This window comes from Dama dama, chromosome 19 (genome assembly GCF_033118175.1).
Source record: "Dama dama isolate Ldn47 chromosome 19, ASM3311817v1, whole genome shotgun sequence".
NCBI classification, from domain to species: domain Eukaryota; kingdom Metazoa; phylum Chordata; class Mammalia; order Artiodactyla; family Cervidae; genus Dama; species Dama dama.
Window position 1 is genome coordinate 580,715 of NC_083699.1, and position 72,089 is coordinate 652,803.

A 72,089-nucleotide genomic window follows, 5' to 3' on the forward strand; every position below is an offset into this window, starting at 1 on the left:
TTGCTCCTTTTCTTAATGAGATTTTAATTCTTTTTTTCTCAAAAAGAAATCATGGATTCCTTATGCTATTTAAATCTGTGACACCTGAATTTAACACCTGATAGCTGGATGAACTATCACACATGTCACCATGGACATGTTCACTTGTTTTTATGGCAAAAGTATAAGAAATAGGCAAAATCTATTTGTATTTAGAAAATTTTTATTAAAAAATAAAAAGCCCTTTTCTTTTCAAGTTAATCTGCAGATTCCAAAACAAAATCTTAGGATAAAGGACAGGATCATCGTTTATATAAAAGAAAAATTGCTGAACTTGAGAACTAAAATTATTATAAATAAGAATTTCTTCCCTCTAATTTTAATAATTCAAAATCATGACAGAACTGTAGAATATAAGAGTAAATTGTGAAGTATTAAAATTTTATGTAAACTTGAGAACTCAAATTATTATAAACAAGAATTTCTTTCCACTAATTTTCACAATTAAAGATTATAACAGAACTGAAAAATACCAGAGTAAATTGTGAAGTATTAAAATGTTATGTTGTTTCCTAGGTTATTCTTATTCTGATTAAAAAAATACACCAAATCTAAAATAAACATATATAAACCTCTAATTAAGGTTCCAGTGACTCAGAGTTTCAGTGAACACTGCATGCTGTCTGGGCTACACTCTTTCTTCAGATTATCTGTCAAAACTTGTAGGGAAATAGAGATGATTTGTCTGATGACTTTTCATTTCTTTCCTGCAGGATATTATGAATAGGGAAGAATATTCAAGGTTTTTATTTGTTTTGTTTTTCGCCATATCTGTTGGTTCACTCAGACTCAGCTTCTGAGTTGAATCTACCACCTAGATAATTCTTCACAGCCCTTAGACGATGCTTTAGTCAAGAATAGACATGGAACATACATCTAGGAGAAGAGGCTATTCTTTAAATGATGATCTAGTGCTACAGTTTGGAGGAGAGCTGAGTGGCAAAGTACGGCCTGATCATCCAAGAAAGCTGTGAACCTACTATGTGCATCCTGACCTGCTGGGTGCTTTTCAGTTTTAGTCTCCGTGCTGAGAATGCCACTTCTCATCTCTGCGCCTCCGTGCTGTGTTCTTGGCTTGGAATGTTCTCCCAACCAATACTCTTCCTTGCTTTGACCACGCCTGCCTGGAGGACACACACTCATCTCAGGAGTTGTTATGTACTCTCTAGGCATTCTGACCGCCCACCCTAAATGTATTTAATTATTTCTATTTTTGTGTCTTCACGTATATTCTTTGAGCATAGCACATGTGAAACTGGAGAAGGAAATGGCTACCCACTCCAGTATACTTGCCTGGAAAATTCCATGGACAGAGGAGCCTGGTGTGCTATAGTCCATTGGGTTGCAAGAATCAGATGCATCTGAGCACATGAAGCTACATTGCACCTGTCTTGATGAGTGGTGTGGCCACAATAGAAACTGAGGTTTTATGCTTGAGTTCTTAATATTCCTTACATCCCACATGCAATCAAATTCCAGGGTTTATCAATTTCTCTTCCATGCCTTGCTTAACAAGACTCTATGTGATCAGCCCTTGGCCACTTTTCCTGCTGCAGCTCAAACCTCCCCCGCCCCCACCTTTACTTTATCATACTTTAGCTGCTCTGACTTCCGGCATTTCTCAAACTTGTCCAGCAGCCTCTTGACTCAGAGCCCCTGCACTTGCTTTTCCATCTACCTGGAACTCTTTCCCCAAATATTCATATGAATTTCTGCCTCATTTCCTTTTGCTGTTCAAATGTAACAGGAGTTTCATTTCTATTTTTTTTATCTTGAATTATTTTTACGGTTTTGGAAATATAAAGTTTTCACCCTCTTAGGAAATAACTGATTGTTCATTATAGCAAATGATGATAATCGGAACCAGGGCAGGAATGCCTCAGAGATATTGTGGATCAGTTCCCTACCCCGGCAATAACGCAGTAAAGTGTGTTACACTAGTTTTTTGGATTCCCAGAGTACATAAAATATGTTTACACTGTATCGCAGTCTAATAAACATGCGACAGCATTGTGTCTGGTACAGCAATGTATATACCTTGATATAAAATGAATTATTGCTTAATGAAAAAGGCTAACCATCACGTGAGCCTTCAGTGAGCTGTAATCTTTTGCTGGTGGAGGGTCTTGCCTCAATGTCAAATGTTACGGACTTATCAGGGTAGTGGTTGCTGAAGGCTGGGGTGGCTGTAGCAATTTCTTAAAATAAGGCAACAATGAAGTTTGCCACATCAGTTGGCTTTTCTGTAGCACGCCATGCTATCTGATAACATTTTACCCAGAGTAGAACTGCTTTCAAAACTGGAGTCAGTCTTCTCAACTCTACTGCTGCTGCTCCTTCATTGATTAAGTTGGTGTAATATTCTAAACGCCTTGTTGTCATTTCAACAGTATTCATAGCATCTTCACCAAGAGTAGATTCCATCTCAAGAAGCCATTTTCTTTGCTCATCCTTGAGAAGCATCATTATGCTCCTCATCTCTTAAAGCCTTATTATGAGATTGGATCAGTGCAATCACATCTCTATTTCTGGCTCTCTTGCTATTTTCATTACATCTGTAGTTAATTATTCCACCGAAATCTTGAGCCTCTCCAAGTCATCCATGAGGGTGGGAATTAACTTCATCTAAATTCCTATTAATGTTGATATTTTGACCACTTCCCATGAATCATAAATGTTCTTAATGATTTCTAGAATGGTGAATGCTTTGCAGAAGATTTTCAATTTACTTTGCCCAGATCCTTACACTATCTGTGGCAACTGTAGCCTTCCAAAATGTGTTTCTTAGAGCATAGAACTTGAAAATTGAAATACTTCCTTGATCCATTGGCTGCATAATGGATGTTGTGTGTTAGCAGGCCTGAAAACATTAATTTGATTGTTCATCTCCATCTGAGCTCTTGGGAGGTGGACCTTTTTTTTTTTCTGAGTAGTATGTCTCAACACTGAGCTTAAAATATTTAGTAAACCATGTTGTAAACAGATGTTCTATCATCTAGGCTTTGTTGTTCCAATCACAGAGCACAGGGTGAGTTGATTTAGCATAAGCCTTAAGAGACATAGAAATTTTCAGAACGTTAACTGAATGTTGGCTTCAACTTAAAGCCACCAGTTGCCTTAGCGTCTAACAAGAGTCAGCCTGTCCCCTGAAGCTCTGAGCCAGGCATTGACTCCTCCTCTCTAGTTGTGAAAGTCCTAGATGGCATCTTCTTCCAATAGAGGCTGTTTTCATCAACACTGAAAACCTACTGTTTAGCATACCACCTTCACTAATGCTTGTAGCTAGACCTTTTGGATAACTTGTTGCGGCTTCTCCATCAGCAGGTGCTGCTTCACCTTGAGAAGGAAGACAGTTTCGTCCTTTGAACTTCATGAACCAACTTCTGTTGGCTTTAGACTTTTCTTCTGCATCTCCCTCATGTCTCTCAGCCTTCACAGAATTAAAAAGAGTTAAGGCCTTTGCTTTGGCCTAAAGGAATGTCATGGGTGGCTTAATCTTTTAGCCAGAGCCCTAAAACTTTCTCCATATCAGCAATATGGCTATTTTGCTTTCTTATCATTCATGTGTTTACTGGAGCAGCACTTTTAATTTCCTTGAAGAACTTTTCCTTTGCATTCACAGCTTCACTAACTGGTGTTAGCTGCCTAGCTTTCAACTACCTTGACTTTCCACATGCCTTCCTCACTAAGCTTAATCACTTCTAGCTTTTGATTTAAAGTGAGAGATGTGCAACCCTTCCTTTCACTCAAACACTTAGATACCACTGAAGTGTAATTAATTAGCATAATTTCAATATTGTTGTGTCTCATGGCAAAGGGAGGCCTGAAGACAGGGTGAGATATGGGAGAAGAGTCCATCGGCAGGTCGGTCAGAACACAACGGCATTTATTGATTAAATTTGTCATCTCGTATGGACCCTCTTTGAGGGGCCCCAAACAACTACCAGAGTAACATCGAAGATCACTAGTCACAGATCATCACAGCAAATATAATAATGATGAAAAGTTTGGAATATTATGAGAATGAACAAATGTTGACACAGAGACATAAACTGAGCCAATGCTATTGGAAAAATGACACCAAGAGCCTTGTTCAACACAAGGTTGCCACTAACCTCCAATTTGTAAAATATGCAATAAAGTGAAGTGCAATAGAATGAGGTATGCCTGTGTTAAACTTGTTTAGTCAATCAGTGATTGATTGTGAAAGTGCACACATTTCTGAAAGAACGTCAGCAACATCCCCTGCAATCAAATGTTAAAAATCAGGCTGAAAATCAGATAATCAGTGGCAGCTTCGATCCAGTGAACAGATTTCTGAGAGTCAGCCAGTCAGGAGCAGCCTGACTCTGGTAAACATGTTTCCATAACTGAAGTCAACAATTCCAGCTTATAAACACCACACTTTTCCCAAACCTATAAGCTTTCTTCTTTGCTTATAAACTATCTTATAAGCTCAGTCCTCCCTTGCCTATTCAGCATGCAATATATTCAGCTGTGCCTTCATGAGACTTTTGTTGCCCACTGGTTTATCTTCTCTCTGTATTAGTGTATAGGCTCAAAGAGGGCACAGACGTTGTTGCTTTGCTCACTGCTGTGACTTACTGCTGACACAGGACCGAGCATGCAGTATGAAGTTCACAAATATTTGTTGACTACATCTTCAGAGTAGAAATAATGGCCACTTAGCATAATATTCCCGCTGCCTAATACAGTGCCTACTACACAGAAGTAATCCCATAAAATATTATTTAGATGATTGAATGAATGAATTCATTGTCCATGTAAGTTTTAAAAATATTTGTTAAGGATATCTTTGGAGTAAACGAGAGATTACTCAGATCTCTGTGGGTCCATTTAGTTCTCAAAAAATCATCTCTCTATTCAAAAATATTCCTGATGAAAAGGTGCTCACCTGCCTATTTGACATTGCCTTTTGGAAGCCTTAGAGACATTACAGGTTTAATGTGCTTAAAATCGAACCCGTGTACTTTTTCTGTCACCAAACCAACTCTTCTTCTAATGTTCTCTCTGTTACTATAGGCCAGAAATCCCCCGCTCTCCCTTGAACCTCTGTTTTTCAACCCAGCATCAAGTAAGGATGATTTTGCTTCCCAATATATCCTGAATCTGCTGACGTCTCCCCCTTTACACGAGTGCCACATCAATCCAAGCTACCATTATCTGTCATCTGAACTACTTTAGTAACACTGATTGGTCCACGAGCGTCTTCTCCAGGCCTCTCACCAATCTAATCTTTCATCATTCTACACTCTCCTTATAAACCCTCATCAGTTGCTTTGCTGATAGGACACAGTCTGAAATTTTCAACATATCCTCCAGACCCCATTTGTTCTCTTCTTGTACCACCAACTTTAGTCATTGGCCTTTTTCAAGTCATTTGAGATTGTGATGCCCTCCACCTCCTCCATAAGAGAACTTTTGCAAGTTTTGCAACATTCTTCCTCTTGTTCTGACTTATCCTTCACATATTAAATCCACCATCATTCCCTGACCAAGTCATATACCCCTACCTTACTTAGAACCTTGTCTGTCTCCTGTGAACTCTTCTCATGTTGGAAATCTAAGTTTTGTTTGTGTCGTTATTGGATTAATAGCCATCTCTTTAAACTATAATCTTCCTAAGAGGGGGACTCTATTTTTGGCATATAGGAGGGAGTAAAGAAGCCTTTATTAAATTTATTAAATGAAAGAAAGAGCAGATGAATCAGTGAATGAGTGAATCAATGAATGGGAGGCACTTGAACTTGATCAAGACTTTCCAATTATATTCAGAGTAAACAGAGCTGGAACCGTGTTCTGAAGCTTAATGGGCCGATGAAAGGCAGTGATGTACAAAGGAAAAACCTCATTTTAGAGCTGCGTTCTTTTCATTTAAATTTTCACAGCAAAGGGAGAGTCTCCTTGGTCTTTCATGGACTGAAGTTTGGTGGTAAAGGGAAATGTGGTACATAGAAGACATTTAAAGATCAATTTCATCTTTAAAATTCAATGAAGGAGAGAAAGGATGAGTCCTAATTTGTTGGAGTACGCCAAATTCAGGTAAATACTATAGCAGGTTTTTATTTAATAGGGTCAGCTTTTTTGTCATTGGGGAGTCTCCCTTAGATGTAGGTATTGTGTCTCTTTTCACTAGTTTTAGGATTCATTTACATATTTTTTGAAAAAAAAACTAAAACAATTTTTTATATTAAGAGGCAGTACTTACAGACTGTGTTTTCTTTTCTCCATTCTTCTCTCTCTCCTGTGAAAGTCTCAACCACTACTGTGGTGACATCAGTTACAAATTTCTTTTCACTTTGGAAATCAGAGTAGAGGACAAGAAGCAGCTATGAAAGCATGATCATCTTTCTGGAGAACTTTTGGGACAGGGAGGGCAGGGTAGAGAGCAGGGAAGGTAGGTTCGCAGGCAGTCTTCCACATTCTGCCTGATTTTCCTTTGTTTTCACTTTGTTTTGTTACCTACCCCACCAGTAGTTCAGAGCAAGCATAGTGTCTGGCATGAATAAACCCACAGAAAACGGTGGCCATCTTCTCCTTAAAGACTGCCATTTCCATTGTTGTTGTTTATTCACTAAGTTGTGTCCAAATCTTTTTGCGACCCCTTGGACTGTAGCCTGTCAGGCTCCTCTGTCCAGTGGATTCTCCAAGCAAGAATATTGGGGTGGGTCGCCACGCCCTCCTCCAGGGGATCTTCCCAACCCAGAGATCAAACGCCTGTCTCTTATGTCTCCTGCATTAGCAGGTGGTTCTTTACCATTGGTGCCACCTGGAAAAGGAAGGGGATCCCATTTCCTTCTCCAGAGGATCTTCCTGACCCAAGGATCAAACCCATGTCTCCTACTTGGCAGGCTGATTCTTTACCACTGAGCCACCAGGGAAAACTCTTAGTTAAAATAGATAAAGGATAATTGGAGGAAATGTGTGCTTCTCCACCATCACCAGAGCTCTGCAAGGCAGCAGAAGGGAATCTGAGGAGGTTCAGAAAGACGCATGCCAAGTTCACAGGTGTGTGGCTAGCACACAGCAGAGCTATACTCAGCTGACATCTATCACAGCTCGCAGGACTTCTGTTCCCTGCATGACCATGACCACGCTGCTCCAACATGAAGGTCACACCGGTTCTGCTGAAGGGGTGAATGAGAGGACTGGCAGAAGGCTGTGTGTGATCTGAAGCGTGCTTATTCCTTGGTGGTTACTGATAAAATTCTTCTTCCTCACAAGTTGGGCACTGATGCTTGCTTGAGGCAAATACATAGTTCCTGTATGCCCTTTGGGTTCAGGAGGGAGACTCAGGAAAGGTGCAAAGTAGCAAAGTAGCATGGGGTCACAGAGCCTTGGACATGACTGAACGACTGAACAGCAGCAATAAGGATGAAGAATGCTAAAGGAAACTGATCCAGAGAATGGGAGAGACGCTTTCTTTCCATCTTACACAGCCTAAAGCTCCTAATCCGGAACCCAGAACTAAAGAGATCATGTGTGGGCTCTTTAGGGAACTTAACTACCATATACAATGTTATTTCTAGATGACAGATTCCAAACAACTAACTTAGTAACAGATGCTTAGAACACATTCTCCTTACTAAGTGGAGTGTTATCTAGAATTTCCCTAAACACCTTTATATGTAGATAGAAATTTGGATCATACTTCTGTAATTCTAATAAAGGACAGAAATTGTAGGGACCTACCAGAAGCAGAAGATATTAAGAAGAGGTGGCAAGAATACACAGGAGAACTGTACAAAAAGATCTTCATGACTCAGATAATCACAATGATGTGATCACTCACCTAGAGCCAGACATCCTGGAATGTGAAGTCAAGTGGGTCTTAGGAAGCATCACTATGAACAAAGCTAGTGGAGGTGATGGAATTCGAGTTGAGCTATTTCTTCCTGAAAGATGATGCTGGGAAAGTGCTGCACTCAATATGCCAGCACATTTGGAAAACTCAGCAGTGGCCACAGGACTGGAAAAGGTCAGTTTTCATTCCAATCCCAAAGAAAGGCAATGCCAAAGAATGCTCAAACTACTGAACAACTGCACTCATCTCACACGCTAGTAAAGTAATGCTCAAAATTCTCCAAGCCAGGCTTCAGCAAAACATGAACTTCCAGATGTTCAAGCTGGATTTAGAAAAGGCAGAGGAACCAGAGATCAAATTGCCAACATCCGCTGGATCATCAAAAAAGCACAAGAGTTCCAGAAAAACATCTATTTCTGCTTTATCAACTATGCCAAAGCCTTTGACTGTGGATCACAATAAACTGTGGAAAATTCCTAAAGATGTGGGAATACCAGACCACCTGACTTGCCTCCTGAGAAATCTGTATGCAAGTCAGGAAGCAACAGTTAGAACTGGACATGGACCAACAGACTGGTTCCAAACAGGGAAAGGAGTACGTCAAGGTTGTATGTTGTCACCCTGCTTATTTAACTGATATGCAGAGTACATCATGAGAAATGCTGGGCTGGATGAGCACAAACTGAAATCATGATTGCCAGGAGAAATATCAATAACCTCAGATATGCAGATGACAGCACCCTTATGGCAGGAAGTGAAGAAGAACTAAAGGGCCTCTTGATGAAAGTGAAAGAAGAGAGTGAAAAAGTTGGCTTAAAGCTCAACGTTCAGAAGACTAAGATCATGGCATCCGATCCCATCACTTCATGGCAAATAGACAGGGAAACAGTGGAAACAGTGGCTGACTTTATTTTTCTGGGCTCCAAAATCACTGCAGATGGTGATTGTAGCCATGAAATTAAAAGACACTTATTCCTTGGAAGGAAAGTTATGATCAACCTAGACAGCATATTAAAAAGCAGAGACATTATTTTGCCAACAAAGGTCCGTCTAGTCAAGGCTATGATTTTTCCAGTGGTCATGTATGGATGTGAGAGTTGGACTATAAAGAAAGCTGAGCACTGAAGAACTGTGGTGTTGGAGAAGACTCTTGAGAGTCCCTTGGACTGCAAGGAGATCCAACCAGTCCATCCTAGAGGAGATCAGTCCTGGGTGTTCATTGGAAGGACTGATGCTGAAGCTGAAACTCCAATAATTTGGCCACCTCATGCAGAGAGCTGACTCATTTGAAAAGACCCTGATGCTGGGAAAGATTGAGGGCAGGAGGAGAAGGGGACGACAGAGGATGAGATGGTTGGATGGCATCACCGACTCGATGGACATGGGTTTGGGTAAACTCTGGGAGTTTGTGATGGACAGGGAGGCCTGGCGTGCTGCAATTCATGGGGTCGCAAAGAGTCGGACCTGACTAAGCGACTGAACTGAACTGAACTAAAGTAGAATTTACATGATGTTTTGCTTAGAACAAAATTGTTCCTCATTTTGAGAAAGGGAGAAGGACTGTTACATTCATATAAAGAAATTTTCCCTTTTTTATGGGCTTTGGAAATGTATGGACAACTATACTAGAAGTCTGGAAGACTCTGAAAACATCAAAATGGAAGGTATTAATTGAGCTGGATGTGCTTCCTGACTTCTGTATTTGCCTCATGTATTAAGGCTTTGTTAGTTTTTGTTTGCTTGTTCTTAAGGCCTGGGGCTGTTTATTTTTCAGAGCCTTAGATTCCTTAGATTCCTTTTTTGACTGAGCTTTTACTGCAAATAGATAAAATTCCTGCTCTGTACCACTGCTTTTACTAGCTTAGAAGTTTATTAATATGCTTATTTAAATCCCTAGCACGTGCATGTATGTAAAGCATACTTTGATTTGCAAATATTACCTTTTTTATGGAATGTAACTGTGCCTTTTGCCACTAGAACAAATTGATTTCATCTGCTGTCTCATCTTTAAACCTATTATTTACCCAACTTTTAGCTTTTTCAGTATAATGTAAAATTGTCTCACTACTACAAGATTAATAAACAAAGCAGAAAAGACTGCTTATGAAAAAATACTTTAGAAACCCAGTCCTTTTGATTAGTAACCAGCCCTACTACCAGAAATACTTCAAAGCTCTCTCTAAACATTGAATTTTCATCAGTGATGCTGCAAGCCTTAGCTCTCATCTTTCATGCTTACCATGCAATAACTTCAAAAGGATAAAAAGAAAGAATGGTAATCTCTCAAAGCACCACTGTCTAGGGTCAGTCATCTTGTCTTTAGTTATCATGCATTCACTAGCAGATAATTGCTTCATTACATTATGCTTTAATAAATATAGTAATTAACATTTTGTTACAAAAAAAAGAAAAAGCCAATAGTCAAACCATTCAGAAATGAAATCCAGAGCCCAGGGGATTTCTAGAAGAAAATGAAAAAGAATTAGACAGCGTCAAATATAGACCTCTTCAAAGGGAAAGAGATCATTTAAACTTGCCTTTTACTTACTGAAATACATTCTGCATATTTTATTGCTTTTGTCATCTTGCTTGTTATAATCCAGCCAGTGAATGTTCAAAGAACATAAAATCCTACAAATAAATAAATGGAATATGAGTGAACTGACAAAAAACCAACAATTAAGATCAAGAGTCTTACATGGAAGCTTTGATTATATAAGGCAATTATGTTTCCCAGTGGTGTTCCAGGAGCATGTGATTTATCAGGAGGAGAAAAATCAGAAAGTTTTAAGCTTCATGACACTCACATGTCTAATTAGCAGAGTTTAAGTAACTTGGAAACCTTATCTGAATCAGCATGATGTCACCAGGCAAAATTTGGGGTGATTAAGACTTTTTAGAATTAGATTTTTGGATAGTCTGGGTCAGCATGAGAAGCTGTAACAGACACGGACCTTTAAACAAGAGTAAGGCACATCATCATGGACCATGTGGTTGGTAACTCAACGTTCATCTGAGAAAGTACTGAAAACTGTACCAGAGGGAACTTGGCGGATCATGCAGTGGTAGTCTCAAACAAAAGACCAAATCACTTGTGAATACTTGTGAATTTTGCTGTTTGGATTAGGGAATACCCTCCCACCAGCAACTTGCTAAAGATTTCTGACCACAAGGTAATAAAATGAAGATAGCATTTACAAATTAAAAACATAATTCTTGGTGACAAATTGTTTTAAAAGCTAAGGGCCAAGGGTGAGTGATAGTCACTCAGTTATGTCTGACTCTTTGTGACCCCGTGGACTGTAGCCTGCCAGGCTCCTTTGTCCATGGAATTCAGGCAAGAATACTGGAGTGGGCTGCCATTTCCTCCTTCAATATTGGCCAAGAGCAAAGTGCAAATATTTTATAATATTATGGTAAAATTACGGTAAAAAGGAAAAGCAATGGATGGATTGCTGTCTGATAGTCTCAGTGATTATGTTTATCTCTCAGATCCTGGAGTGAAAAAGTTATCTTTTCAGATAATTGGGGTGTTACTTCAATCAGTGCTATAGTCATAGGGAATTGTTGACATTTTTGCCATCAGCTTGTTCTTAATACATAAAATACATATGTAGGGCAGATTAAAGGCTTCCCTGGTGGCTCAGTGTGGTAAAGAACCCTCCTGCCAAGCAGGAGACACAAGTTTGATTCCTTGGTCAGGAAGATCCCCTGGAGAAGAAAATGCCAACCCACTCCAGTATTCTTGCCTGGGAAATCCCATGGACAGAGGAGCCTGGTGGGCTGCAGCCCATGTGGATGCAAAACAGTTGGACGTAATTTAGCAACTAAATAGAAGCAGCAGCTGGGCAGATGAAAGGTAATATATTGTTATATAAACAGTAAATAAGGGGACTAACCAGAAGGCCAAATTCAGGTTTTGGGAAAAGGGTGGGGGTATGTCTATTGCATATGTTTGGTGTCAAATGCAGAATGGCCAGAAGATAGAGGGGAGTAGGAACTGACAAATTAAAAGCCTTGTTAAACAGATAAGGAGAATGGAAAAATGAAAAAGGATGTGGTGACAGGAAAGATTGACTGGACTTAATTACATTTATAGATGAAAATGGAAATTAAGAGACAACTTAGCATAAAAGCCTAGCACTTTGTGTATCGATATTAACTCTACCTCTAACCATGATAGGGAATCAATAAGTTAAAATAATTTCTCTAAAGCTGCTGTCAGAAAAAATGCTACTATATTTATTTTTAATTAAACTCTAAGTATCTATGAGTGCCATCACCAAGGAATTATTTTTAGTTAATATAACTCTCAAGTGTCTCTAGAAGAGCCTAAGTGAATAGGACCACATTTTTTCCCCACAGTAGCACATATTAACATAACCGTAAGATTTAGGATCCTAAAGCCTTGAAGAATAACATGAGAGGAAGAATGAAGGTTTACTTTAAAATTTCATGAACTTTTGTGAGTGCAAAAGCTGAGAGAGGTAAGCAATGAGGGAAAAATTAGAAGGAAAGTGGGGAGCAGGGAAAATCAGGTCAGGGTTTGGCACAAGTATTACTTGACTTCTGTTCTGTCATCACCAATCAGAAGAAAATGTTTTTGATGAAATTGTTAAATTGAGAAGAAAAGACAAAGACATCATATCTTTGTAGTAATAAAAACTGCTACATATTAACTCATCTCTGTTTTACTCATGTAAACATGAGTGTACTTATTGGAAGGGCAAGAAAACTGTACTTTTCACATTTTGAATATCACCTGACTCCTTGGTAAGCAATTAAACAGCCCTGAACCTTACCGGGGATAAATAATGTGATTATTCGTGTTTACATATTTTTCACTGGAAGTGAAAGTAAGACAAAAGTTGAGTCGAAAGAGAAAGCTAACTCAGATACTGAGAAATGATAAGTAGGATGTAGATAGGGAATCCATCCTTGGGAAGAGGGGGTTTGAGGGCCACTGGAGGAAGGCTACCTAATATAAATGCAGGCTGTTACATCCTGACTTCTAAACACTGGTGGCCACAAACTAGCCTTCCGTGTATAAAACTGGCTCTGTGGGGTAAAAACTAGGTAAAACAGGATGGTTCTATAATAGTTGACAAGTGAAAAGGAAAGAGATAAACCACCTCAATCAAAGATAAAACCACACTTACAAAGAGAAAGCAAGCACCGATCATGGCTGCTTTGACTGTCACATCGAGATCTGCAGGAACGTGAATCCCAAAGTTGTCGGCATTGGTGAAGACATCGTTTACAAAGCCTGACCAGTACTTGGAAATCTTTCCAATTGTAAGCTTTTCATTAATGGTCTTCACCTTTGAAAAGAAAATAAGAGGCTGTAAATTTGAAGGTGAAACCTATGATTTTACATTTCCCCATGTTTACTTCACGAGATATAAGAATAATTTTATTCATCATCTTTAAATGACAGTTCAATGGCACTCATTCCTTTATATAATCTTAGGTTTGTAAATTTAACTTTCCAGTTTGTTATTCAGGAATTTTGCTTCTCTGACATTTTTTTAACCATCATAATCTCGTTTTTTCTCCTTTCTGTATGCAGACTGAGAATTTAACTGCAATAAGTCATTAAGGTCAGACTGCCACAAGATGGCAGCAGGGACACAGGTTCAATTCCATAGTCTAACCATAATGATAACCCTTCTACCTGAGGTCCACATTTTAAATTTGAATTCTTCATGCAAAAAAAAAAAAAAAAAAAAAAAGAAAGAAAAATATTTTTGAGAAAGATTTTAGAGGAAATTTTTTAGATCAAATTAATTTCTACATATAATTTTTTTTTATTGCTAAGATTTTATAATTACTAATTTGCTTAAATATTATCAGTTCAGTTCAGTCGCTCAGTTGTGTCTGACTCTTTGTGACCCCATGGACTGCAGCATGCCAGGCCTCCCTGTCCATCACCAACTCCCAGAGTTTACTCAAACTCGTGTCCACTGAGTGGGTGATGCCATCCAACTATCTCATCCTCTGTCATCCCCTTCTCTTCCCACCTTCAATCTTTCTCAGCATCAGGGTCTTTTCCAGTGAGTCAGTTCTTTGCATCAGGTGGCCAAAGTATGGGAGTTTCAGCTTCAGCATCAGTCCTTCCAATGAACACCCAGGACTGATCTCCTTTAGGATGGACTGGTTGGATCTCCTTGCAGTCCAAGGGACTCTCAAGAGTCTTCTCCAACACCACAGTTCAAAAGCGTCAATTCTTTGGTGCTCAGCTTTCTTTATAGTCCAACTCCCACATCCAAACATGACCACTGGAAAAACCATAGCTTTGACTAGATGGACCTTTGTTGCCAAAGTAATGTCTCTACTTTTTAATATGCTGTCTAGGTTGGCCATAACTTTTATTTCCAAGGAGTAAGTGTCTTTTAGTTTCATGGCTGCAGTCACCATCTGCAGTAATTTTGGAGCCCCCCCAAAATAAAGTCAGCCACTGTTTCCCCATCTATTTGTCATGAAGTGATGGGACCGGATGCCATGATCTTAGTTTTCTGAATGTTGAGCTTTAAGCCAACTTTTTCCCTCTCCTCTTTCACTTTCATCAAGAGGCTCTTTAGTTCTTCTTTGCTTTCTGCCATAAGTGTGGTGTCATCTGCTTATCTGAGGTTATTTATATTTCTGCCAGCAATCATGATTCCAGCTTGTGCTTCCTCCAGCCCAGCATTTCTCATGATGTACTCTGCATATAAGTTAAATAAGCAGGGTGACAATATATAGCCTTGACATACTCCTTTCCTGATTTGGAACCAGTCTGTTGTTCCATGTTCAGTTCTAACTGTTGCTTCTTGACCTGCATACAGATTTCTTAGGAGGCAGGTCAGGTGGTCTGGTATTCCCATCTCTTTAAGATATTATCAGTCATTGCTAATTTCATTTTTATGTTATACTCAGACATTTACTGGAGAAGGCAATGGCAACCCACTCCAGTACTCTTGCCTGGAAAATCAAATGGACAGAGGAGCCTGGTGGGCTGCAGTCCATGGGATCGCAAAAAGTCAGACAGGACTGAGTGACTTCACTTTCACTTTTCACTTTCATGCACTGGAGAAGGAAATGGCAACCCACTCCAGTGTTCTTGCCTGGAGAATCCCATGGACAGAGGAGCCTGACAGGCTACGGTCAATGGGTTTGCTGAAGAGTAGGACATGACTTAGCGACTAAAAAACAATACCATAAGTATTAAAACTCTTAAGTACTCCTCAATTATAGGGCTTATTTTTATTCTTTACTCTTAGGAAAGTTATGCCAAGAACTTTTGGAGTGCGGTGGACTTACGCCAGCCCATTTTGTAAAATGCACATTGTATTCTAGGTGAGTCATGTTCCCTGAAATCCTGTAAACTTAATGTCCTATGTGAGATATACATGAATGGAGTGATCAAAAGAGAAAGAGACTGTTTCCTCTAAGATTTATTTCTAGGAAAAACTGTTAAGGAAAAGGAAAAGAGGGGAGCAGAGGATGAGATGGTTAGATGGCTTCATCGACTCAATGGATGTGAATTTGAGCAAAGTCTGGGAGATCGGGAAGGATACGGAAGCCTGGCACGCTGCAGTCCATGGTGTCGCAAAGCGTCGGACACCGCCTAGCGACTGAACAAAGCTGTTAAGATAGTTCATGTTCTTACACATTGAATTTGCAAGTACTTACTGTCTTCTGATTTACACACATATGTTTATATGAGAATTGATTGTTTTACAAAACGAAGTTAGCAAGTCTTACTTACATAGCTTTTAAATTAATGGTATTTTAATGGAGTGTGCTCTTGAGATCAGAATTGGGACATGTTACCACCAGGGATATAGGAAAGAAGATGTAATCTCAGCGATTCTAAACTAAATATATTTGCTTTATACCATAGGTGCTATACTTCCACATACATCAAATTTTTGTGGTATGTTCTAAAAAAAAATTCCTGAACTTTCTGTCTCTGGAATTATGAGTTATTATTGGCATGTACAATATTACTTATTCCATTATTTCACAAATATATTATTTTCTGAATTTACTTCAGAAATATTTCATGATTTAAACATTTAAAAAATTGAATTATGTTGCAAAAAATCAGGACCTAAGTGAAACAGTCCTTCATTTGTCAATCGTACCTCAAAATCCACATCGCCAAAACAGCCACATGTTGCACAAGGACCAACAATTTTCAAAATATCTTCTTTGTTTGCATTTTGGATTGTGAATTTAGGCAGAAAGGGGTCCCACTTCTGTGCAACATAACCAACTATAGAGCCAGGAGGGGCTTGGATTTCTAACTGTAGGAAGAGATAATAATAAAATAAGATTTCCTAAGTTACTGTATTTTAATTTTACTATAATGTCTGCTTACTTCTAAACAGTATATAAAAGATTCTAAATATCTGCTTCTATGGGTTTTTAAAATAATTTTTGGAAACAAAGAAATTCACTGTATAGATATGTGTTCTTCACAATTCACTACAGGTCCATGTCGTTGATCTTCATTCCCTAGGAGAACCTGCCCCAGGCCTGTCTTCTGACCCTGGGTACTGGCTACTCTGCCGTGTCTGTTCCAAGCACAATAGTTGGCCAAGCACTGAAGTTGTTTCCTATGACGTGCGTCATATCTATCCCCTCTTGGTTGTTGTCACAACACACATCTGTTTTTAAGCCTCACTTCTTGATTCTTGTAATTTTTATTCCTCTTCGATTTGTCAACTTCAGCTTCTCTGTACTAACAAATGCTTCTTGGAGAGTTACGGTTGTTACACACCAATTTGATTTCTGTCTCATTTTGTCCAAAGCATTAAAAGAATATCATTTGCATTTTCAGAGCTGACTAGTATATTGCCCCTTATCATTCATCCCCCTAATTTCTTAATTGTCCATAATACTGTATTTCAACATATTTATTTAGTCAATTCAGATACTTTGTATTAATAAAATAAGCTGGAATTGGGTGAAAATGATGAATATTGTTTGCTTTTAAACCAAGCCAACTCTCCATCACCTGATCTCCTTTTGTCTTTTCTTCCTTGTTAAGTTCATAGTTTTATGTGCATGTCTGTAGTGTTTTTGGATAGACAAAGGTATTCTCAACAAGACTTTTTAGAATTACATAGATTTGTTCTAGGATCACCTCTAAAGTAATTGATTTGATTTCAACCAAATTAAAAATATGCTAATCAGTATTAGGATGCATCTTATGTTTAATTTATGTGACATGGGGTTACTTTGAAATAAAATATTAATTGTCAGAAATGTTATAATGGGTGTATGTTCTGGGTTATACTGACTTTAGCATCTTGGGGCATATTAGATCTTGAATATTCCAAGTAGAAGGATAAAAATTCTTGGGCTGCAAGAATTTGAGTACCTTATCAATCCAATCACTTGACAAGATAATTGCCTATAAAGAGTTTCAGAATTAGCTTCAACATATATTGTTAGAAACTTCTCTACTTAAGGAGAGTTCCATATTAATATTTACTTCCCATTGTGCTAAGTAGAATATTTATACATAGGCCCTCAATAAAGAAACTTGGGCTTGAAAAAAGATACCTGGATCAAATCCCTCTTATGATATATTCTAGATGTGTGATCATAGGTGAGAAACCTCTAAGCCTCAGTTTCCTCCATTGCAAAATGTAGAGAGTAAAATCTATTTCTTCTCACTTAGAGGTTCCTGATATCAAAGATATCAAAGTAAGTATATATTCCACATAAACTTACCTGCATCATGTCCATGAAAGTTATTACTATAGATTCACTAAAAGGTGATGAAAATCTATTATATATTAAAATATAATAATCAAATGATTCCCTCTAGAAGAATAACTCAGTCTTTGCTGAACCTTGAAGTTTGTCATAAATGGGTAAATGGAACGTGAGATTCTGTTCTAAAAATAATACTGACCCAAGAGATTCCTTTAGGAGAGTTTAGTATCATTCAGCACTCTCTGAACTTTGTGCCAATGAGAAGATGAAGAGTAGATCTGCTTAAGATATTACCTAGCTAATACAGAGATTCAGGAAGATGTGTCTCATTTACATGATGCATGAGCTGTCTTTCTAAATTAACACCACGGAAGCCACTATAGTTTTTCATTGGAAATGAAAATAAGTTGTTCTGATCTTAAAGGAGCAACATTCTAATTCAACCAATTGAAAGGTTAATGGCCTGGTATCGCCAGCTGAATGTCATTTATTAAAGAAATAATTGCTAATCTTTCCAACTGTGGAAAATAAAAGCACACCCAGGTCAGTGACTAACCTCTTGTAGGTAGCAAGGGCACCAACAGCTGTTACACCTCAAGGGCCTGTTGACTGTAATCACCTCTTGACCTGAGTTATCGGTGATCTTCAGAATGCATGATCGCAGAGTGGAACAGAAAGTACGGTTGAAGCAGATGCTTTCCTCCACTGCAAAGTATATTCTTTGTCCCAAGCTGTTTTTAATCTCATATTTGTTGGCGGTCTCAGTGCCTAGTATCACTAATGGAGCAAAAAAAAATTTATCAAAATCATGCTACTGCTTAGGATCAGACCTTTCTATGAGTAAAAATCATAGTGTTATTAAATAAAGCAGCTTGACTGATTAGTTATTAAGTACATAGTATCTTCTTCAGATTAATCTATTTCTGTACTCTAAATGTTGAGGATTTAGCCATAGAAATCAAAGTAGACTCTGTGAACAGAGCTGAGAAATTGATAAATTCTGATTCCTGTTATACGACCTACATGGACACTTGTACTTTTCAACTAGGGGAGCAATGCTCTAAAGAAGAATCATACTCAAATTATTCTGTCATTGTTATGGAATTTACTGGGACAACTCTCAGTGATGCTAATGCTTCTGTCTAAAAGTCTATCTGGTACTATATCTATAGCTTCATGCTATCCATTTATTTCAGTTTTGACATACCTGAGGCATCATATAGAAGATTAAGGACGAACATACTTAAGTAATTTGAGTATTCATCATTATAAATCTGTGCCCTGTTAAATGATTTGGTTTTTGATGAATTACTGACAGTATGATAAAACAGTAGAACTTTATTTTGATGTTTTTGTGTTGGTCTCAGCCTCAATTTCCATGTCTGAAATTGTTAAGAAAATTTAAATTATTAGCAGCCATGGAAATGACTAAATAGCTTCTATTACTTCAAGATTAAAAATAATGTTACATTCCTTGGAGAAGGAAATGGCAACCCACTCCAGTATTCTTGCCTGGAAAAGTCCATGGACAGAGGAGCCTGGCGGGCTGCAGTCCCTGGGGTTATGTGGCTGAGCATGTGTGCACGAGGGTGGAGGGAGATGGGTGGGTAGCAATAAAGTGGTAGAACTAAAATAATAATAATAATGTTACATTCCTAATGACAGTATCATCAACGATTTAGGGAGTTTTATACTTTTAGGCTTATCTATATCACACTAATAATTTTACTTTCAATGGGAGAGAGGTCCAAGAGGGAGGGGACATATGTATACCTATGGCTGATTCATGTTGGTGTTTGACAGAAAACAACACAATTCTGTAAAGCAATTATCCTCAATTAAAAAATAAAAAAAGAGAAACCTTTCCCAGAAAAAAATAGACCTAGTGCTCTTTTTTATTTAATTCTATCCTAAATATTCTAAATATTTAACTTTATTGTTTATAAACTACTTAGTTTTACAATTTTAATAATTACAGAATGTACTTACTTCCAAGAAGTTCCACCCGCTGGTGTATAATTATCAGGTCTAACTGTTAAAAGATGACATGAAGGAAATAAAAAATATTACATCACAGGTCTTTGAAAACCTTTGCAGCTATTACCATAAACCTGTTTACTGGACTACATGAAATTAGATGTTTTTCATGTTCTCTGTGAGCAAAATGGTGGAAAACAACTCACATTTTATAATGAAGGAAAAAAAAAAGCTAACATGGTTTTTACTCAAGTAAAAATTACAAGAACCTTGAAAATTTCAAAGCAAAATTGCTCTGAATAAGAATAGCAACTGTGGTTAGCTCTGAGTTTTTCCTGTGGTAATAAGATAGCTCTTGGAAATTATACCAACACCCTTGAGAATATTTTTAAACCGTTTCTGAATAAGAATGCCTATAAAGTTTTAAACTTCTTTCTCACTCTCTTTCTTTAAAAGAAATGAGCCAAGAGGATGCAAACAGTAATGACCTGCACGCCTGGCCTCTCCTCTCAGCCCGAACTCTTCCACTCCATCATGTAGTAACTCATTCCTGACTGTGATGGAAAGTCTGTTAAAGCTGAGAAAGGCTATTCTTTAATTTCTTTTCTTTCAACTAAGGGAAAAAAAATCCATAAATCCTGTCGACAAAATACCAGTTTAAGCATAAAAGAGTTAAGCTTCTAAATGCATGACACATTAAAACTTGCCTATGCAATTAGAAATGAGGTTAATTTATAGAGATAAATCAGTCTCAGGTAGTTGAGACATGACTATGTTAAATAGAATACAATACAAATGGTTTTTTAAAGGAAATATTTAAAATATGTTCTTAGAATGAATTTTATCTGTGTATATTTTAATTTTCATATTCAGCACTTAAAGATTCACTAAGGTAAAATCATGAACACTGAATACAGTACTGATTATTGCTTTTTTGAATGCTTCATTTTCTATTTTGCCTTAAAATTTTCACTTTATTCTTCTTTCACATTAACAAACTCACTGATAACTTCCAAATAAATGTAGTAATTGCTAACATTTGGAATTGATTGGGCAATCACAAACCCAAAAAATATGAAATTATCTTATTTCCTTCTTTCTTCTTGTATATCCTGAGGTAGAGGTAAAAACTAGTATCATTTCTTATTATTATTGATAAAAGTGTACATATGCCCTCCTTTCCAAGATTCACAAACATATTTTTTACAAAAATAATTTATGATATAAGATGTTCTTGACCATATTTAAACAGCTACGACAAAAGCTGTAAGAAGTCTTAGAACTGGTCTTTGTCATGTAGTGTTGTTGGTTCTGTTTTCCTCTTTTGAGGAAAGAGGAGGGTTGACAGAAGAGGAGGGACACGCCCGATTGTTCAGCAGTGGATCTGTGTAGGCTCAGATGGTAAAGTATCTGCCTGCAACGAGGGACACCCGGGTTTGGTCCCTGGGCAGGGATGATCCCCTGGAGAAGGGAAGGGCTACCCGCTTCAGTGTTCTTACCTGGAGAATTCCATGGACTGTAGCCTGGCGGGCTACATAGTTCATGGGGTATGGAAGAGTTGGACACGACTGAGTGACTAACACCTTTTTCCCCCACTATGTAGGCATAACTTAGAGATGGAGAAGTAGTTTTGGGGTGCGAAAGTAAGGTTTGAGTTTAGGAACTTTGACTATTTATGTCATGGATCAAGTTTCAGCCCTGAATTTTAGAGACTATTAGTTGAAAAGGGTAATTGTACGTCTCTAACATCTAATAATAGTGGTTGTTTATTTAATGACTACCTTGAGGTAGTCACTGTGTTTGACATAGGGTCTGACTTAGTCCTCACACACATCAGAGAACCAGATATCATTACATGTAACATGTGAGGAGACAATCCCAGAGAAAGTGGTTTTGCTCAAAATCATAGAGCTTGTAAGTGGTTAGACTGGGATATGAACCCAGGCAGTGATACCATGGATTTCAACTTGCTCTCTACTCTGCTGTACCAGCAAAACGTAACTAACCTTAGGAACTGGGAGAAACAGTTCTTAAGTGACGCTGTGGAACTTCTGAGTACCCTCCCTCCCTGTTTACGCTTATACTCACCCATCCTCTCTGATAACATCAAATGTGATCTCTCTCTGTGGACAAACCTCCTGGATATGAGGGTCCTGGTTTTGGCTGTTCTTCCAGTTTCCTTTAAGTAGCCCTGGGCCACTTATAAACTGTGGTCCAAAAGAGCATTTTCCATCTTTCGCTATTAACTGATGGACCAGGAATTGTTGGAAACTTTAAACAGATTGCATCCTGTATTCAGGTGTTAGGACAAGCAGAACACTGCTACAGTAAGAAAGCTTCAGAGTGGACCCCGAGCGACAGCCTGGGAAACGTGTGCACCACCCACATGCATAATGTATCGGGTTTACAGGCATCAGTGATTCCGTTTAATATATGTATCGAGGTGGCCAAAAAGTTCATTTGGATTTTTCCATAACATGTTACAGAAAAACCCATAAGAAACTTTTGGTCAACCCAGCACTTCAAAATAAATGGAATCTTGCATGTGCCTTTATAAATTTTAACTCAGTACTCTGATCTGTAGGTGACTAAATAAAAGTTATCCTTCGATGCTTATAGGATAAAATATTATTGACTATTATGAATATGTTAATTTAACTTAGAATGAATAGAGTTCGACCCCTGGGTTGGGAAGATCCCCTGGAGAAGGAAATGGCAACCCACTCCAGTATTCTTGCCTGGAGAATGGACGGAGGAACTTAGCGGGCTACTTTCCATGTGGTCACAAATAGTCAGACATGACTGAAGTGACTTAGGACAATCTATTATACATGAACAACATATATGTATACACATACATATGTAAATATATATGTATATTTTTATATGAATGTGTATATAAATATATACACAAACACACACACACTTGCCACCTGGGGGTTTATTTTCAATTTGTTAGTGAAAACACGATTATTAATAGTTACTGGATAATCATGATTAAAAGAGTGGGTGGTTTTTTAAATATTTACATTGAGATTTTAATTTGGATGCATTTTTATTGAATATTTTCCTGTTTGTTGAAGCATGCACTATTTTCAAATATTCATAATTTTATTGTGGTTTTTAGATAAAAGCTCACAAAATTCTTCATATATATATATATGTTTATGTTTCTCACAAACTGGAAGAATTAAACTTAAAATGCTTATTCATCCTGTTCTGTATGCACTGCTTTAAAGCAAATGTGTTCTTTTAGTATAAAGACTATAAAATCTATTCCCTTTGAAGGAAAATACCCAGCAATTTGTGACATATTTTTTGTTTTCTGAAAAAGAGTACCAAAGGTATACATTTGGAAAACTGACTTTGTTTTAGAACTGAAGCCAGTGGGCTCATATCTCTATCAAATATGAAAAAAAGAAAAGTGTATTCATGTCAAGCATCTGGCCCTGGGTATGTCATCGTTCATGGATGGAAGAAGAATATGTGATGACCATATGTGATCATCACACCCCAGCCCTCTGGCACTGGTGTATCACTTTTATCCTTGGCGAAACCTTGTCTGACAACATTCCCAAACAGCTTGCAGCAGTTAATCAACTCTAGTCAGCTATTACAGCTGATCCTTTTTGCAGATGGAAGATGGTAGGTTAGCTTTTCCAGCTCTTTTACATATCTCCCTGAGCTCTCCAGCCTCTAAAGTACATTTGTCTGCCAGTGGGCTTCTGGAGAAGGCATCTGCAATTATAAACATTTTCCCAGGAACATATGCTGTGTGCAGCTTAAACCCTATCAGGCATAACAGAAATCTCTTGCACCTTAAGGGAATTAACACAGAGATTTGATTTTGATAAAAGAGATAGACTTTATAGTTAGAAAGTGCCAAACAAGCTGAAAATTGAAGCACATGTGCTGACATCTCAATATTAGTGTAAGTGTATTTCTAATTTTGTGTAGGATAAATATAAAAGCATCAATAATATATACAAATATCAACTGCAACTTATGTGCCATAAAATTCAGATGATATTTCTTGACTGATTTATTATAAGGCTTGAATCACTGCTTACCCTCCAATGACTATACAGTGACTATACTTAATAATAATATGATATTTCAAGCAAATTGTCCCAGAGATGGCAACAGTATCAGAAGACAGTAATGCTAACTTGATAGCTTGATTTCTCTTGGATTTCCATCCACCTTACCTTTCAAGATTCAGTTGATGATGTTAAGCTCTCAACTCATTGAGAAAGTCTCCCCTGAGTACTTTGATCTCTAGCAACCTTTCTCTTCTCTTTATTGTTTAGTCACTGAGTCTTGTCCAACTGTTTGCGGCCCCACGGACTGTAGCACATGCAGCTCCTCTGTCCATGGGGTTTCCCCGGCAATGATACTGGAGCGGGTTGCCATTTCCTTCCACAGGGGGTCTTCCCGATCCAGGGATTGAACCTGCGTCTCTTGTGTCTCCTGCACTGCAGTGGATTCTTTACCCCTTCAGCCACCAGGGAAGCCCTCCCTTCCTTCTCTGGCTCTAGCACCCAGCCTCGCACTTTGTGTCTTTGCCAAAGAGGCTGCAGAATGTTTGGGTGAGAGGAACTAGGTTTTATACCATTTATGTGCCTTGATTATAACAGGTACTCAATTAATATCCTTTAACTAAATAGCTGTAGGTGACTAGACATATTAGACAATTCCTCTAGGATTTAAATTTGCTGACACCTTGAGCAATGAGGAGAAGAAGGATAATGTGCTAAACAGCTCATCAAAAATGTTTAGTCTTCTCTCTGTGTCAGGTAAATAAGGAAAATAGAAGTGGTTATAAAAGAAGGCAAAAGTTTCTTGCCAAGTAATAGAAATAAATAAAAGACAGATTGTATAACGCTTTTCTCACTTCAATAAGTTATTTGCTTAAGTTTTTAGTCTTGACTGGCAGGAAAGAAACCAAGTTTGTATTCGTGTTAAAGGGAAAGAACTTTGTAGAAATAGAGAGATAAAAGCACCTGGCTTAAATACGCTAGACCAGGAGGGAGGTTTCCTGGCAGAGGGGGACCCCGCTGCCATACTTGGTCCCCCGGGTTGGAAGGTACGATGCGAAGGCCGTGGTCTGGGTCTGAAGCTCCCGGCAGAAAGCCAGGCAGACCGCTGCTTCTTTGGCTCTGTGCATCTGCAAAAGAATGACAGCCCCAGCCCATAAGTAAATGTAGGCCGTTTTATTTAGTCCGTCTTATAATATTTCCTGCTGCTTAATTCACTAGGCCGAGTGTCTCCCACCTAGCCTCTCACCTCAGCGTCTCCTAGCCTCTCACTTCAGTGCCCCTTCCTTCATTTCCTACATTCGCTGTCACCACCACTTCACCTTGAAGCCAGAGAAAAAGGAATGTAGTTGTGAGAAAAAGCTGGATAATTTGGGCAAAATAAATCATTTTAGAAAATATGTTTTTTGAAAGCAAGTGAAACTTCTATTCAAAGATTATAAACTACAAATGGAAAATCAATGACCAAAGAAACTAGGCATTCTCATAAAAGGATGATCTTAGACATAGATTTTGAATCATACTTAATGACTTTTGAATATATTCTCCCTTCCTCAAATATTATGAAGTGCCTCATGATTTCCGAGATTATTTTGTCTCTTTTCCTCAGTCATACCGCGATGCATGGATTTAATTCAGTGGTTCTCACACTTCAGCCTGCAGCAGAACCACCTGGCCTGCCTCTGAGTTCCTTCCGTCGTGTCCAGCTCTTTGTGACCCCATGGACTATGGCCCACCAGGCTCCTCTGCCCATGGGTTTCTCCAGGTAAGAATTCTGGAGTGGGTTGCCATTTCCTTCTCCAGGGGATCTTCTCAACCCAGGGATCGAACCCACATCTCTTGTCTTCTGCATTGGCAGATGGGTTCTTTACCTCTAGTGCCACCTGGGAAGACCAAAAACCACCTTGGAGGCCTTAGTAAAACACATTTCTGGGCTCACTCCAGACTTTCTGATTCAGTGGATGGAGTGGGGATGGAGCTTGAGAATTTGCAGTTCTGATAAGTTCCTAGGTAAACTAATGCTGCTGGACTGACAATATATACTTTGAGAACTAATGAGAATATTTGAAACTAATTTATGAGATTCTTAAGGGCAGTGTAATATCTAAATTTAGCTGTGATTTCTCAATAAGCATCCAAAATCTTTTTGATTTACTACAAAGTGTAAATCCCTTTGTAGCTCATCCAACATTATACAAGATAAAATAATTATAAAATTCTAAAATGTTTGGCTTTGATTTTTCAAATAATCACCTGTTTTCTATATTATTGCCAGGCAAAATTGTTACTATTATGATTATCTCTTAGGTAGATATCTATTAGATTGAAATTTGGAAACTTACTATTTATCCTGCATTAGTCTGAAGCCCATGTGATATTATGCATATGACCTATAAATGGTACATGCAAAATTCTTCTTTTTCATTAAGAATATACTTTATTACCTTTCTACTATTATTTTTCCCTTTTCTTCCCACATGACCACCTTTGACTATTTTCCTCATTAGATACCGTTAATTTTTTCAAGACTATCTGTGTTTTCATTTCTCATCTTTATTAAGTCAAATTGTCAGACATCTCACATTTGCATTCATTACGTTTACATGTTGCTGTTTTAGACTGCGTGTATGTGTAGAGCAAGGTTCATGATATAGGTGTTTTCAAATATCAGAGGAGCCATTATGAAGAAAAGTAACTTGGTGGATGAGATTGTTGGATGGTTCATCGACACAATGAACATACGTTAGAGCAAATTCTGGGAGATGGTGAAGGACAGGGAAGCCTGGCATGCTTCAGTCCATGGAGTCACAAAGACTCAGACAAGACTCAGCTACTGAACAATGATGAACAACAAACTTAGACTATTTTGAAGACCTATGAATGGGAAGGACAAGGAAAACTGGTTCTGGATTAATAGGATGAGATATTTATGAAAGCTGCACAAACATGTGGATGAGCATTCCTTGTGCTTATACTAAAGTCGGAGTAACAGCTTTATAATTCACAGGAGATTTAAATGGTCTCTCTTAAGCACTGACACCTAAGTCCATGTAATTTGTGTGTGTGTGTTGAAGGGAAGTATTATTCTGAATCTTTCAAACCTCTAAAGAGCAAATTTGAAGAAAGGACTGATTTTCTTTTGAATAGTATTCATTCCTCTTCATTCATTGTTTCCCAAACATATCCTGTATGAGCACTCGAGAGGGATTAAACAAAAAAAAAAATGGTGAACGAATCTAGGCTCCAAGCTGTGGTCCTTTGGACACTAACATAGACTGTTACTAGGAACAACTGGCTCATTAAGGCCATGTGTACATTTGATGTTAGTGAGGGACATTAATTGCCAGATGGTCCAATTATTATTTAACCATGAGGTTGTGGGAGTAGACAAAATGGATCTCTAAGATTATACTAGTCTGACATTTAGAATTTGGACATGCTTTAGGCATATGACTGAATGGAAACAAACTTGTCATTTGGCCCCATGAAAACAGAGCCCCATACTGACAGAGTTATAGCAATTTGCTTCCCCAAAGGCCCCATCCTGAACTCCTCAGGTTTGGGACAGACACAAAGGAAGGCTTTCAGAATCCCTCCTGCTCTAGGGAAAGGGGCCTGAATGAGAACCCCTCCTCAAGAGTGAGTCGCTGGGAAAACTGAGAGGAAGACTGTGTCAGATTGGGGAGAGGTGTGAAAGCCACCCCAGTAACAGCACCTGGGAAACAATAAAAGGGGCCACGCGCCCTTTCATTGGCAGGAGTGCCCAAAGCACTGTTGTTGTTGACTTTCAGAGGAACAGAGACAAAACTGTGATCTGGGGAACACTAGTTTAAAATGATAAAATTCAGAATAGTGCTTCACCTTGGAGATGGGGGTGTGTGGCTATTGAATAGTAAGGGACCTTTATGAGCTGGCAGAAATATTTTATGTCTTGATCTTGGGTAGTGGCTACACAAGTGTATCCTGATTTTAAAAATCACAGGTTAAGTTTGGTGCCTTTTATGGATTTAACTGTACCACATTATCCTTCAATTGGTAAAAAAAAAAAAGTGGGATTAATTTCTAATAATAACTGATACAAGTTTATTAGATTCTCTTTGTCAATTTTATTGTTAAAAAGATTAGCGAATTACTCCAATTTTATATTGTAAGTTATTTTGCTGTGACAGAATGTGGTGGGTTACTGAGTGTCTGGCAACTCGTTCTACATTCCTCACATAGGTCTTTAGATTTCATGGCATTAATGCACTGTGGCCCAGATTACATCCAAAGTCTTTACTAGGAAGTAGAGACTCAGTCAGACACTGCTGAGAACACCACTCTGAGATCACTTGCTTGCTCTTCTAGGATTTTGGCTTACATGGGAGCAGCAGAGGCTTTGAAGATCTAAACTGAAGCTTCTGTTCCGTTTAGATCATCCTGAGAATGCCTGTTTTTCTCAAACTTTAAGTTTGAGATCAATGTGTTCATAAATTGTGTTTGTTTATACTAAACTAGGGGACTTCAGACCACACAAATATTTCTTCAGTTCTAATGGCATCCAATGTCCAGACTGTCCTTTGATTTAGTGGTGCTGACGGAACTGCCTGCGAAATGTGTGAAATGCCCAACTAGCCTGTATTCCCTGGGAAAATGCTAACTGCCAACACAGGTTAATGGGCCAGACGACATCATGACAGTATAAATAATGTCTTTAAACCTATTTCAATAAAACTCCACAAAAATATGATAAAGTGACTTGCCCCCGAAACAAGATTCCTAATTCAAAAGGAAACTTCATTTTTCACTTCTTTTAAGTACTAAAGGGTCCTCTCACAGATATTTTACCCACTTTATCTGTTAAATATTTTGACTGGGTTGCAGAAACAGTGTTAGTTGTCTACTTAAAGTTTTACCTCTTGAGTTTAGTCCTGAGCCCTTATCATTACTGAACATCACTGCCTTTTTTGGTAGGTTAATCATATTTTGATCATAATATTGCTTTCTAGTCATAAGTTTCTTCAAAGACTACGACCACCAGTTGAAGAAGAAACTCCTTTGAATTTCTCTCTGGCTTTGAATTTCTATCTACTCTTTTAAAAATGTATAACTAGCTTATAAATGTTTCACATCCTCTGCAACTCTTTACCTTACAGGCTTCAGTTGTTGCTGTAACTCTTGCTTGATAGTGATGAAATGTTTTGGACTGAGTCTTAGTGTCAGTCTTAAATGAAGGAAAGAATGTGCCAAGATTTTGTCTTCAAATATAAAAATGAGACACACATATATTAAAATTCATGATTTTGAAGTTTCATGTCTATATTTTACAATTTGCTTGAGCTTTCCCAGTGATACTCAGAGACTAGTGTACAGTGACAAAAAGTGAAAAAAAAAATTACTTCCTTTGTTCCAAGTTAAATAGCATCCTAAGTGTATTTTGACAAAGGAAGCAAATAAGCGTACACATTTCTCTAATGTGGATCATTAATTTAATTTAGGATATTTTAAATCGGTGGACTCTGTTAATCCTATTTGTAATTAGGTTAAAAGGTTTCCACCAATTACAGTGATCACAATTCTTCATGATAAAACTTCATTAGAGCCTAGAGTTTAATGGCTTCTTCTGATAATGGAAAGAAAACACATTATAATTTCATTTTTATATCATTTCACAAGTGTTTTTAGTGAGATTGCAACTCATTACCTAAAAGCAGCACATCCCTTGTCTTCTGAGAAGTTCTTTAAGTGAGACAGCACTAATGAGATTTACATTTTCAGGGATGTGAGGAGAATTTACCAGTCCCCCCTCCCAAAGTGTTTAACTAATCTGTTTGCTTAAATTAGTTTCTGTTTACTTTTTATATATAATTTACCATCAAATAAGTTTTCAAAGGTTTTTGCTTCATTGTTCAGAAATATTTGCTTCTAGTCCATTAAATTTACTAGGATCTCCTGAGAACACACATTTAATTCTCTATAATGAATGGCTGTATCACATATTTTAAATAGCAAATAGGAAATTTAAAAATATTGAACTATAACACTTTTAACTTATGTATGAAAAGTTCTCTACCAATCTCTTTAAACTGGAAATATCAACTTGTGTTTGGCATTAAATATTCCCATTCTAAATTCTGTTCTGCAGCTTTTCTCAGTAAGTCATTAGGTTTATATTTTTGATAACAAAAACACTGTTTATATCTTAACTTTTGCATTCTTGTAGGTAGAGTGTTTTTTTTTTTTTTTTTCATTTATTTAATGTAACATGCTCTTTGGCATTCAAAGTTAAAAACTCCAAAGTTCCAAAGAACTAAATGACAGGTTTTAAAGTATCAATCTCACTGATTGTAACACCTTACAACCTATATTTTCAGTCATAAGGAAAATATTATTAGTTGCCTATATTTACTCTTACCTTTAGAGGCCATGAATACGTCTTAGTCACTTCGTCACAGGCAGCCAGGTTAAAAGAGAGGCTCTTCTTGCCGCAGCGAGTAGAGACACGCAGCAGGCGCAGAACTTCAGAGGGCGTCTGTGCTTCTCGGCTTACAAACCCCAGAGGAAGGGAGAGCCGGCTGCTTCCCGAGTGCTGCCTTTTATCATTTTGAACAACAGGGGGAGACAAAGCTATCATCAAAAATAAACACTACTCACAAACCATCCTCCCACTTGGTGGCTGAAGGACCAATTGGAAAAGAATAAAAACCCAAGAAGGAAAATTGCAATACTTATTTTTATGGACCTTATTTCCACATAATGTTTAAAAATTATTGCTTGAAATATGTATTTTTTTCCTTCACTGCTATAGCAGAAATATTTTGTTTTTCTAATTTCTAGCAATCTCCTGTAACAGAGTCTGTGATAAAACATTCTATCACATGTAGGTTTCTGAGAGTTCTAAAGATATTTTTTAAAGTTTTAAAATGTTTGAGCAGTCATATTCTTATGTTTTCTCAGGATTTCTTCCCACTCTGTCTCCCTGTAACAAACAAGAAAAGAATTATTTCATGCTATTTATATACATAAATATATATTTAGCTTATTTTTATTTGAATGTTATTAATCAGAGGAATTTGAAAATGCAAACCTTCAATAATCTAAAATTAACTGAAACACAGAGGTAATATTTCACTGCTTTGCATTTAAATTTTTTTCCCAAGGGGAAAAAAAAAACTGTAACCTTTACTAGCCAGCTCATATTTCTCAATGCCCATGGAGATTTTGCTCACCAAGTCGTGCCCTTGTTGATATAATTCGCACAGGTTGAATTAGTTGGATTTACTACTTTATCAGCCACACTGTCTACTTCTAAAAATAGTAAAGTGGCCTGAGAAGCCATGGATAGTGATGAAAAATCATAAAGTCAGCTCGCAGGTTGTAGAGCAACAAAAGTGTAGGATCTTCCTATTTGGCAAAGAAGTGTTTCTTTTTGTTGTTGTTTTGAAGTGTTCGAGGTTGAAATGAGTTATTTGAGTTATAATTTTGTATAAAAGGTATATAAATATGACTAGTATTTTTAAATTACATTTTATGTTTACCAAATTTCTTAGTGTTTGCCATGGGCATCTGAAAAAACTTTGATCTAAAGCAAGTAAATAGTTATTAAAACTATCAAACATGATATTTTAAATTATAGTCACAAGGGATCAGCTAATTTTGACTTTGAACAGAGCACCAATTTTAAAACAAAGTATAAAGATCTAGTGGAAGTGAGAAATAGATTCAAGGGATTATATCTGATAGACAGAGTGCCTGAACAACTATGGGTGGAGGTTCGTAACATTGTACAGAGGGCAGGGATCAAGACCATCCCCAAGAAAAAGAAACGCAAAAAGGCAAAATGGCTGGCTGAGTAGGCCTTGCAAATAGCTGAGAAAAGAACAGAAGTGAAAGGCAAGGGAAAAAAGGAAAGATATACCCATTTGAATGCCAAGTTTCAAAGAATAGCAAAGAGATAAGAAAGCCTTCCTCAGTGATTAATGCAAAGAAATAGAGGAAAACAATAGAATGGGAAAGACTGGAGATCTCTTCAAGAAAATTAGAGATACCAAAGGAACATTTCATGCAAAGATGGGCACAATAAAGGACAGAAATGGTATAGACCTAACAGAAGCAGAAGATATTAAGAAGAGGTGGAAAGAATACACAGAAGAACTGTACAAAAAAGATCTTCATGACCAAGATAATCATGATGATGTGATCCCTCACCTAGAACCAGACATCCTGGCAGGCAAAGTCAAGTGGACCTTAGCAAGCATCGCTATAAACAAAGCTAGTGGAGGTGATGGAATTCCAGTAGAGCTATTTCAAATCCTAAAAGATGATGCTGTGAAGGTGCTGCACTCAATATGCCAGCAAATTTGGAAAACTCAGCAGTGGCCACAGGACTGGAAAGGTCAGTTTTCATTCCAATCCCAAAGAAAAGCAATGCCAAAGAATGCTCAAACTACTGCAGAATTGCACTCATCTCACACGCTAGTAAAGTAATGCTCAAAATTCTCCAAGCCAGGCTTCAACAGTACATGAACTATGAACTTCCAGATGTTCAAGCTGGATTTAGAAAAGGAAAAGGAACCAGAGATCATATTGCCATCATCCACTGAGTCATCAAAAAAGCAAGAGAGTTCCAGAAAAACATCTACTTCTGCTTTATTGACTATGCCAAAGCCTTTGACTGTGTGGATCACAATAAACTGTGGAAAATTCTTCAAGAGGTGAGAATACCAGATGACCTGACCTGCCTCTTGAGAAATCTGTATGCAGGTCAAGAAGCAACAGTTAGAACTGGACATGGAGCAACAGACTGGTTCCAAATAGGGAAAGGTGTACGTCAAGGCTGTATGTTGTCACCCTGCTTATTTAACTCATATGTAGAGTACATCATGAGAAACGCTGGGCTGGAGGAAGCATAAGCTGGAATCAAGACTGCTGGGAGAAATATCAATAACCTCAGATATGCAGATGACACCACATTTATGGCAGAAATTGAAGAACTAAAGAGCCTCTTGATGAAAGTGAAAGAAGAGAGTGAAAAAGTTGGCTTAAAGCTCAACATTCAGAAAACTGAGACCATGGCATTTGGTCCTTTCACCTCATGGCAAATAGATGGGGAAACTGTGACAGACTTTATTTTGGGGCTCCAAAATCACTGCCGATGGTGACTGCAGCCGTGAAATTAAAAGACACTTGTTCCTTGGAAGGAAAGTTATGACCAACCTAGACAGCATATTAAAAAGTAGAGACATTACGTTGCCAACAAAGGTCCGTCTGATCAAAGCTTCGGTTTTTCCAGTAGTCATGTATGGATGTGAGAGTTGGACTATAAAGAAAGCTGAGGGCCAAAGAATTGATGCTTTTGAACTATGGTGTTGGAGAAGATTCTTGAGAGTCCCTTGGACTGCAAGGAGATCCAACCAGTCCATCCTAAAGGAAATCAGTCCTGAATATTCATTGGAAGAACTGATGCTGAGGCTGAAACTCCAATACTTTGGCCACCTGATGTGAAGTCCTGACTCATTTGAGAAGACCCTGCTGCTGGGCAAGATTGAAGGTGGAAGGAGAAGCGGGCAGCAGAGAATGAGATGGTTGGAAGGCATGACCAACTCACTGGACATGAGTCTGAGTAAACTCCGGGAGTTGGTGATGGACAGGAAGGCCTGGCGTGCTGCAGTCCATGGGGTCACAAAGATTCGGACACGACTGAGAGACTGAAATGAACTGAAAAAATCTAAGTGAATTAACCATCTACTTTGGCCTGTACACGGCCAACCATCTGTGCATTTGGACTTGGCCATTTGACTCATTGAACGTTACAGTATTTGGCCTGCAGCAAAGATTTCAGGTGGTAAAGGGTCTGCCTGCAGCTCAGGGGGCATCCAGTCGGTCCCTTGGTCAAGAAGATCCCCCGGAGGCGGGGATGGTTACCCACTCTTGTTTTCTTGCCTGGAGAATCTTATGGAGAGAAGCTGGCAGACTGTAGTTCATGGTGTTGCAAAGAGTCTGACACAGTGAGCAACTACCAGTTCCCCTCTCAGTTTCAAACGCTTCCCAGGCCCCCAGCTGATGAAGCGAAGGCGCTGCCCATGCCTTCCCTCACGCTTTCTTCCCTTGTCCTGTCAAAAACAGCACAGACTTGTTTTTTCTTTTTGAGGCTTAGCAGATACCATCTTGAAGTCTCCCCTTCCCTCCATTCCTTTCTGTTTCCCAGCCTTTCTCAAGGAGCGGCTCAGAAACCCTCACTAAGCTCAGAGGTTTCACGTGTGCTGTCTCCGAGGCCCGCAGTCAGGAGGTGCTGCCCCTCGAGCTGGCCTCGCCTCCGGCCCTCCTGCTGCCCGTCCCGTCACTCTCGCTCCGCCCCCCTAACACCTGCCCCCTCTAGGAAGAAGCAGTGCCACTCAGTGCTCAAAGTGGTCCCACCATCCTCCTACCTCTGTGCTATGAAGCCCTGGACCTTTTCCTTAAAAAAAGCTGCAGTAGTTCAGTCTGCTCCCTTGATTCCATGAAATATAGGCAATACAAGTTGAGCAGGTCCAATGGACATAACTCAGGGCTTGATGATAACATAGTGGGTACAAAAAAGGAGATGTGAAAATGGATATCAGAAAACTCAGGGTCCATGGGCCTGCCCTCTCCTGGGAAACTCCCTACCGGCCTCTCTCTTGAGCCTCAGCTCTGCTGTTGTGCTACCTGGGTGTGCTCATCCTCTCTTGGGTGTCCTGCCTTGCCTGTCTCTGTCCCCGCCACCACCCCTTCCCAAAAAACTCTACATCCCCTATCTTCAGTTTCAGCCAAAAGGAAATGAAAAAAATTCCGTCATTAGTCTTGGCACAATCTTGCTCTTGGCCTTCTTATAGGATCTATCACAGCTGGTAGGAAGGTCTGTCATTCAGTGTTACAGCATTGTTCAGAACTTCCCCATTATTTATTTAGCTGTTAGATATTTGACTTAAATTTTCATGACTAAAAAGCTCACCAAAACAGACTCTCTTGGGACAAAGGAAGAGACTGCCAATTTATTCAAGCCTATATAGTGACAAAAGAAATGCTACTTGTTATAAAGCACACAAAGTCAGCAACACACTCCAGATGACATCCTTTGGGAGAAGAATGTGGAGCAGATTAAGATGGAAGCCTCCAGGTCTGAGGCAAGACCAAGACCAAGGAGTGGGATAGACTGGCTTTGAGACTGTTTCATTAGCTTGACGGTCATTTTGCCTCTGGTTTTACATTTGTCCCTAGGTATTATGTACAAACATTTATTGTTGTTTAGTCACTAAGTTGTGTCCGACTCTTTTGAGACCCCACTGACTGTATCCCACCAGGTTCCTCTGTCCTTGGGATTCTCCAGGCAAGAATACCGGAGTGGGTTGCCATTCCCTTCTCTAGGGTATCTTCCTGACCCAAGGATCAAACCCAGGCCTCCTGCATTGGCAGTCAAATTCTTTATCACTGAGCTGGTAGAGAAGCAAATACATACAAAATACATAAACATATATATATATATATACACATATATAACTAAATATACATATATTTGAAATGAAAGAGAATTACTTGTTTTTCTTTATTTATATGAATGTTAATTTAGGTATAATTCTAAAACACATTTTAGTCACTTAAAATTATGTTTTTAAAACTTTATGACAATACATAGCTTCACATTGCTTTCAGCCTCTGCATATCATTACATTTTATGAGCATAATTAATATAATTTCGGCTCAATGCCATTTTAATAGACATTTAGTTGTTTCCATTGTATAAGACAGTGGTTCTTACATACACATACAGCAGTTCTTTTGAAGACATATGTATCCAGAAATGAAAATGCTGGCTAAGGGGATATGAAGATCTTCCTCTTTACTAAGTATCACTGAATTGATCTCCAATAGTCTTATACAAATTTACTTTCCCAACAGTGAGGGATAAGAGTTCCCATTTCCACATGTCCCTGTCAATACTGGCTTGGTCGTCATAGCAGGGAATATCTAGGGGACTCCTAAGTATTAATTTGTGAAAAGGAATCATCTATACATCTTAATTACTTTATACTGTAAGAAATGTAAACACGATTGTGTGTCTTTATGTTTTCTGCTGTTCCTATCATCCTATATCATACAAGAATAAGAGCAAATTTTATGAATAGCTGGTCATAAAAGTAACTGCTACAGTTGGGGAATGGTGTGTACATGGACTGTAATTTAGTGATAAATAACTCCTTTCATTCAGTGAGGCTCATGGTATCATCTGCTAAACTGTGAATCCACTTTTAGCAATTTCGCAGCACTTAAGGCATGCATTTTCTATGTATTAATCTTATCTCTGGCTTTATAATTTCCCATACTAAAGGTCACTATAAAATAATGCAGGGTGTATATTAATTAGTTAAAAGTAAATATGGGAAGAAATATCATTAGTATAAATTTTTTTCCAGAGTTATTTGATTTGAAACTACACTGCTAAATGTAAGATATCCAACCTCTTAATGTAAATTAGATGTTCCTTCTCTAGGAACCTGCAACTCCTATTTCAGCAGCAAATTATTTGCACTTTCCAAATTCCTGTTAAAGTGCATTTCTTTACTATCTTATTTCAATCTGCCCTTTTGAAACAATGCTTTGTTCATTCTTTTAATAATCATTCGCTGGCTTTTTACTATGTTCATAGCATTATGGAGCCTACTGAGATGTACCGATATGGCCTTCACTCTAGTGGAGGATCAAACATAGAGATGCAATATTCCTTTCACTTTTCAAAAGAATGTTACCACATCTTGAGAATAAAATGATGTAACTCATCTGCTCTCTGAGAAGCAAAGCTATTCAGAATCAGTAATGTGTCATTCAAATGAGCAGTTCTTTGTTTCACAGGTACATGTCTAATTTTACTTTCCTCTGATACTTAAAACAGAAAAATAATAAGTATTCTTTCTTAAATAATGAAAGAATAGTATACTGGATCATGCTTCTTGGCTGCTAATAAGAGGTTTGTTACTCTCTTTTTGCCTACTTAAAAAGATACTGATTTAAAGGACGAGAGAAAAATGGAAAAGAGTCCTAGATACAGGGAAGAATCCATGTGAAACTAAAGCTGGTTCTGAACAAATATACCTAGAGAGAACCCAGTGCGCCAAGATGACGTAACAAGGACTCCTAACTTAGAGTCCTGGACACAGATCCCCTGGGACAAGGCGCGTCCCATGGTCAGTAGATTGTAAAGTCCAAGGCAGAAACAAAGGGTTAGTTTGTGTATAGAAGTTCTTTTGTAATGTTTAGCCTTATGCGTTTTCTTCAGGTTAGATGAAGTGAGGTGAAATGGAGCTCCCTTAGTAACCCATCTGTATTGTGCTGTGTCTGATTTGTTGTGTACAATGCAAACTTTTAACCGTTCATAATGGATCCTTTAAAGAGTCTAAAAGTAACGGGAATATTCTTAAAGGTTCTGGCTCATTCCAGGCTATATTACTAGAAAAAAGAGCATTATAAGCAGAAAACTGTTCTCTGCAGACATATGACAGATCAGCAATTATTTATTGAGGTGTCCTTCAGGGTGTATGTCTATGTGCATCTCTTGGAGGGGAGAGAGAGAGAGAGAGAGGAAATTGGAGCTACCAAGTAGATTGACAGGGAGAATTAAGAAGATTTTTATAAATCTTCACAAACCCCAGTGCTTCCCACCAAAAACTGCTTTACCATTTTGAAAATCTCTTTATTTCTCCCATTATTTTAAATATACTTACCGTGTGCCTGGGTCCTTCTGCCTTGCTCAGTGTGGTTGCTCTGCCCTCCCAGTGTCTGCCTCCGTCTTCAGACATCACCCAAATACTGCGACAAGCCCTTGGGTCGCTGCAGCCGACGCCCGGCAGAGCCCTGCATGCAGCTGCCCGCGTTGACAGCAGCCGTATCAGCGCAGCGCCGGCCGGAGGAGACAACCGCTTTCTGCAGCACCTTGCCTTCACATCTCCAGCCTGGAAAATCGCCTTCCCCGAGCGTGGACCATCCCCTCCCCCAAGAGCTGTGTTCCCAAGAAACTGAGACGAGTGTTACAACAAATGTGCATCAAACACATAAACAACACGCGTTAGAGTTAATTTACGTCAAACGGTGCATGTTTAGTATTTTCTTCTGGTGCTATTTATAGGCTAGATCACCCTGAAAATGTTACCGCATTTAAATGCATGCTTTGCAAAGTGGTAACTAAGAGTGGCACGTATCCTCTAAGCCACGGAGAATGTTGCTTCACTGAATGGGGGTGGAAAAGGAAGGCCTTTATCTTATTGTTGTCTCATGCAGGTCCTGACCCATTGTAGGCATTTGTGAAATATTAACTTCAAGAATGAATAGATGTTACCAAAAGCATTGTTTCTGCTTTGGGACTTCTCCCTTTCCTTCTTTTGTCTACAAGAAAATGTATGAACTGTGAAAACTGATGAGCATTATAATCTTGCTCCTGACTTCAAATTATAGTCAGTCGTGATTTGAGTAAGACGTATACAAGCATGCTTTCTGTTTCTGGCATAACAAGAAATAACTGCGTTGGCTTAAAGTGAAGTGTATTTATGCTTTGTATAGCTGATTATTTTTCTTTGGAAATCTCCTTAGTCATGTTTCTCTAGCAATAGATTCTAATGCAGTATTGTCAATAGAAATATATTTTAAGACACATACTTAATTTAAAATTGTCTAGGTATGTGTGTGTGCTCAGTCATGTTTGACTCTTTGTGACCCATGGACTGTAGCCCACCAGGCTCCTCTCCATGGGATTCTCAGAATACTGAGTGGGTTGCCATTTCCTCCTCCAGAGGATCTTCCCAACCCAGAGATCAAACTTACATCTCTTGCATCTCCTGCATTGTCAGGCAGATTCTTTACCACTGAGCCACCTGGGAAGCCACTTAAAAATTTTAAAAGAAACAGGTAAAATTAATTTAGATAATATATTTTACTTAACTTTTTCAAACATATTGTACTTCCAACATGCGGCATTAGTCAAATTTCAAGTGCTCCATAACTACATGTAGATAGTGGCTACTATGTTGGACATGGAAATTCTAGAGTATTTATTCAGAAAAAGGGTTAACTGGTCCCATATTAAAAGTTGTATGTTAATCTTACATGTTTGTTTAAGAATATATGCTCTAAAATAATTTTGAACTTCAATTTTTAATTTGTATTTTAAAAATAGAAGTATGGAAGGCAAAAGGACAAGGGGGCAACAGAAGATGAGATGGTTGGATGGCATCACCAACTCAATGGACATGAGTGTGAGCAAATTCCAGGCATGCTGCAGTCCATGGGGTCACAAGGAGTCGGATATGACTTAGTGACTAAACAGCGACAACACATTGATAGGGCAAACAGATTGAGATTATACTGGAAATCATAAATGGAAAGTAGAAGATTATCTTTTCCCCTTGCACCAGTTCCTGCCCGCCCCCCCACCAAGTCATTACTGTTAACTTTTGTATGTATGTTTTTAGGTTAAAAAAAAATGCTTGTACGTATAACATGGGAATATATTACTATATTAAAAGCTTCTACACATACAAATCTTATACAAACAGACCTGTACTGTGCTCAGCTTCAGTGGTAAAAAGAGAGAAATTAAATGAGCTACTGTGATATACTCACTAAGATGGCAGAAATTAAAAGGACTGACCATGCTAGGTGTTGACAGGGCATGGAGCAGTGGTAGCTCTTATGCACGCTGGCGATTCTTTTTTTAATTTATTGAAGTTTTATTGTTGATTTACTATGTTAGTTTCTGCTGTACAGTGAAATGATTCTGTAATACGTGTGTATACATTCTTTTTCACATTGTTTTCCACTATGGTTTATTTTAGGATATTGGATAGAGTTCTCTGTGCTATGCAGTAGGACCTTATTGAGTTTCCATCCTATATTTAATAGCTTGCATCTGCTAACCCCAGACTCCCAATCCCTCACTGCCCTCCTCCTGGGCGACCACAAGTCTGTTCTCAGTGTCTGGGAGTCTGTTTTGTGGATAAGTTCATTTGCGCATACACTTTCCTTAATACGTTTTAGCATCCCCCCCCCTTTTTTTCAGTTTTTACTCATCAGTCTTTCTCAGGCTGTTTTGCTGGTCACATTTCTTTCAAAGGTTTATTTTGTAGTACTCCATTGCTGACTGGTCTTTTTTTTTTTTTTTTTTTTCCCCTACACATGCACTTCTTTGTTGATCTTCTCTAGTCTTACAGCTTTAATTACAAGAAAAATTTTGATTATTCCAAAATATACAGTATGTCTAACTATTTATGTGGCAGCCTGAATGGGAGTGGTGTTTGGGGGTGAATAGATAAATGCATATTTATGACAAAGTAGCTCTGCTGTGAGCCTGAAACTATTGCAACATTGTTAATCAGCTATACTCCAATAAAAAATAAATTTAAAAAAATGGAGCACAGTCTACAAAGATTTAAGAGGAAATCAAGAATTATCCAGGAAAGTTATATGCAGCCAATCTATCTGCTCCTACAGTTTTTTCAATATTTATGTGGTTGTCCAAAGACAGTAGGCATTTCCTGCCATATAAGTGATTTGCTTTCCTTGCCTAGATGACTGAAGAATACTTTCTTTAGCCTTGAATTTCAAGAAGTTGGCTATCATGTTAGAAGCTAATTGTTTTGTAACACTTCTTTTAGAAGCACATAATCTTTTGGTCCATGCATTCATTTATTCTTTTATATAAGGAAAATGTTCTTTTAGAGGTATTTTTCTCTGTTCCATTAATTGTGCTCTCTACTTTAGATTCAAGGGTTATCCTGGGTGTGATTGTTATTACCTGCTCTCTACTATCTTCCTTCTAATTACTTTAATAATTTTATTCTGTTCCTCTGCATTCACATTATTATCTCAAGACTTTCTATATTATGTTTCACATCATCCATTTTACTATGTTACCTGGTATAAACTAGTTATTGGAATTACTATTATTTTCAAATTATTTCTTAGTTCTCTAATGCTGTTTTTGCTCCTCCAATCTGGTCCTTGGCTTGACATTTGCATTTTACTCAGCTATTTTATCATTATAATCAGTATTTTGATACTTTGGGCTTGTGTTTTCTCTCTTTAATTTCTTTTTTGGTAAGGAACAGTAAGAGTTTTTTATTTATTTTCTTAGATAATTTTTCCTTCAAGAGTTAATTTTTTACTTCACTTTCATATACCATCATTTCTTTGAATTTCCCTTTCAGCCAACTTCTTTTTTTCTTATTCTTTTTCTTTCATCTCTCACTTCTCTCATTTCTTCCTTCCTTTTTCCTTTCAATAGCATCTTTGCTGTGTTAAAATGCTTTTTTATTTTATCCATCTCTAAGAAGATCTTCTAATCTATTTGATGTAGTATGGATAATTCCTCTATGATTTTCTTTTCTGACTTGATATAAAATTCACAGAGCTCTAGTTTAATATCTTGCTTTTCCACAATCAATCATTATGTAGCCCAGGACCATGAAGATCAAGAGTAGAATTCAACGTGGACTCTGTGATACCTTACTTAGAGGATTTGATTTCTGTACCCCCGCCATTTTTAATTTTTGTGAAATACTTTGTATCCATTTCAATGTCCTAAGTTGGTTACATGTCCTGTTCCTGTATTGGGTGGTAGCCCTTGTATCCAGGTCAAGTGGGACCCTCGGGCCTGTCTCTGCTGCTGTGAAGCTTTGGCTGGGCAATTCTCTTGCCACTTCTTCCAGCTGCCATTTCCACATCCTCACCGAGCACAGGAACAGAAGCACATTTGGAAGCTGTTGCGTGGGCCCCCAGAGTTTCTAGACTGATCAGTCTATGCACCGGAGGATTAGAACTTGAGGGGCTGGGGAGCTGCCTGGTAAGGGGGACCAGGGGACCACCGTCACGGTGTCTGGACACAGGGCCTGTAGTGCATCCATTTTGCTGGGCCTCACACTCTCTCTCAGAGAATCTGCCTTGCTTTTAAGTTCTTTGTCTTTGACTGCTTTGCCTTCCAGCTGGAGATAGTTAACTCTGGGGAAGACTGTTCATTTGGTCTTTCCTTTAAACGTCCTTCCTGCTGGGAAAACCTAAATGAAGTCTTGGGCATTTCCCTGCTCCTTCTGAGCTCTGACGCAGCAGCGAGGGGCTCAGTGTTAGAGCTTTTGTCCACCTTTCTCCCGGCCTGCCCGCAGATCTCTTCAGTGCGCTTTTCAAATTGGGAGGAGATAGTTTAAAATCAAAGGATTCAAGACACAGAAAGAGATCTTAAAATCATGTGTTATAGTATTTTCCAATGAGTAGCATAGGCAGTTATTCAATTTCTGTGTCAGTTTTGATAGTGAGTGCTGATAATTGCAAATAAAATGATATGCCTAAGTACCTGCAGCTAGCTACCGAGACATCCCTGACTCTGATTTCTTAACGCCCTTATCACCGTACTTCCATTACACCATGTTATTTTTTCCTACTCAAACCCAGAAGACAGTAAAGAGAAATTTAAAGTATATGTATTATTTTTAACTCAATTAGTAAATTTTTAAACTAATTTTTCAAAAGTGCTTCATAAACAATCTAACATATTTTGGTCCGTTAATCAGGAGCAGGCATTTTAGTTTGCAGATTCATGCTGTTATAAATTGAGATAGTCTGTCCATTTTTTTTTTTTTTTGCCTTTTTGTGAAGAGGCAGAGGGAGGTTTCATCACATTTCAAAGGCCTGTCTTGTGTCTGACCATCACTGTGCCATTATTACACTTAATGTCTCTTTCCTCAAGAGGGAAATCTTTTTCTTTTTTTTAATCCCCTGTCACTTTCCAAATCATCATTTTTGAGAATCTACCAATCAAAGGAAATTGTGATTCTTTGAGCCTCTCAGCTGTACTCTTTGTAACCATGGAAACCAAGCCAAACTGTTACCAAGGTAACCTTCCCAAAGCTATGATTTCAATCTCATTAACAAATTTTCTTAGACTTAATAAGTCCACTGAATGTTGAGCATAAATAATACTGTACTTGTAGATATTTTATGGACTAGAGTATGATTATTTTTTAATTCTTATTTGAAATTCCATATTACTGAATTTATGGTTCAAGATGGATGAACAAGCACAATCATGTGGCAACGTTTTGAGCAATTCACTGAGTTTCTGAAAAGAAAATTAATTGTACCTTGATGCTGCGAATGTTTTCCCTTTGGCACATGTTTAGCAGTTTGAGGCCACTTGTCTGCTTCTCCCCCATACAACTTGATTCTTTACTGTGGTATGCCCTAAATGTTAATACTGGTCAGTTTGTATAATCAGCATTTGGATAAAACACAGAGGACATGGTTATAGATAAATGACAGAAGATAAATTTTAGAAACCTTGAAAACATAAAAAAAATTGTGTGTATTTATCATATAATGTTTGGTGAAAGCAAGTGGGGTTTTATTAGATGTGTGCATACATGCTCAGTTGCCAAGCTGTGTCCAATCCCATGGACTGTAGCCTGCCAGGTTCCTCTCTCCGTAGGATTTCCGAGGCAAGAATACTGGAGTGGGTTGCCATTTCCTTCAGGGAATCTTCCTGACCCAGAGATCAAACCCACATCTCCTGCTTGGCAGGTGAATTCTTTACCATTGAGCCACCATGGAAGCCCTTTATTAAATAGCTAATCCAACACTGCTGATTCAGGAGGTACTATTTAAGTTGACAAATCAGCAATCCAAAGCATAAGCTTGTTTTAGAAAATCTTATAAATATTTTCATATGTGTATGTTTAGATATTTGAATGTTTTAGATTATTGTAGGTATATCTTCTGATATCCATCTTGAAAAAAATGTAAATTGTTACAAAGATAATGGAACCAGTAGTTTGAAGTTAGGATATAAGACTCATATTTTAAAATGTTTGTATGCCTTGGCATTTATCACTAAACACTTTAAATAAATAGCAAATTGAGATTTTTTGTTGTTGTTCTGAATTTTGGAATGGTGTTTTTCACAGTAGAGAGGAATGTCTAAGAATTTTTATTTCTCTCCAAATTGAATGTGAACATAAGCACTTGTACTTTAGGAGGGTCCTATACCCCATAAATGTTTCTCTTCTTTTCAGCTTGTCTCTTTATTTCATTTTTTCTCTTAGGAAGAAAGTACATAGGCACATATCTGTGGACCCAAGACCCTCAATTTGGATCATGAGCATGAAGGAGGGCCAACACATGCACTGCTTGTGTATGAATAAGGAAGTGACTCCCAGTGGTCAGAGTACTAAGAGGAAACAGAAGCACCTTCAAAATAGAATAAGGTCAGAAATATTTATTTGCAAAGCCATTATTTCTGAATTTGTTGGTGTGGGTACCTAGGACAAATACCCCTCAGTCTCCTAGTCAACCCCAAAGGGACAAGTGCGTGACTTACAACAGGAGCCCAGAAAGAGAGAGGCAGATGGAGCTAGCTGACAGACGGGGGATGTAAAAGAGAAATGGCTGCTCTGACTCCTCTCTCCCTTGACCTTCCCATCTCCATGCTTCTCTCTGGGTTAAACTCCAACAGGAAGATAGGGGGTTCGATTTTGTAGAACAGAGAAATCCGTTTTTCTGAGTAGAGAGCAAGGTAGGGAAAGGAGGGGGTGGACAGAGAATGGATCTTTTAGGTGGAAAAGGAAAATATCTGTCATGAAACCCCTACCTTGAGACCCTTTTGTGATTTTGTTAGACATGGGATTTTACTCTCATCTGTCAGGAAAATTGTAATCAGTATATGACTCTGCCTTGTCTATAGTATGTATGGCCTTCGTTAGATTTGGCAGTATTGTACACTGTACCACTTGCAAAACCATGGATTGCTGCCTTATACTTGACTAAAGAGACTCCATTCCTGGTATCTCTTATTAGTAATGCAATGCTGACCAGCAAAAAAGAGGCTACTATGAATTTAAATTTCATTGCATCACCAAGGTCACACTGATGGAATTCAGAAGGTGGGAACTATCCCGTCAAGCTGCTTCAGGTCCCAAAACTCCACATGGGAGAATTCCTTTGAATTCCATCTTCTAGGTCCCTTATTTATAATACTTATTTCCCTGGTTGGAGAAACACACACACAAAATGATTCTTACCCCAGAAATCATGACTTTAAATAAAGATTTCTGCTTTTAAAACATCTGGGACACCATTAGAGTCCTTGGCTTGGTCGGGGAAAAAAAAAAAAAGGAATACTTGAAGGAGGAAAAGGGGAAGGGAGAAAATTTGTATGTCTTGTTAACCTAAAGCAAACAGGCCACCAGTTATTTTTCCAGCAAAAAAAAATTATTCAGGGTAAGCAGAGAATTGCGATTTGGGGTCTACAACCATGGTGAGACACGTGGAAATCCCCAGAGAATGGAGCGGACCGCTCTTTCAGAGAGGGAAAGGCAGCTGGCAGGCCGTGGAGCCCGGGGCCTTCCATCCGCGGAGTTGCGACTGTCTCTCATTGGCTGAGTTTTTTGTCAGGCAAGAAGGGGACTCGATCTTCTTCTGTTGGGCTCTGCTATTGTGGCAGGGCAGGATAACTCTGCCTCTATTTAACTGATGTTTTGTTTATTAATTTTTATACCCTTATCATCTTTTGTATCAGATGTTATGAGAGAGATTGCATGTTTCTAATTAATCACCTTAAATTGACAAGGCGAGGAATTTTCTATTTTACAAGTGAAGTGTATGGTTTCTACAAAATTTGGTTCATGTTCTTTGATTGTTACACAGTTAAAGGTGATTATAAGTCAAAAAATAACCAATGTTAGGAGAGGAAAAGGATGTGTGAAAGTGATAGACTAGATCAATGAATTTCTAAATGTGTCTTGAGAAATCTTCATGTTCCAAAAGCAGGCCTCAGGGGCTTCTGAGTGTGAAGGATAGGATGAAAGGTGTAGAGTGTGGCTAGGTAGGGGGTCAGAATGGGGCAGGGTAGGGTGTGCAGAGTGGGGCGGGGTGCAGGGTGCAGTGTGGGCTGCAGGGGTGCTTGTGAGGCTGAGCAGAGAGACTGGATTCCTTCTGTCCTTTCAAATAGAGCAGCTTTGATTGGATCTGCTTTCAAAATTTTCTTAAGAATAAGTGGTATAGAGATTCTGAAAACTGTATAATCAGTTTCTTAATATTCTCTCAAAATCACCTCTGATTTATTAGTGGCATAAAGCTTTCAAACAATATTACAATTAAGGAGAAATGAAGCAATGATCAGCTTGCTATTCACATAAAAACCAGCATTGCCTATTTTGTTCCACAAACAAAGGTTCATTAACTCATTTAAAGCCAGACACTTCATTAAACAAACATGTGATCAGATACAAGCAGTTCTTTCCGAAGGTGAAAGTGAGAAATAGTAGACCGTGACCTCCCAGGCTAAAGATTCTTTTCATGTTCCTTCTTAAGATCTGGCATTCATGGATTCTTTTGCGTCTCTCTTTTTGATCATCCTCTTACATTTACCAAGAGAATGGTTTTGAAGAATTTACCGAATTAATAAGCAATCATCACCCATCCAGTTATTGTATGAATATTGCCTTTCAGTGCCTCTGCTGAGTCTAGAAATGATCTGTAATATTGCCCAGGCAGGTGGAGGTGTGAACCCTGCCTATCCAGTTACACAGAAGGCCTTAAGTCACCCTGTCACCAAGACAGCTTGAAGGAAGAGTGAGGGAAAAAGGAATTCAGTTTTACTTCCTCGTTTAACTACCTTTATTAAATGTCTTTTAATTGAAATATAATTGGCATAAAACTTCATGTTGGTTTAAGGTATAGAAAAGATAATGCAATCTGATTACCACCATAGCCTTAGCTAACACCTCTTTCATGTCACATAATTATTTCTTTTTCGTGGTGGGGACAGTTAAGATCTAGTCTCTAAGCTCCTTTGGAGATTATAATACGGTACTGTTAACTGTAATCACCATATGGTATATTAGCTCTTGAGGACTTATTTGTCCACTATTTCCAAGTCTGTGCCCTTATATAGCATCTCCCAGTTCCCCCCTCCCCCCACCCCCATCCCTTGGTACCCACCATGATGCTTTCTGTTTTCCTGTGTTCAGATTCCACATCTCAGTGGTACCATACAGGGTTTCTCTGTCTGACTTATTCCACTTAGCCAAATGCCCCCAAGCTCCGTTCATGTTATCCCAGATGAGAGAATTTCCAAAACAGTGTTCTCTTGTGTTTGTAACTAAAATGGGATTACAGAGTAGGAGCACATAGGGGATCTCACAGAAACCTGTCTGTCCTTTCCTTAGCATGTCAGAGGAAAGGAGGTGAGACGTTCTGCAAGTTTAATGCAAACAAAGGGGTGAAAGCTAAATTGGAGAGTTTTCAGTTTTAAAAATTGTTCTATTTAGCCAAAAAAAGGAGGAAGGAGTCACATGTTTTCATCTAATTTTATTCCTTGGCTGATCTAATTCATTGATATTTGCTTGCATTAGTGTACAAGAGAAGTCACAGAATAAAAGTAGAAATAAAACAGTGGCAAGGAAGGAATGTGAACATTGTAGTAGAATTTGACTACAAATATTTGTAGATGAGGAAACAGAGGCAAGGGCATCTATGTCATCTGTGTTTAATTTTTTCCCTTATGTTTTATATTTTTCATAACCAGGAAGAATCTGAGAAATGTTACATTGGCCTTTTAAGTTGCTTCTCAGAAAGCTAAGTAAAGTAAAAAACAAAAATTCAGCAAGAACAGCCACAAAAAGGTAAATGATGGTGCTGAATGCAGAGTTGTCAAAGGTCTCCAGGGTTTGGGGGCTTCATTTCCTTACCCTCAGGCACATTTTACACGCAATTTGGACAGATAAACCTGGAGGGAAGGTGATCCCAGAAACCATGTCTAGTAATTAGCTGTAATGTTTATTTGAACTCCCCTTCCTCTCAGGGAGGTCTCAGTCTTGGTGAAGCCCTTTGTGCTGGCGTTTACGTGTCACGTGAAGTAGAAGCTTCAGCGACGTTTCTCTTATTGGTGTCTGTGTCAGCCGCAGTGCCAGAGGCTTGGTCTCCTCTGTTTGAACAGGAGCTTCCTGAGACACACGTCACTATCTGCCTTCTCTGGATTTAGGAAAGGCAGCGGAACCAGAGATCAAACATCCATTGGATCATCAAACAAGCAAGAGAGTTCCAGAAAAAAAAAATCTACTTCTGCTTTATTGACTATGCTAAAGCCTTTGACTGTGTGGATCACAACAAACTGTGGAAAATTCTTCAAGAGATGGGAACACCAAAAAAAAAAAAAAGAGAGAGAGAGAGATGGGAATACCAGACCACCTGACCTGCCTCTTGAGAAACCCGTATGCAGGTCAAGAAGCAACATTTAGAACTGGACATGGAACAACAGACTGTTTCCAAATAGGGAAAGGAGTACGTCAAAGCTGTATATTGTCACCCTGCTTATTTAACTTACATGCAGAGTACATCATGAGAAATGCTGGACTGGATGAAGCACAATTTGGAACCCAGATAGCCAGGAGAAGTATCAATAACCTTAGATATGCAGATGATACCACATTTATGGCAGAAATTGAAGAACTAAAGAGCCTCTTAATGAAAGTGAAAGAGGAGAGTGAAAAAGTTGGCTTAAAAGTCAACATTCAGGAAACTAAGATCATAGCATCTGGTCCCACCACTTCATGGCAAATATATGGGGCAGATTTTATTTTTGGGGCTCCAAAATCACTGCAGATGGTGACTGCAGCCATGAAATTAAAAGATGCTTGCTCCTTGGAAGAAAAGCTATGACCAACCTAGACAGCATATTAAAAAGCAGAGACATTACTTTGCCAACAAAGGTCCATCTAGTCAAAGCTTTGGCTTTTCCAGTAGTCATGTATGGATGTGAGAGTTGCACTATAAAGAAAGTTGAGTACCAAAGAATTGATGCTTTTGAACTGTGGTGTTGGAGAAGACTCTTGAGAGTCCCTTGAACTGCAAGGAGACCCAACCAGTCCATCCTAAAGGAAATCAGTCCTGAACATTCATTGGAAGTACTGATGCTGAAGCTGAAACTCTAATACTTGGCCACCTGATGCGAAGTCCTGACTCACTGGAAAAGACCCTGATGCTGGGAAAGATTGAAGGTGGGAGGAGAAAGGGATGACAGAGGGTGAGATGGTTGGATGGTATCACCAACTCAATGACTATGAGTTTGAGTAAGCTCTGGGATTTGGTGATGGACAGGGAGGTCTTGCGTGCTCTAGTCCACGGGGTTGCAAGAGTCGGACACGACTGAGCGACTGAACTGAACTGAACAGATCTGCCTTCTCACCTTCCTCTTGCCACCTACTACCCATCATTCTCTACTGAGAGAAGCACAGTCTGGTTTCTACTTCATAAGACAAAGGCCTATTCTCTGAAATAGCTGTCTCCAAGGTAACATATGGCCCTCTGGTTTCCATACCTAAATATTCTTTGAAATTCTTATCCATTTGACCTCTCTTGGCACTTGACTGGATTCACAACTCCTTCGTTTCAAAACGCTTTCCTCCTCTGTTGACTTTTTTGATGTTATTTCCTCCTGCTTTTGCTTTTATGACTCTGAGGGCATTCTTGAATTTATGTGCCTTTTATCTTTGGTGTCATGCCTACAATGCAGGAGACCCAGGTTCAACCCCAGGGTTGGGAAGATCCTCTGGAGAAGGAAATGGCAACCCACTCCAGTACTCTTGCCTGGAAAATCCCGTGCACAGAGGAGCATGGTAGGCTACAGTCCGTGGGGTTGTGAAGGGCGAGTTCACTTTCATTTTTACTTTCACTTTCATGCTACATCCTTGATCCTCTTGTTTTATTTTTTCATTCTGTTAGTACACTCCCTGAACAGGCTGATCCAACATGTTGACATGTTGACTCAAATGTCAATCAGCTCTCAGCTCATAATATTAGTCCACAACACTCTTTCGATCTTTTGCTTTGTATAATACATTTTATAAAAATGGATAAATAACTCTATTGGGTTGGCCAAAAAGTTCATTTGGGTTTTTCTGCAATTTTACTCAAATAAGCTCTTTGGTCAACCCAATATACATTAATTATTCAAAAAGCTTTGATATTTTATAAATTGTATGTACATACCACCACTACCATCATCAACTCCATGACAAATTGAATTTTCAAAACAAAAATCCCTATTGTGTGTCTTTCTATTGGCCAATCATTATGCTGGACATAAGCTTTAGAGTCAAATAGCACACAGACATGGCCTTGCAGGAGCTCCAGGCCCAGGTTTACCGCTTACCACTGCACCCTCTTGCTCCTCCCCCTCGCGGCTTATCTCACACTATGGGAAACTGCTCATTTCCTCACTTCTGGCTCTCACTCATTGTGTCAAAAGGACAGGAACTCCTTCTATTCTGTTTATGTCTCTTTCTAACTCAATATACATTTGTTGACTTCAATGAGTAGCTTTTTCCAAGTTCAATGTACCCATTTAAATAGTAGATAAACATGATGCACAAAGAAAGCTCTCATTTTCTCCCCCTGTCTTTTCAAACTTGTGTGATTGTTCTTCTCACGGGTCTAGGATTTTCCATTTAGTCTTTAATGCAGGTATTTTATGTTTATAAATAACATGGAAGGGCTCATGTAAAAGCAGTGACTTTTGCTGAATGTATAGCCCATAGGACAAAATAAATACTTTTATAGAAAGATAGCTTCAGATGCTGGAGATCTACCAACTTAAAGCATCTGGAATTTGGGGGTACCATTCCAACTAGCATATAAAAGAAGTGACAGTTTTATTGAATCTTTGTACTTAAAAAGTCTTACCAATTCTTATTTGGCCTATTATAATAATAATAAAAATATTCTTTGTTAGTATTAGTCTGTACATCACAGTGAAAATCTTGATTACAGTTTCTAAGATGATTATTTATCTTAGGGTAACGGTATTCTGTAAAATCCTTGACACTGTATATAAATGTTGGTACATATACATGAGTTAATTTTATGGGGTAAGCTCTTGTAGCTTTTATCAGTCTCAGTGGGATCTGTTTTCCCCAAAATGTTAACAACCAAATGACATATGCTTTACTCTGTATTTTATCAAAAAATTGCTAATGAGAAAGAATTTTTCAGAGAAAATGTCAAATGAATGCCTAAAGCCAAAAAAAAAAAAAAAAAAGCCCACTCTTTTGTTTTTGAAATTTACACTACACAGAAATGCAAGCTCTCTTGATGCTGACCCTACAAGGGCATTTCTATTTGTATCTGAATAGATTCACTTCCAAATTTGGAGAGTAGCCCATGTTCCATTACCATGCAGCCCACAACATGCTTGAGATTGCTAATTAGGGTGCAAATTGTGGTGGTATTTCTGGTGACCTGGACATGTGTTCAGTGGAAACAGAAATGAGCCCCTCAACTCATTCCACATAGGGCAGAAAACATCTGCCAGATGGTTATAGCTTTCAATAACTATTAAACTGGATCACATTTGAACAAATGACTTAGATATATAGTGTTTGAAAGCTTATTCTAAAATTTCTAACATATCCATGGAGATTAGTCTTAATGAAAAACTACATTAATCTATCTCAAGCATTGTGATTAGCCTAAAATGGATAATTCCCCCTCACTTTTTCCAAAGTCAAACTAAGAATGCCTTTATCCACTTGCCTATAGTGCTAACAAAACATCTGAGAGATTTATTGATATCAGGGTATCTATTAAGATTTTAAAATTAATTTCAGTTCCCCAAGGTATCTTATTTTAATTAACAAAACCATGGTCCTATTCTATTAATTAGCATGCTGGAAGGATACGTTTGAGATGAATGAATTCTAACAAAGCATTTATCTTCTAAAATAGTTTTTTTTTTTTTTTAAGAATTAACAAACTGGATCTAATTTGTTTTATAATGTTCATAACTCTTTTAAAACCCCATCCCCAAAACTAATATAACTCATATTCATTATTTTTCATTTAAAGTTTTATCTTGAATGTACATATCTTTTAAAAACTTCATTATTAGTGTTACCATAGTTTCAATATTTTATCTGTTCAAAATTATTAATATGAGTACAAATTTATTTAATATTTTATATTAAATCTTCTGTTGAGTACAAATTGCACATTTATCTCACTCCCAGTGTTTTTCTTGCCAATGTATGAAAGTATCTGGGTATGCTACATGGGGTGACCAGGGACAAAAGCAGAAAGAACCTGTGAAAAGCTCCCTCCTCTGCCCAAATATATAATTTCTTCATAGTCATATATTTTACCCTAGATCACTGTTATTGATATATTCTTGCAATTTGAATCTTATCTTAAATACAGCCAAAAGGTTTTAGGCACCAATATAATTTGCAGATTAGATTAGTAGTACATCTGTGTCATTTAGAGTACTGCTATCATGGAGCAGGTAGAACAATTTCAAATAATTTCATCTTATGTCAAGCCACAAATGATAGCTCCAGGCACTATAAGATTAAGGGAACTGGGTTGTGAAAATCTCAATGGCATCATTTGAAACTCTTCCTACAACTTTCCCCCTCACGTATCTGCTTTGCTGCAAACATGTTTGTATTTGAAGGCCTCATAGAATTGCTCTCAGTTAGTACCCTGGGAAACAGTATAACTAATTGATGGCAGGAAGTGAAGAAGAATTAAAGAACCTCTTGATGAAAGTGAAAGAGGAGAGTGAAAAAAATTGGCTTAAAGCTCAAGATCCAGAAAACTAAGATCATGGCATCCGGTCCCATCACTTCATGGCAAATAGATGGGGAAACAGTGGAAACAATGGCAGACTTTATTTTTTGGGCTCCAAAATCACTGCAGATGGTGCTTGCAGTCATGAAATTAAAAGACGCTTACCCCTTGGAAGGGAAGTTATGGCCAACCTAGACAGCATATTAAAAAGCAGACATTACCTTGCCAACAAAGGTCCGTCTAGTCAAAGCTGTGGTTTTAGCAGTGGTCATGTATGGATGTGAGAGTTGGACTATAAAGAAAGCTGAGTACCAAAGAATTGATGCTTTTGAACTGTGGTATTAGAGATTCTTGAGAGTCCCTTGGACTGCAAGGAGACCCAACCAGTCCATCCTAAAGGAAATCAGTCCTAAATATTCATTGGAAGGACTGATGCTGAAGCTGAAACTCCAATATTTTGGCCACTTGATGCGAAGTCCTGACTCACTGTAAAAGACCCTGATTCTGGGAAAGATTGAAGGCAGGAGGAGAAGGGGGTGACAGAGGATGAGATGGCTGGATGGCATCACTGACTCAATGAGCATGAGTCTGAGTAAACTCCAGGATTTGGTGATGGACAGGGAGGCCTGGCATGCTGCAGTCCATGGGGTCGCAAAGAGTTGGACACAACTGAATGGCTGAACTGAACTGAACTGAATTGATATCAAAATACAAGAAAAAGCAATCAAGACTTTGCATATGGTTTCTCAGTTTTTGTTTTGTTTGCTGTTTCCTTAGGGTCTATCTCAATTTCCCTTAAAAAAAAAAAAAAGGAGGATAATTGCTGTACAATGCTGTGTTGGTTTCTGTCATATAGCATTGCATATCAGTCCTAACTATGGAGTAGCACTGGGGGATGGGAGGGAGGCTCAAGACAGAAGGGAAATGTGTACATATACACACATATATACGCAGGTTTCTGGTTCTGAATCTTTTGTACTGATATTCTCCACTAGAAAGGGTCAGATGATAAATACTTTAGTAGGCTTTGCAGGCCAAGAAGCAAAATTGAGACAATTACAGAGGTCATTAAATAACAAGTGAGAAATCAAGATTCCACAAATCTTATTGATAACATTCAAAACATAATAATTGAAGACAATTTTTGGTAATACAGATGTATTAATGAGAAAAATTCTTTAGGAATAATAATCACTAACTGGGTTCTAAGTCAGTGTTTCCTAGTATCAGAATCAGCTTGATGTGTTCATTTGTCAGTGCTGACTTGTAATGAGATTTTACTATTTCATCTTTGAAAATGTCTTTTCACAGAGAAAAGTTCTGCCAAATTAATCCATGAACACAGGAAAGGCATTTACAGAATTCTGCTAGATTCTTTTCCAGATACTTTGCCTTTTAGTCTGTCTTTACATTTCAGATTATTCCCTTTCAATTGAAGGTTAGGTGGAAGTTCCTCACTTACACCGTTAAATGAGTTTTGAAATTTGGAAATTTTCTTTTAATCTGAAACTATCATAACCTAGATTGAGCTTGAAAAGTATATCTCCTTTAGAATTGTGTGGTAATAGAAGTCTTTCTTTTTAGCTTAACTTTCAATAACCTAGGCAGTGTTCAAAGCAGCTCAGTGTTACTTATGATTCAGACAATGTTAGTTGTCATCAAAACAACACTCCTGTAGGTCAGTTTTGCATATAAATACTGATATCACTAGTTACAGTTTTGCCTTTTAAATTTAGGTCAAATTAACTAAATACTATCAAGTCTACAGGAAAAGGTAATCTCCGGATTCATCCAGCATTCAAAAAGAGTGGCTGAGGGCAGTACTTCTTCATCACAAAAGTTTAATCTTGACTCTGACCTCAGGAAAATTGCAGTAGATTGACCCTATTGAGCTCTCGAATTGCTGTGAGGTAGAGTACTCAGCTTCTGTTTCTGAACATATTCATAGAATTCTTATGATTACATCCAGGAGAGCTAATGAAGATCGCGGTTGACATTATTGGTAGTGACTTATTTAGTATAGTCTTTTACTCTTGATGTACTTGTTAATAATGCCTCTGTTGGACTTTCCTGGAGATACAGTGGATAAGAATCTACCTGCCACTTCAGAGGACCTGGGTTTGATTTCTGCTCTGGGAAGATGCCACATGCTGTGAAGCAAGTTATCTCCTGGGCCACAACTACTGAGCCTGTGTTCTCGAGCCCGTGAGCCACAAGTTGTGAAACCCCGTGCACCTGGGAGCTTTAGCTCCATAACAAGAGAAGCCAGTGCCGTGAGCAACCTGTGCATGGAGTTAGAGGAGCTCCTGCGGGCCACGACCAGAGAAAGCGCACGTGCGGCAGCTAAGACCCAATGCAGCCAGAAAGGAAGAAAGAATGAAAGAAAAGCCTCTGTGTTAGTTTGGGTCATCTAAGAGGCAGACAGCAAGATGCGGTGAGATGTGCAAGAAATATATGGAAGGCAATGTCTGTGAGGGACAAGTGAGAGGGGCCTGGAGAAGGTGGGGAGCGCCTTCTGTCTCTATTGTAGTTCTGAGTCCTCTGAAGGGGACATCAAAGGAAGGACGGTCTCACACTGCAGTTTGAAGAGTTTCAGCTAAGCCAGTGGGAGATAGTCTCCCTTCAGAGGAGTCCCTTCTGTGTCCAGTCTTTGGCTGTAAGCAGCATGTGGGAAGTGTGGCCTCAGCACGGTCATGTTGGTGGATCCCACGTTCCACAGCTTCGGCCCCCAATCAATTACGCTTTCTTCAGCAAAAGATCCGAGTGGCCCACTTTCATTGCTGCTTCAGTCTACCACTTGCCCCACACAGATCTACTTCTCCACACTCACTTGGGGAGGAGCTCCCCAGTGGTTCCCACGGATCCGTCTTCATGAGGAGAAACTCTGAAGGGCAACATACAGGATGGACTATAGTTGCCTCGGTCACTATGGTTGATCTCATTGGAACTCATCTTTTTCCATCCACAAAATCCTTTCTAAAGCTCCCTTGCTTTCAGCTGTCACCTCAGCATATCTTGGTTACCTACATGGTGTTGTGACTCAAATCTTTATTCCTGAGAATCTGAAGATTTGATGAGTGTATATGGTTTTTCCAGTGGTCATGTATGGATGTGAGAGTTGGACTGTGAAGAAAGCTGAGCGCTGAAGAATTGATGCTTTTGAACTGTGGTGTTGGAGAAGACTCTTGAGAGTCCCTTGGACTGCAAGGAGATCCAACCAGTCCATCCTAATGGAGATCAGTCCTGGGTGTTCATTGGAAGGACTGATGTTGAAGCTGAAACTCCAATACTTTGGCCACCTCATGTGAAGGGTTGACTCATTTGAAAAGACCCTGATGCTGGGAGGGATTGGGGGCAGGAGAAGAAGGGGATGTCAGAGGATGAGATGGCATCACCAACTCGATGGACATGAGTTTGAGTAAACTCCGGGAGTTGGTGATGGACAGGGAGGCCTGGCGTGCTGCGATTCATGGGGTTGCAGAGTCGGACACGACTGAGTGACTGAACTGAACTGAACCCTCATCAGGCCTGAGTTGCTGCATGTACCTGGTCGGTGGAGCAAGGGAGAACCAGGAGGTACCCAAATGGATAACTTGGGTTCCACGTGTGTTCTCCCTTGTCCCCATTATGTAAAAGCAGCCCCATCATTTCCTGCCACTCAGTCAGTTGCTTTTGTTAGCATGGTGATTTCTGGTTTTGTCTGCTGGCTGGTCTCTGGACATGAGAAGTCCTGGGGGGCGAGGTGCCTTGGTGGCATTTTCTCTGATTACCTTGATAGCAGTATATTCTTTTTGGCTTTCAGGACCTCCATTTCTGCACAGCTCAGAGTTTTAGGGCGGGGAGCACAAAATCCCCGTTGGGTCAGCGGGAGTGCTGGTATATATGGCCACTGTTACTCTCTTTGTGCTGTTCTTGTGACTGGCTCTTTGAGACCCCATGGACTATAGCCTGCCAGGCTCCTCTGTCCATGGGAATTCACAAGCAAGAATACTGGAGTGGGTTGCCATCCCCTTCTCTGGACTCTTCCTGACCCAGGGATCAGACTCTTACCTCTTGCACTGGCAGGGGAATTCTTTACCACTGAGACACCAGCGAAGCCACTCTACCTCTGCATAGAAGTGACTAGTGCATTACAGGTAATCCTTTAATGTACCCTTCATGCTAGATCTGAGGTCGCTGATGATGAGATTTGCTGACGTCAGTTGCTCAGGTAATTTTGTCTTCGTACTTTCCAGGCCTTTTTCAATAGTGCATTTTTTTTTTTTTCTTTTGGTGGGCATTGAAATTGCTACAAAGTATATACACTGGCCAGACATATACCTCTATCCCATAACTTCTTATTTCTGAACTTTGGTTCTTTCCAGTGTCCTGACCAGAAGTTCAACCAGTTGGCTACTGCCAAGGCACCTATATATAGTCTCACTTTTGGCCATTTCTCACACAATATGGATGAGATATCTACCTCCTGAGAAGCTTTTCATCCAAAATATCTTTCCAAGCCACCTATGAATATAGCTGCAACACAGTCACTGTCCGTTTTCAATTGACGTACAAAGCTAACCCACTAAAAATTCAAGTTTTGGCTTTTTCTTCTTCCTTCAGCTGGTCATGTAGAACCTTCTATATTGGGACTGACACAGTGGCTCTTTGGTAAAGAAGTCCCTTGCCAATGCAGGAGACACCGTTTCAACCCCGAGGTTGGGAAGATACCCCGGATAAGGAAGTGGCAATCCACTAAAGAATTCTTGCTTGGAAATTCTCATGGAGAGAGAGTCATGCAGGCTACAATCAACAGGATTGCAAAGATTTGTATATGACTCAGTGACTAAACAACAACAAATATTCCCTAGTACAGATACAAGTGTTGTGGACAACAAAGCCTGTCAAATGGATTCTGGGAATGAGTGTCCTGAGCTCAAAGCCTTACTGGAGTCTTAGAGGATAAGAAGGCAACAAGCAGGGCAGGATTCAGATGACCCCAGGATTCAGATGTAGCCTTTCCATGTGCTACAACATAAGGCTTTTCCTCCAGGGTGCAACAGGAAAAGTTAAAATTGCCAAGACTTGTACTCTTTGGCCCAGATGTCTTTTTCGAATTGAACCCTTTTAATCTTCCAAATGAAACTGTTCCAGTAACCCAGAGAAGTAAAGTTAAACAAAAAGGAATATTTTTTTAGCAACACCATATCTGCTATTATTCATGAGTATGTATGACAGCTTCCCAGGCGGCACAAGCGGTAAAGAACCTGCTCGCCCATGTAGGAGATGTAAGAAACTTGAGTTCGATCCCTGGGTTGGCAAGGTGCCATGGAGAAGGAAATGGCAACCCACTTCAGTGTTCACGCCTGGAGAATCTCATGGACAGAGGAGCCTGGTGGGCTACATTTCATAAGGTTACAAAGAGTCAGATATGACTAAAGCAGCTTAGCATGCATGCATATGTATGACAGCAGCAAAAAGAACCTTATAATTCTTCTGTTCAGCTCCAGGTACATGTTTGGATATTGGCATTATTTTGGTTGTTACCTTCAGAAGGGAGAATAGGTGAAAGTATTGGCAGCACAGAGTTTTCTAAGAGCACTGACATTAGGTGGTCCTAGTCATAAAGAACCCGCCTCCCAGGGCAGGGGACAAAAGACATGTGTTCGATCCCTGGGTCAGGAAGATCCCTTGGAGGAGAAAATGGCCTTCAACTCCAGTATTCTTGCCTGGAGAATCCCATGGACAGAAGAGCCTGGTGGGCTACAGTCCACAGGGCCTCAAAGAGTCGGACACGACTGAAGCTCCCTAGCATGCACGCACCGACATTAGAGCTAGCGATGGATGACAGTGTGTGTGCGCAGGGGCATGGCAGGAATGAGTGGGCTGGGGTGAGGGTGAGACACGCACAGTGCCCACAGGGCGAGGAGAAGTGAAGCCTCAGCCTCGGCGTCACAGAGGCCGGCAGGGGGAGTAAGGAGCTTCTCTAGTCCAAGTGTCGTCAGTATTTAGCTCCAGCTGTTTGTGGCCGGGGAGGAACAGGGCTGGAAGTTGCCAATTTTCTGATCTTTAGGAGAAGGTAGAAGCAGACTTAAAAATAATAATCCCAACTTCTTAGTATTGGAAATTCATTTATTTTATATGTTATACAACAGAAGAAATTATACCTGGATACTAAATACTGCCACAGGCTGCTGGTTTGAAACTTCTCTCTCGAGTCAGCGAACCTGGGTTCATATTATCATTTGTAAATAGCTGTGTGATTCTTGGGCAAGTTCCCTAACCTGTTAAAAACTTTGTTTTCACGTCTTTAAAATAGTTATGCTGATACACATCACAGAGTTGTGTTAAGGATAAAATATAATTATTAAAATCCCTCAGTACACTGACTTAATACAACATCTGGCATATGGTAAGGGTTCAAATATATTCCTTTTCTTCTTCCTCCTCCCCCTCTATAGTATAAAGGTTTACTTCAATTACCAAGAATCCCATAACATTTGTTATTTGCAGCTAGAGTATTAAAATGTAACTGTTTTGGTTTTTAGAGAAAGAGAGTTTACACATTTCACAAGGCAAAAGATGGCAAGACAAATGAGAACACAAGGAAAGCGAACAAAAGAAAGCCCTTTGCAGATTGTTCTTTAAGCCACTTGAGTAATAATAATAAAAAATAACCTGAATCTTTGCTTGAAAAAGTTTTTAAAAATAGTCTTTTAAAATATGTTAGAGCCTAATGAAATTCAGTGGTTAATTGACAGAAAATCTGGCATTTAGTGAGAGAACTTATCTTGAAAATTTTATTCTGGCTGCTGCAATGTGAATCCATACACTGTACAATGAAGATGACTATATAAGTCTAAAATGCAGGCCTTCTGGGAGAGAGAAGCGGTATCACTGGTTAACCACATGAGCCAGAACTGTGTTATCGGCTGTAATGTGGAACAGCACAGGAGAGCTAATGGCATGGTTTTGGAAAAGTTTCACAGATTCTGAAAAACTAAATGACCTTCAGGACTCTCACTGAACAAGAAGCTCTTTAAGGTTTCAGTCTGTGCACATAATGAAACTACTCTGCATTTCCTTAATTTATAATCTGTGTGGGATTTTTATATATACTCTGAAATGTTAAATACATACGCACTGGGACCAGGAAATGCAAACTTAAATCTTAATCTTGGAAACCTGTTTTTAAGTATCTTGCAAACTCTAGTTGACTATGCCAACCTGCCTTCCTAGGAAATTATTTATAATTGTAGGCTTTGGGGTAAGCAAAGGAGTTATTTCATAAATAGAAATGGTCTTCCTACAGAGAGCTGTCTTTGCAATTCATGCAGCAGCCGTCTTCCTTGCCTCCCTTCAGTTCACATGGCCCAGATAGAAGCAAACAGCTCAGTATGTCAGTCCTCAGCTTGAAACTTTCAATGCTGTGGATGTCCTTAGGATAAAGGTCAAAATTCTTACTATGGCCTTCAAAGCCTTACACATTGCAAGGCTTTGACTAGACTAGTTGACTAGTGCCCTGACTCATCCACTTCCACCTCTGAGTATTAAGTCCAGCTACTATTTGCAAAGGAAAAAAAAAAAAAAAAACCTGTAAATAACCAAATATCTATGAATCAGCAGTTGCTGAATAAACTATGGCGTATCCCAGTGGAGTGCTGTGTATCTAGAAAATCTCTCTCCCTCCCTGTCTCTCTCTCTGCGAGTGCATGTGTGTATTGTACGGATGTATATGTGTGTGTGTGTATGGCATTTATAATATAAATGTGTGCTTATTAATATATATATGTAGAGAGAGACCTATTTATAGATCTATTATCTATACCTCTATCTATTTGTTATCTATCTATCTGAATGTAGGAGCAGGCCGTAAGAGACTGGATGGCAACTAGACCTCACTGAATATACTTTGCTCCATAGATTTGACTTTTCAACTGTTTATGTATTTCAACAAACTAATTTAAATTTGAAATGGAATCCCTAAATGTCAAACTCAAATGCAGTAAATGAATCCATGTATTTACGAATGGCATAACTATGCAGAGAATAGAAAGGTCATTTCTTCCTGACAATTTAATTAGACTCCCCCTTATTTTCTGTATTACAGAACATTTCAAACTTTTCTGCTTGGTCCCTCTGAAAACAATCCATGTCTCACTATTTTGGGACCTCGCTGGGTCATTGTGGCCTACGGGGAACCCATAGGTGCTTCCCACTCCTATCATTCATCTATCAAGACCCTGACGTATTTTTAGTGTTAGCACATCTCTAACTGAATGATAAATCTGTTCTGGCATGCCATGAACTCTAGAAATCCCAGATCTAGTTCTCCAAGTGTTTGAGTTGAATCTTTCGCATCAGTTTCAAGGTAGGTAGGAAACACATTTTTCCCTAGGAAATCAACCCATAGGACTGGAAGACTGCCTGGTCTGAAAATTCTCTCCAAAAATCTGTTGTCTTTGTCATCCTTGAATCATTCTCCTCACTATCTCTTATATACCCTTGTATGGTTGATGGGCTAAGATGTCTGTTTATTTGGGGCCATCATTTATCAATTTCCACATAGCTTCTCTGATGCTTCTTTTAAAATTGGGAAGAATTATCCTTTTTGTTGTTGGCTTTGGAGCTTTAGCTGAAAGAAAAAGTGCAGATATTACAGGTTTAATGATTGAACGGCCCTGGACAAATTTCTGCAAGAGTCACAGCAGACTAGACCATGGACCTTTAACAAAATACTGCACAGTCAGTGCCGGGCTACCCTGTCACCTTTAAAAATAAATATCTAATAGAGTTCTTCATGCTGAATGGTGATAAAGCCAAATGTTCCCTTTGTAAAGTGCCAATGAGAGATACAGATTTTAGCAGAATGATGTGGAGAATTTCCTTATTGCTTATGAAGCTTGCATACATCCTACAGTCAAGTAATAGAAATAAATGAAAAATGTCTGATCCTCAATTGAACCATTATGGAAAATAAATGCATAATGTTAATGAACAATGTAAAAGCAGTGTAAAAGCATGGTAAATTAGAAATACAAAATACATTTCCAAAAAGAAAAAAAGAGGTAAAAAATTAAAGATGATTCTCACTGGGGATTAGCAAGTGGGAGTGAGTGGGGAATTATTGAATAATGTGAAGAAAGAAGGAAGTAATTTAACTCGTAGTATAGATTTCCTCCTCTTTCTCAATCCATATAATTCTTTTCCTGTTGAAAAGTGCTCAACATTAGCATCATCTTGCTCTTAAATTTACATAAAGAAATAACCTAAAATATTTGGGAAAAATAAAAATAGTGATTGTGACTGTGTAATAAGGGAATATCTGGGTGAGAAATCTTGGTTAACTATTTATGAGGAAATATTATACGAAGAAATAGTAGATACAATGAAGGGATAAAAAGGAAATAAAAAGAATATGACCAGTGCCCATTAAGTGCAGATGTCTAAACCAGCTGGGACTCAAAGTGACACCCCTCCAACTTCATGCTTACTCAGCATAGGCTGTTTATTATCTTAAACACACTCTTAGTGACTAACCTTGTTTGATGCAATTTAGGGTAATGCAGAAGAAAGTTAAACTAGAAAGGATAATAGCTAAATATTTGGGGGAAAATTTGTATACAAATACATGATGTATGTGTGGAGTTGAATTAAATAACTGTGCTATTTTGAAAGTTAAATATTTTCTTTATGTCTTTTAATGAAATCAGATGTCTACTTTATCTATATTTAATAGCCATAAAATTAAAGGACACTTGCTCCCTGGAAGAAAAGCTATGACAAACCTAGATAGCGTATTAAAATGCAGAAACATTATTTTGCCAATGAAGGCTCATATAGTAAAAGCTATGGTTTTTCCAGTAGTCATGTATGGATGTGAGAGTTGGACCATAAAGAAGGCTGAGTGCTGAAGAATTGATGCCTTCAAACTGTGGTACTGGAGAAGACTCTTGAGAGTCCCCTGGACTGCAAGGAGATCAAACCAGTCAATCCTAAAGGAAATCAGTCCTGAATATGCATTGGAAGGACTGATGCTAAAGCTGAAGCTCCAATACTTAGGCTACCTGATGTGAAGAACTGACTCATTTGAAAAGACCCTGCTTCTGGGAAACATTGAAAGTAGGAGGAGAAGGGAACAACAGAGGATGAGATGGTTGGATGGCATCACTGACTCGATGGGCATGAGTTTGAGCAAGCTTAGGGATTTAGTGAAGGACAGGGAAGCTTTGCATGCAGTAGTCCATGGTGTTGCAAGGAGTCAGACATGACTGAGAGATGGAACAACAAATATTATAAAAGAATATGTTCAGGCTGCAACTTTTTATCAAGAACAAAATCCCTCAAAAGAAAGCCCTTTTCTAAACAAAAACATATTAAAAGATATTGACTCATTATTGAGATGGTAAATATTGGGTATGAACAGTAGGCAGTTAAAACTAGATGCTGTGTTTATTCATTGTGGGAATTGAGATTGCTGTCAGTGTCAGAAACTGAGACATAAGTCAGGCAGTAAAATGTATTCTCCTGTTGACACTGACTGGTTTAGGAATGGGCATATCCAATTCCAGGGAGGCCCGATTACATGGACCCCAATTCATAGTGACCTAAACAAAAAGGATATGTGTTGGCCTGCATATATAGGCAGTCAGGGTTGAAAAATCTCCCTCTTGTATTATGTCATTAAGGACCTGCTCTCTCAGCCTCTCCATCCTGCCATCAATAGTTTAAACCTAAATGAGCTTCCCACCTCTTTCAACCTCTTAAGGTGGTTACCAGGACTGATCAAAGCCACCTGTTTCCTTGTTCATGAGAAGCTCAAGAGAAAGAAAACACTTCTGCTCTACCTGCACAATAAGATTCCATTCTATTAGACTAATTGGGCCACTTGGCTTATGAACTGGCTTCCATACAAAGTATAGCCCAAATTATCCTAACAGATCTGTAATTCAGTAAAAGATTGGTTCCCTAGTAGTTGCCACAGAACAATTAATTAATTATCCTTTCTAGTTAAATGTTATTGTGCCTCACCCTAAACTGAATCAAGTTTAGGGTTAGTCATTAAGAGTATATTTAAGATAATAAATAGCCTACTCCAGGTAAACATGAATTTGGAGAAACATCATATAGTGTTTGAGGTCCAGCTCGTTCAGATATTTGCACATAATGAGCATCAGTCATACATTTGAAAATTTCTTTTTATTCCTTCATTTCATCTATTATTTCATCATATAATTCATTTCTTATATTAAGAATATAAGAATATAATATTCATACATAGTTAACTAAAATTTATCACCCAAATGTTTTCCTGTTACAAAATCATGATGACACTTAAGGCAGATTCATAGACTATTTTTCCCAATTTTTTAGATTTGTTCCTTTATGTAAATTTAAGAGCAAGATGATGATACTGTTGAGCAGCTCATAAAAGGGAAATAAAACTATATGGCTTATTTGAGTGACAGGAGGAGACCTATACTACAAGCTACATTACTTCCTTTTTTCTTTATTATCAAAGAGGCCCCCATTCCCACTTCCTAATTTCAGTGAAAATTGTCTTGAAATTTTACCTCTTTTCTTCTTTTTGGGAATTTATTTTGTATCTCTAATTTACATCCTTTTACATTTACCTCTTGACTTTGTGTTGATATTATAGGCATTATACATTTATTTCCCATAATAGTTCAACTGAGGATCAGGCATTTTTCATATCTTTCTGTTACTTGACTGTAGGATGTATGGGAGCTTCATAAGCAATAAGGAAATTCTGTGTCATTGTGCTAAAGTCTATGTTCTTTACACTAAAATAGATAATTTTTATTTATTATTCATTTATTTATTTTTGCTTTTTCATAATGCACACTGTAAAGAACAATAAATATACATAATTTAAAAATTGAGGCGAACTTTCAGAATATCGCCACCTACTGGTAAGAAGTATGCACTATGGAGACAAAAATTATTACATATTTTAAGGTTTCAGAGCAATTTTATGAAATATTTAAGAAATAAGTGATAATTTTATCTTTATAAGATATAAATAACATTAAATACAAATTATAATTTATAGAATTAGGATGATTTGGCCATGCATATATAATGAATACGAACATTTATACATGTGTGCTTCTTATTGCCAAGGGACAAAATCCCCGTTTCCATCTTCTCCTTCCAACAGGTCAGCTGCACAAAACTTATCCTCAGCTTCCTTACATATTATTCGTCCTTCATGGAGATTAAGGTTATTGATAGTTCTGTAGATTTCTGGTCTATGGAGCAAGGCTGGCCAAGTATCCTAAAATTTTTGTTTGTCTACAAATTAAAAGTAAATTACTAACAACACAAATTTTCCTCAAGACTTAGGTTTCTTTTTAGGAATACTTTGCAACATCAGTGGCAACCAGAAAATATAGCATCATTTCACAAACATATATAGTGGTCCTCTATAATATTTTATTCACTATACTATGCTTGCTCCACTGGGAGTACTAGTATTGAAATCCTATGTAAAAGTAGTCAGAATACACAGATTTTAATGAATAAAAAATTTTGTGAATAATTCAGTATGTTTCCTTTCATCTTTGTAACTTCAAATATATGTGTGGGTTTATGTATTATAAATAAATATTTGTACATGTATATATTTAGTTGACTGCGATGTTCACGTACCCTAAGTTATTTAAGTGGCAAATCATAAGTTTTTCATGTCTGATTATTTCCTTGGAATGCATACTTGGAATGCATCACTAATATCCTCTTGTTTTATTTGCTGAATTGTGCCTGACTCTTTGTGACACCATGGGCTGTAGCCTGCCAGGCGCCTCTGTCTTGGGATTTCCCAGGCAAGAATACTGAAGCGAATTGTCATTTCCTTCTCAGGGGCTCTTCCTGACCAAGGGATTGCACCCATGTCTCCTGCATTGACAGCTGGATTCTTTACCACCAAACCTCCTGGGAAGCCCAGCATCCTCTTGAGCCATTATTAACTTGTCATGCAAATTATAGTTTAGTCTTAATTATGTCCTCTTTTATACCGATTATTTTACAACTAATGTTTGAGTGATAAGATATGGATATTTCTTAAGCCAGAATCTTGTCATTGGCCAATTTTTTTAGAATACAGCCATTGGATTGCTCTTTCAATAGTATTGAGTTTGTAAAAAGACATTGTTATTTTTCCTGCCTTCCTAATGACTTAGGGTGCCCATCTGTGAGAGGGTTGGAGCCCTACACTCTGACCAGAGAATAATACAAGAACAGTAGTTAATTTCTAAGAGTATTGAGTCTTTGGTCTACATGCTTATGAATAGAGAGGTTATCACCCATTATCCTCTTAAAGATGTTCACAAATGACTAGTATACATATTAGGAGACTTCAGAAAATGGCTTAACTTCCATTGTAGATAAACCTGTGCCCTGAAGGTATCTGCTTAGTTAAAAAAATATATATATATCTTTTATCTTTATCACAGTTACTTGATCAAATATTACCTCGTGGTTCTTTTAAACATTGAAGACTTAATTGTTTAATTGTCAATAATAAAGACAATTGAGATTCTCTTAGAAAACCACTTTGGGCTCAGCTGTCAAGAGAGCTGGAATGTCTTATTTCTCCACTCTAGGGGCTTCCACCAAACATAATCATATTTCCTTCAGCCCTAGGGCTGTTTGCTGTTCAGATGCCAGGAACAGCTGTGGAGTCCAGAAGGCTTCCTTAGGATTCTCCTACCACAGAGGGGCTGTGGGAGTAGTTGAGCAGGGGCATAGATTTGGAACAGGTTAGGAGACAGCCCTACTCCACAACATGCTTCAGTAATACATAACTATCCCAAGCGGAAAAATCAACAAACCCCTCACACATAAAAATTTAAATTTAATGGAATATTTTAAAAGGTTGAAATAAAATATGCGTTACATGTAAACCAGATTATAGGTGGGAAATGGAAAACTTGACCACAAAATAAAACTAGCGTCTGCATACTGGTAGGATTTCAGGTAATATTCACTTTACTATGGAGACAGCGAAGTAGCACTGTATGAGGAGAAAAGCACCGTTAAAGAAAGGGAGCCTTTATTTACTCTCTATTTTTAAGTAGCTTCTTTATATCCAAGGGATTTCCAGCATCGAATGCTGGTCTACTTGCATTTGTGTGGTGGCATGGTGCCTCCATGTGGCCAGTCCCTGAAGCACACCTCCCTCCTTCCTCTGCCATGACCTGTATTTAGGCTATTTTTATATGGTACTTAAATATTTGGGAGCAGTTGTGGTGTCTTTTGGGGTCATTATTTTAATGAAATAAATATAAAGCATATTAATTTAATGTAGAGATGAAAACAAGTTTACTGTTATTGTCAAACAATTTGATTTTAATTTGTACCTTCTGGAGCTTATAGAGTTTTCCTTTTGGGCAGATTATTCAAATTATAAAACTGAAGCTATTTATATATGGTCTCTTAAAAGTCTAGGAGATTTATTTACTTATTTTTTAATGTTCATTGATGCTATAAAAATCACCACAAATTACCAAAGTGTCCACTTATTTGTATAAGTTGGGAACAATTTCTAATGCATACCCCACTTTAAACAATAGGGGGCACTATGATGTCATGTTTTTTATTTTCTTAATGAAGGCAAGCATTTTATTCCATAGTAAAAATCCTGGGTTTTCTCCTTGATAAGAATACTTCTCTAAATTCCAAAGCTTATGTTTTATTTTGACAGTACTGGCAATGAATATGAGCCTCGTTATACATCCTTGGATCTAATTTCTTAGGAGAAAATACTGTATCAGCTTATCATTATTTCAGTATATGCACACAATTCTAAATTGGTACAAAATTCAAACCGACTTATATTTAATCCAGATAAAATAATTTAAAAACCTAACTTGGCTTGCCTCCTCATTAAACTTAAGAAATGTTGCAATTTTCAAATTTTTTAAATCACTCTTTTTCATTATGTATTTCCATGAGTGCAAATATTCTTAAACTTAGTTTAAGGTTAAAAATTATGAAACTATGTTTTTAGCATTATAAAGTTGGAAGTCAATAGAAAAGTAGCATATATATTGTTAAAACAAAAAATAGTCTCAAAGTTACTGAGTTCCCAAAGTTATTGAAGGAATTCTCAGTGTATGACGTTTGAGTATTTTATCTTTTCAAGGTTTACTTGGATTTAGGTTTCAGACCTAATAAAACACAAAATAGGAATTAGTGGATTAAATATACAAGATCAAAATTTGAAAGTTTTGTATGAAAGAAAGTGTATTTCTTAATGGAAGCCTCTTTTTCATGTATCTTCAAGCAAATATAAGGAAACTGAGGATAAGAGAACTTTCAGAACTACAGTTTCAGTCTCCATCCAAAATATTATAATAGCTGTCGATGTTATCTTTTAAGTTTTACACACAGACACATACATACAAGTATTACATTGCTACAGTCTCTTTACAAAAAAATGAAAACATTAAATTGTAGTCTAAAGTCAACTTTTTGCTTCTCAAGCTCAGTGATTTTTATTAGATAAAGGTAATCATCATTGTGGATTTTTTGCATATCCTGAATTTTTAATGATTCAAGGAAAAGTGACTATACTGTATCTTTTTCTTTTTTTTTAAATATTTCTCAGCAATAGGAGCCATATTTAACAGATATTTTTTGTATCCGTTTGTTAAAACATTTCATGGTGGCAATTTGAATCAGCCATGGTGAGAATATTTGTACCACAGAAATCAGTTAGTGCTTCGAATCTGGGTAGGTGTCTGTTTGTTTTTCCCAAAGAGGCTTTTTTTTTTTTTCTTCAATAGATTAGTGTTATTTCTTAGCTAGGACCACTATAGGCATTTTGGGTAGAACAAGTCTTCTTGTTTATGGCTTTCTCCTCCATTGAAGAATGTTTAGTATCCTTGGCCCTGGCCCATTAAATACAAAAATTACAAATCCTAGTCACCAAAACCACTGAAGTGTCCCCCTCCCCCCACATTTCCAAATGTTTCCTAGGATGTTTTGCCCCTTACAAATGATACCCCCTCCTAGAGGGATGAGTAAACATGTGACAAAGTACAGTAATGAAAACTCAGGCACAACTTAGACATGGAAATAGTACAACAAGTTAAGTTTAGGAAAACTCAGGACTGATCGATAAAGGGCTGTAAATTATTATCTACGTCGTTTAACTGCTTGGTCATATCGTTGGTCGCTTATTGATAGGACAAGAGTATGGACAGACAGAAATCAAGGAAACCAATCAGGAACTATAGTGTATATCTGCTCTTTTGCCAACTAATAGCATTCATTTTTCATCAGATAATGTTATACTTCAAGTGCCCTCTAGATTCTGGAGCTGTGCTGGCCAATATGATGATGGACACTAGCCACAAGTGGCATTGAGCACTCGAAATGAGGGTAGAGAAGTTGAGGAACTGAATTTCTTTTCTTTTTTTTTTGAGGAACTGAATTTCTAATTGAATTGAGCTATAGTGGGAGTATAAAATATGATTGGATTTTGAAAAGCTACTGCACTTTTTTTTAAAAAGCAAAGTGTTTTATTAATAATGTTTTGCTTCAACAGTATACTAAAATGACAATATTTTCACATATTGGGTTGAATAAAATATATCTTAAAATACTGTGCATGCTCAGTAGCTCAGTCATGTCTGATTCTTTGCGACCCCATGGACTGTAGCCCACCAGGCTCCTCCGTCCATGAAATTTTCCAGGCAAGAATGATAGAGTGGGTTGCCATTTCCTATTCTAGGCAATTATAATATACTAGTTTCACTTATGTCCATTTCCCTTTTTAAAATGTGGCTACTACAACATTAAAATTACGTAAGTACCTCTCCTTCTGTTTTTATTAGTGCTGCCTTAGAAAGAATCATCTTTTTCATTCTGAGCTTGTGTGGTTTTGATGTTCTTGATTCCATCCGGCCCTAGATGTGGGCAGTCATTCAGGTCTGACCAATCAGAACAGTATCTCATCTCTTTTAGAAAATAAAGACCCACTTTTAACCAAACAGAATGAGGCACATCTCTTTTTGATGGACTTTTTGATGAAGCTGTGTGTTAGAAGCCTAGAGCTGGTAGCAGCCAGATGCCCACTTTAAGGACACTGCCAGGCTGAAAACAAAAGCCAGCACGGACATGCAGAGCCAAGAAGTAGAGAAAGATGGACTCCTAAGACCAAATTCTCTTCTGTACATTTTTGTTTCCTTAAGCAATAAAGGCCTTTTTGGCTCAAGCCTGTTTGGGTTAAGATTTTCTGCTATTTTCAAAATAAAAATTTCTCATGGTACACAGAGGCTATGATAGTAATAAAAGCAGGGGATATTTGAGGGCTGGGGTTTAGAAGGTAGCAGTGGAAATGCAGAATTTCAAATCTAAGACACACTGCTGTGAGCATGAACCTGCTTTGACTTAACACATTCAAGGAATAGAGGCAGGGAAAATGTTAAGAATATCAAGAAACAGTCTGACCATTAACTGATTGTGTCAAGTGATTAATACAAGTTTTATTAGTGTGTGATATTGAACTTGCTTTGAAATTTATTCTTTTATAATGATATACTAAGTTCAAATTTTCAGTGACCTGATTGTCAGTATTTAAAAGTGACTCTTCTTAGTTAGCTATGTGACCTTCTAGCTAGTTGTTATTTAAAGTGCTAATGTATATATGGAATCATGTTGTATACCTGGAAATAATATGATGCTATATATCAATTATATCTTATTAAAAAAATACTTCAGATAAAGATGTTTCTATTCACTTGTTTACTGTATTCAGTACAGTTGAATTTGGGTGAATGGAAGTAACATGCCTTCATAATGCATGAAATATTTAACAAGACTTGTAATAAAGATGTTTCTAACAAGCTAAAAAATTTTCTTTTAAATGCTAATGTATAAATAATGAGATTAGGAGTGATATATATTTTAAAATCTAAACTAGAAATAGATGGACAGCAATTAATATTTATGCAAGTGTTACAGTCTTATCTGATTGGCTTAACATGATCAATCAACCACCCAGCTCTGCTCTGCTTATAAAAGAGATCTGTAAATTCATGGCTGTCACTGTTTGCAATTATTGCTTATTAGCTCTGAGTCAAGTGAAAGCATTTAATCTTTTTAGACAAGTGCCTTCTGATATCCATAAACATTTACAAAGTGTCATTTTTTTAAAATTTTCTTTTTAATTGGAGGATAATTACAATATTGTGATGATTTCGTGTTTTTATTTTTGGCAAGTCAATTTATTTTTTGATATGTTAAGTTTAAATTAATGGGGCTTCCCAGGAGGGGCAGTGGTAAAGAATCTGCCTACTAAGCTGGAGATATGGTTCAGTCCCTGGGTTAGGAAGATCCCCTGGAAAAGGAAACGGCAACCCACTCCAACATTCTTGCCTGCGAATTCCCATGGACAGAGCAGCTTCTCAGGCTACAGCCCATGGGATCTCAAAGAGCCCGCCATGACTTAGGGACTAAACAAGAACAACATAATGGGGGTGGGGAATGAGGAGTTTGGGATTAACATGTGCACACTGCTTCATATAAAATAGCGAGCAAGGACCTCCGATAAGGCGCAGGGAACTAGACCCCATGTCTTACAATAACTGTAATGGAAGAGACTCTGAAAAATTGTGCATACACATGTAGACACACACACACATATAACTGAATCACTTTGCTATGTATTTGAAACTAAATAAATTAACTGTACTTCAATAAAAAATTAGTTGATGAAGTAACTTCCTAAGTTTCAATTAAATTTCTATTCCTCAGTGATCTTGATATATTTCAACTTTAAAGCCTTATTAACCTCTAGATGTTTTAAATCTATTTTTAGAATTATAACAGTGATGTGAAAAAATGTTTGATAACTGCACTTTAGTTTTTATTTTGGTTCTCTAATTTATGTATGACACTGAAAAATTTTTCCAACGTGTTTGATTTTTCCCACTTCCCACCTTGATAAGCTCCAACTGAGCTGATCACTGGGAAGAAGATAGAAAAAGTTGAAAAAAAATTTTAATAAAAGTTAGATTATTATGCTATTCCAGTAAAACTGGAATAACATAAGCATGCTTATTATGATTGAAATTTTTCAGAGGGCCCAAGAAATGATATTGAAAAAATAAGTCCCCAATAATGCTATGTTGGTTATATTCAACTCAGATACAAGGGATTCAGAATACTTGTATTTCATAAAATTGCCTTTAGTAGTTATTTTACTTGCAAATATTTTCAAAAGGCATTTAGTATCCACTCACAAAGGAGTTCCTGGCTGCCTAATCTCAACCTTCCAGAAAACACCTGAGGGCCAGTAAATAAACAAAGTGATTTCTGTGCAATTGAAACTACTGGCTTAACACTTCAAGGCCAAAGCCTCACAAGGTCTTCAGGAAGGTCCCCCTGCCTTTGGTCAGAAGCTCTTTTCTCTTACTTAGCACAGTATTTTTACAAATAAACAAACAAAACATGCAAACCAACAGCCTAATTTCCTAGTATAGAGGCAATAAGAAACATAAAAGGAAAAAAAAGAAAAAAGACCAGATAGGAGTTGAAAGAATAAGGTTGGCCACTTACACACTCGACTCACATTTCATCTGCTTTCTGGGTTTCCTGTATCTCCAGGGTTGAAATTAATCACCTCCTCCTCTAAACTCCAATAAGAGTTTTTAAAAACAAAATTGACATCATAGTCAGGGTTGGTGTTAAAATGTCTAATACTGGTGCAGACACTAGCCAAGTGCAGCCGTGAGGGCTTGGAGCTCATCTGTGCTCACCTTTAGTCCTCTAGTCACTGGGTCTTGGGGGATGACAGGGTGTCCCAGATTCCTGGCTGCCGGGGTGACTGGGAGCCCTCGGGGAACATTGACCACGGTTATTTTCCAGGCAGTAGGGAGGGATGTATTACTTCAAAAACAACCAGT

At 38.2% G+C, this 72,089-nt stretch overlaps 1 protein-coding gene across 1 annotated transcript; it reads right to left on the bottom strand.

Annotated features, from left to right (window-relative positions):
* Positions 1 to 10,456: 10,456 nt before the first annotated feature.
* On the bottom strand, positions 10,457 to 29,993 carry PLSCR5 (phospholipid scramblase family member 5). Its single transcript, XM_061168071.1, has 7 exons — positions 29,981 to 29,993; positions 24,553 to 24,716; positions 19,562 to 19,604; positions 18,129 to 18,349; positions 15,991 to 16,152; positions 13,024 to 13,185; positions 10,457 to 10,495 (listed from the first exon to the last, which is right to left on the bottom strand). Exons 1-7 carry the CDS (start codon positions 29,991 to 29,993, stop codon positions 10,457 to 10,459), a joined length of 804 nt encoding a protein of 267 aa, XP_061024054.1.
* Positions 29,994 to 72,089: the final 42,096 nt, after the last annotated feature.

Bases quoted from the DNA above. Each gene is read 5' to 3' on its own strand.
- PLSCR5 (XM_061168071.1), bottom strand. The intron at 19,605-24,552 runs GTGCTTTTATCT...ATCTTTTAACAG, and splicing joins GTCTAGCGTATTTAAGCCAG to TTAGACCTGATAATTATACA. The intron at 18,350-19,561 runs GTAAGTACATTC...TTGCTCCATTAG, and splicing joins GCGGGTGGAACTTCTTGGAA to TGATACTAGGCACTGAGACC.